The sequence below is a fragment of the Nicotiana sylvestris genome, chromosome 4 (genome assembly GCF_000393655.2).
Source record: "Nicotiana sylvestris chromosome 4, ASM39365v2, whole genome shotgun sequence".
NCBI classification, from domain to species: Eukaryota; Viridiplantae; Streptophyta; class Magnoliopsida; order Solanales; family Solanaceae; genus Nicotiana; species Nicotiana sylvestris.
This window is the reverse complement of record NC_091060.1, coordinates 40,850,684-40,922,772: the sequence shown is the minus strand read 5'-3', so window position 1 is coordinate 40,922,772 and position 72,089 is coordinate 40,850,684. Positions and strand designations below refer to the sequence as shown.

Below are 72,089 nucleotides of genomic sequence, written 5' to 3'. Positions count from 1 at the left end.
TCAAATAGGATATGTCGGGTTCATCCGCCCTCAAATAGGATATGTCGGGTTCATCCGCCCTCAAATAGGATATGTCGGGTTCATCCGCCCTCAAATAGGATATGTCGGATTCATCCGCCCTCAAACAGGATATGTTGGGATCATCCGCCCTCAAACAGGATATGTTGGGATCATCCGCCCTTAAATAGGATATGTTGGGTTCATCCGCCCTCAAATAGGATATGTTGGGTTCATCCGCCCTCAAATAGGATATTTTGGGTTCATCCGCCCTCAAATAGGATATGTCGGGTTCATCCGCCCTCAAATAGGATATTTCGGGTTCATCCGCCCTCAAATAGGATATTTTGGGTTCATCCGCCCTCAAATAGGATATTTCGGGTTCATCCGCCCTCAAATAGGATATTTTGGGTTCATCCGCCCTCAAACAGGATATGTTGGGTTCATCCGCCCTCAAATAGGATATGTTGGGTTCATCCGCCCTCAAATAGGATATGTCAGGTTCATCCGCCCTCAAATAGGATATGTCGGGTTCATCCGCCCTCAAACAGGATATGTCGGGTTCATCCGCCCTCAAACAGGATATGTCGGGTTCATCCGCCCTCAAATAGGATATGTTGGGTTCATCCGCCCTCAAATAGGATATGTCGGGTTCATCCGCCCTCAAATAGGATATGTTGGGTTCATCCGCCCTCAAATAGGATATGTCGGGTTCATCCGCCCTCAAATAGGATATGTCGGGTTCATCCGCCCTCAAATAGGATATGTTGGGTTCATCCGCCCTCAAATAGGATATTTTGGGTTCATCCGCCCTCAAATAGGATATTTCGGGTTCATCCGCCCTCAAATAGGATATGTTGGGTTCATCCGCCCTCAAATAGGATATGTTGGGTTCATCCGCCCTCAAATAGGATATGTCGGGTTCATCCGCCCTCAAATAGGATATGTTGGGTTCATCCGCCCTCAAATAGGATATGTCGGGTTCATCCGCCCTCAAATAGGATATGTTGGGTTCATCCGCCCTCAAATAGGATATGTCGGGTTCATCCGCCCTCAAATAGGATATGTTGGGTTCATCCGCCCTCAAATAGGATATGTTGGGTTCATCCGCCCTCAAATAGGATATGTTGGGTTCAGTCTTTATATTTCCAGAGTTGAAGTTGGGAGCCCGCCCAGATAACAGAGGCATACATTTAGTCCTTTTATTTTAAGTGTTGAAATTGGTAGCCCGCCCATAATAACAGAGGAATACATTCAGTCTTTACTTCTAAGTGTTGAAGTTGGGAGCCCGCCCATAATAACAGAGGAATACATTCAGTCTTTACTTTCAAGTGTTGAAATTGGGAGCCCGCCCAGATAACCGAGGCATACATTAAGTCTTTACGTTTCAATTATTGAAGTTGGGAGCCGCCCAGATAACAGAGGCATACATTCTACGTCTTTACCCATAGGAGATGTATTTCCTCCTAAAGTTTATTTTTACCCATAGGAGATGCATTTCCTCCTAAGTTCAGTTTTACCATAGGAGACGCACTTCCTAAATTAAGTTTCACCAGTAGGAGACGCACTTTCTAAGTTAATTTCACCAATAGGAGACGCACTTCCTAAGATTATTGTACCAATAGGAGACGCACTTCCTAAGTGAAGTTTCACCAATAGGAGACGCACTTCCTAAGAATAGTTGTACCAATAGGAGACGCACTTCCTAAATTCAGTTTTACCATAGGAGACGCACTTCCTAAGTTCAGTTTATCATAGGAGACGCACTTCCTAAGTTCAGTTTTACAATAGGAGACGCACTTCCTAAGAAGTTTCACCAATAGGAGACGCACTTCCTAAGAATAGTTGTACCAATAGGAGACGCACTTCCTAAATTCAGTTTTACCATAGGAGACGCACTTCCTAAGTTCAGTTTATCATAGGAGACGCACTTCCTAAGTTCAGTTTTACAATAGGAGACGCACTTCCTAAGAAGTTTCACCAATAGGAGACGCACTTCCTAAGAATAGTTGTACCAATAGGAGACGCACTTCCTAAATTCAGTTTTACCATAGGAGACGCACTTCCTAAGTTCAGTTTATCATAGGAGACGCACTTCCTAAGTTCAGTTTTACCATAGGAGACGCACTTCCTAAGTTCAGTTCTACCAATAGGAGACGCACTTCCTAAGTTTATTGTACCCAATAGGAGACGCACTTCCTTAAAGTTTAGTTTTACCCCATAGGAGACGCACTTCCTAATTCTACTTTTACCCCATAGGAGACGCACTTCCTAAATTAAGATTTCACCCATAGGAGACGCACTTCCTAAATTATTTTCATTCATAGGAGACACACTTCCTAGTTCAAAATCGTTAAGGTTTCACCCATAGGAGACGCACTTCCTAAGACTGTTTTACCCCTAGGAGACGCACTTCCTAAGTTTAATTTCATGCACAGGAAACACACCTCCTGAATTAAGTTTTCATCATTAGGAGACACACTTCCTAGTCTGGTTCGCTCAGGCTATAATTTTGCTTTAGGAGACGCACTTCCTAGTTTGGCTTTTTCAGGTTATACTTTATTTTAGGAGACGCACTTCCGGAATTGAGATTTCACCCTTAGGAGATGCACTTCCTAGTTTGATTCATTTTAAGTTCGACCATAGGAGACACAATTCCTAGTCCAGTTTTGAAGTTTACTCGTTAGGAGACGCACTTCCTAATCAAGGTCTTTCAAGTTCATAGGAGACGCACTTCCTAGTTCTAGTCACTGAAGTTTTCACCCTTAGGAGATGCACTTCCTAGTTTAGGTCATTCCGATTCGACCGTAGGAGACACACTTCCTAGTTTGAGTCATTCAGGTTTTATTTTAGCAGACGCATTTGCTAACAAGAGTTTTTGATTTTACTCGTAGGAGATGCACATCCTGAGCCTAGTCTTTAGTTTACTCATCATTGCATCAGTAGTATAAATGAGTTATAATTTTGCCAACGACTCACAAATCTTCCCAGTACAAACTGGGTTAGGAAATTTTGTTTGTTTGTTTGTTTGTTTTGGTTGTCAGGAACCCGCCTGTAGAACGGAGGTGGTTGCATGTCGAAGATCGAAGAAATCAGGCGTCCACCTGGAAAACAAGGATAAAGAAAGGAAGAAATCAGGCGTCCACCTGGAGAACAAGGACAGAGAAAGAAAGAAATCAGGCGTCCACCTGGAGAATAAGGACAAAGAAGAAAAAATCAGGCGTCCACCTGGAGAACAAGGATAAAGAAAAGAAATAGAAATCAGGCACCCACCTGGAGAATAAGGGAATACAATTGAAGTATTGAAGTCAAAAACCCGCTCACATGAGAAAGGAGCACACTTAGAACCAATAAAGTAGAAGGCTACAACAGAAGTCCCCAGCATTCAACCAAGTTAGAAATAGTAGAAGCTCGCCTCAAGAATGCGAGTCAACAGTCTGGGATGATCAACAAAAGCTTGCACAGAAACAAAAAAACAAGAGGGGAAAAGAGGGGAAAAGAACCCAAGGTACGGAAGTGGAGAACAGATGCGGTCTGCTCAAGAACTAGCACCTACAACTAGCAGTATCAAGGTTCAAATCTGAAGTCTGTATGAAGCACCATTCAAGACTCAAGACCAAGTTTCAGAAGACTTACAGATAGGAATCCCTGTAACTAGTAGCTGATAGGCTTAATTAGTCTTTTTCGGTCTTCATTTTTGTTGTAACGACAGGACCGCGGACCGGAACCTCAACGGAACGACACCTCGATCGGCTCCTCACCTCGGTACACTCTACCATCTCTCTCATTTTCGAACTACACGTGGCCTGATTCCTGTATAACCGAGGATATGTAGGCAGCTCAGATACCAGGGCTCGGTCACATCCCCTTCTTTTTTTTTTCCCTAGTGTGGTCCCTCCAAATAATGATCGGGTCAAAAACACGTCTAGTCGTTCTTTGTCGGAAAACTCTTCGTGTTTCCAGTCAAAGAGGGGCAGCTGTAAGCACGTGATTTTTGACCCTCCCCGAGGATTTTCACATTTTTTTAGCATAAATATGTAATTGGGTCTAATATAGCCATTTTAACTATTTTTACTTTATTTCGTTGCAAAAAGAAAAATCACAAAAATACATATATAAATTTTAGTTTATGTAAACTTGAAAAAAATACAAAAATTGTACTTTATTTTGGTACTTTATATAAATTCGAAAATCACAAAAATATAGTTCTATTAATGTTTGCAGTCATTATAATTTTGAAAAAATACAAAAAATATTACTTCATATTTTATCTTTACATATAAAAACGAAAATTACAAAAATAGTTTTAGTAATATTTTGTAGCTATTTTAAATCTTGAAAAAATATTTAAAAAAAAGATATAGTGTTGTTTAAATATTAGTCTTATTTTTGGTAGTTGTTTTGCTTACATAGGGCTAGTTAAGCAACGTTTCCTATTTCTCGGGTCCGGGCAAAAGAATAATATTCGGGTTCAAACTACCCGGTTTTAGGCCTAATTTCGGACCTAGCCCATAATAAACCGAGTCCAGGACACATGGGGAACCCCACCACGCGTGGGGGACACAAACCTTGAACCCCACCACGCGTGGGGCTCATTTTTCTGGGCATTGTGTATCAAATACACGGACAAGGCCAAAGCATGGGGGGACTTTTGAATTTTTTGAAGGGGGGAAGTACTGTTCACGCTTCTTCTTCTTAAAGGAGAAGAAGCAAAAACCCTAGCGACGGGGAAAAACCAGCAAAACCACCCAAACACCCACCTCCTTTCACCGTCATCACCATCACCACCCGTAACCTTCCCCGGCACCCCTACGGTCGCAAACCCTCCCCGACGCCGGAACATCAGCCTCCCTCCCGTCACAGCCTCACCAGTCGACAAACCAATCCCAAAACCATCGTCAAACTCACCCAAAACCCCAGCTCCCTCCCGTTCGTCACTGCCCCTTGACACCGTCCAAACACCAGCTCACGACCATTCCTCCTCCTCCTAGTTTCATCGTCGACCCCATTGCTGCGTCGGTCGATCAGCAGCCATTGTTGCTGCTGTTCGTTTTCAGCACGTCCGTCAAACAGCAGCCCACGACCACCTGCTACCCAGCATTGTCCAAAACCACCGGCGACACCAACTCCCTCACCTTCCCCATCGCCCTCGACACTACCCGCTGCCAGCAAAACCACCAGTTCCATCGCCCACCTCCATCCAGCTGACCCCTCGTCGACCACCGGCGTACACCACCAAAGCTCCGCCAAACAGTCCGTCAACAACCACCACCACTGCTTCAGCTGTTCTAACACAACAACCAATCAGCCCATGTTATCGATGTTCTTTCACTGTCGTCGTGCAGTCCGTCGAGCTCGTCTTTGTTCGTCGAGGTCCGGTGCGTCGAGGTTGTTCGTTGAAGTCGACGTTGAGGTTTGGCCCCTGGCTCTATCCGTTTCTGTTTATTCAGGTTAGTAAACCTCAAGCATTAGATAAGGAAACGTTACGTTAAATGTCCGAAGATGCAATATAAAAGTTGGTATGATAATTTTCTGGTTATGTTTCACCGTATGCATTTTGGTTCATCTTTGTGTGATGTTATTCTTGTTTACTTGATGTCATTTGATTTAGTTGTATTAGGAGGTCTAGGACACAGTTTGACGTTGATTCGTTTTTCCCTTCGTTTTCTTAGTTTATTTGGACAAAATTAGTATTAGTACCTGTTGTTACTACGCCCGAAACACTCATGCGCTTAACTTCTTTTATTAAACTTTTAACAAGTTATGAGATTTTAGTTGTAAAGAAGCGGTAAGGTTTAGTATGGTTAAAGGCGTAAAAATGACATCCTTTTAAAATAAAAATAATAATAATAAAAAAAAACGAGGCAAGCTTCGCAAAAAATAAAAATGTACATATTGCGGAGCCTTCACAAAAAATGTATATATTAAAATACTTAGATTCCGGGACGGGCCATTTAGCAAATTTCACGGCCCTACCAAAAAAAATAATGCGCTAGTTGCTTTAGGCGCGCCTTTAATAATGTTATCTCCCTAAACTCGGGTGCACATTTATGTGACCCAAATCCAAATCTCAACGAAATCGAAATGTGTCTCTAATCACGGGTACATTGACTGTGACGTGGTCTGAGATGCATTTCCAGGATGTTGCAAATTCTTTTTTTTTTTATTTTAAAAAAAAATAATAAATGAGATGAGCCTCGCCGAATAAAAAACACAAATTGCGGGGCCCTCAGTAAATACTTGTTTAAAATTACTTAGAATTCAGGAGGGTCGTTTAGCGAATTTCACGGCTTCCGCAAAATAATAACGCGATAGACTTTTTAGGCGCGTGTTTAATAATTTACTTTCTTAAGCTCGGGTGTGCATTTCATGCGACCCAAATCCAAATCTCAAAACATCAAATAAAATGCGTTCCGGATTGTGGGCGCATTTCATGTGACGCAGTCCAAAGACGTGTTTTAAGCGATGTTCACATTCTTGTAAAAACAATAATAATAAAGCGGTTAAAAGTTAAAATTTGCACATAAGTTCATATTCATATAAAATCAGATAATCAAGCCAAATATAACAGTTGAGCGACCGTGCTAGAACCACGGAACTCGGGAATGCCTAACACCTTCTCCCGGGTTAACAGAATTCCTTATCCAGATTTCTGGTACGCAGACTGTAATATGGAGTCATTATTTTCCTCGATTCGGGATTAAAATTGGTGACTTGGGACACCCTAAATCTCCCAAGTGGCGACTCTGAAATAAATAAACCAATCCCGTTCCGATTGTCCTTTAAATGAAAAAACTCCCCTGCGCCCCCGCAGGTGCGGAAAAAGGAGGTGTGACACCTAACACCTTCTTCCGAGTTAACAGAATTCCTTACCCGGTCTTCTGTATTCGCGGACCATAAAGAAGAGTCAATTTCCTCGATTTGGGATTTAAAATAAACCGGTGACTCTGAAATAAATAAATAATCTCATTTCGAACTATGTCACTTTAATTGGAAAAACGTCTTATCCCCTCGGAAAAAGGAGGTGTGACAATTTATATTCAGTAGCCAAAAAAGTATATAAATTTTTTATAATTTTTGTATATAACATACAGAATGTGTGTGTGTGTGTATATATATACAATATATATATATATATATATATATATATATATATATATATATATAGCCTAAAAAAAGAATATTATCATCCAGAAGTGAAAGGATACAAATCATGAGGACTCTCAGAGATTCTTCCCCTAGCTAGCTACTTCCTCCAATGTTTCATATAGCTTCTAAGTAATTTCTAAGGAATTTCCACTACACTTTAGCCTATGATACCCATTAGAAACTTCTATTACGGATACATTTATGTTATATGTTCCTTCAGAAAGTATTATTCTATTACGGATAAATCTTGAAGAAGCAAACTTTTTCGATTTGTTAGCCTTTTGAATCTTTAACGTTAAAAATTGATATTGAATATGGTGGAGATAAGCAGGTTGCATAATTTAAAACAAAGATACCACTAAAGGTCGTGATATAATAGTTAGTACTCCTCTCTGCCTAATCAGAAATTTCGAATTCAAAGTTTGGGTATAAAATCCTTTTGGTAGGAAGCGTTTTTACGATTTCGAATGACATAAATCCTGAACTAATGAGGCCCAAAATGAATACCAAACACGGGAAGAGATTAATAAATAGTTAAAAACAAAGGTACGGGTTGAGAGAAACATCATTGTCTCGAAACACAAAGCAAATGTCAAGAAATTCCACACATTCTCTTTAGCCCTATTATGATTGCCGACCTATTGACATTGATCAAATCTAATAGTACCACGTTTAGTTCCCTAGGACTTTAATAGTAAATTAATAGTATTATATAGTCTATAATATAGTCAAGCACGATTCTTAAAAAGAGAATTCATGAAAATGAAGAGAGCAAGAGGAAGAATCAATTTCCTAGAAGGCATCAAAGCAAAGTTCTCAATCTATCCAATTCTATACATCGTATGAAGCCCCCTTTCCATATATTAGTGCATTATCTAGTGTCACCACCGTCTACCTCTTTTTTCCTTTCCACTTCCCTTCCTTTCCTCAATCAAGAATCTCTGTACTATCTTCTATCTATAATGTTTATTTCAAAAAGGAAAATTTCCCACATTTGTTTTTCTTTCTTTCGTTTCAAATATGGCCTTCCCATTTAAAGTTTCCTCCGTTAAAAACCCATATAGTGAAAACAATGATAGAGTATATATAGAGTCAGAGGCAGATCCAAGATTTAAACTCTATGTGTTCATTTTTAAGGTTTTTAGCATTGAACGCATTATATTTTTAAAGTTATGGGTTCACATCTACTATTTTAATAATTTTTACACATAAATTTTTACTCTGCGTTGAATGTTATGGGTTCAATTGAACCCGTAGCATATGCACTACATTCGCCCCTGTATAGACTATATTTGGATCTTTTCAATTGTTCGGGCGTATATTGATATATTTTCAATTATTCAGAGGCAAGCTTCAAATCTGTTTACCTTGAAATGGTATTAACAATTATATTGATTTGTGATTCTAAAAATACATGATTTATCTTAATACTAGTTGTTAGGTGAATAATGCTAAGTGTAAATGAATAAGAAATGATAAGCAAATCCATATGGTCACAAGGTTGAGGACCTCGAGCTCAGCGGTAAAGGACCTCGAGGGCAGCCCTTAACGTTGATAATGAACAATAAATGAAGAAATGAAAAACAGTGAATAAACAAGATGAATGAGGAACAATAAAGCTATAGAGTAATCGTTGAGCACTTTAGGCAAGAAAAGCATAGAATGTTCTATTGTATTCAATATCCGTTTATGTTGTCGAGTAAAAAAAAGTCCCCTTACAAGAATGTTTGAGTCTCCTTTATATAGGAGGGGTGAATCCCAACACAAGTCTAATCAGGACAGAGAAATATTGTTGGTATAGCTGTGTAATGGCCTAGTACGAGTTGGTACTATTTTTCGCAGACTTTGTCAACTTTAATCACATGCTCTCCAGAGTCTCCCGCCTTTTTATGGCGGTTGTCAATTTTCAAGTTGCCTCAAGGTGCATTGTGGTGAGTCTTCGATATACCCCCTCGAGTCGAGTGCTTCGGGGACGAGCCTTAGACTGTGCTCCGAGCCCCTCGAGGTCGGGCCCGAAATACCACAGAAGCCTTAAAATCGGCCTTCCCTGATTTTGACCGTATACAGATAGTCCCTGCATTCCTTGGAATAAAATAACGAGGAATGATTTGAATTCTTCAACTCTTCAATGCCTCAATCATTACGTCAGTTATGTCATGTGAGCCGTTGATGTGACAAAAAGGGATGTTCAAAAGCCACTTTCGCATGGCTCTTGAAAAGCCTCGTATTGATTAAGACAGTTGGCCGTCGTTTGGCTTTCCCTAACGTGCACTGCTGGCCCCTATAAATTCTCCAATCCTTCACTCCTTACTCTTCATCATATCTCCAAACTTTCAACAGATCTTTTTACTTCTTTCTTGTGTTCGTCTCTCATCCAGTTTTCTCTTTTCCTTTAAATTCTTTCACTAAAAATGGTGAAGACCTCTAGAATCATTCTCCAAGATGATAAAGTTGTTTCATCTTCACGCTCGTCTAAGGGCAAGGCCATAGTACCTCCTCGTCTTGATGAGTGCATCTCCGGACCCTGTGAAACATCCTCCGATTTCACGGTTGACAAGCCCTCTGCGAAATCGAGGCAGTGTGAACCCTTGTCCCGATACAATAGCCTGATAACTGACATTGAGAAGGTGAAAGCTGATTGCCACTAGGGAGAGGCAGTGCAAGTGGAGATTCCTTCTTTGGAGGAAGATGTAACGACACACAAACCTGGTTTCCTTAGTGTATACACATATAATTTTACCCTAGGTCCGGTAGAACCATCCTTGATATCGATAGACCCCGTAATCCTCGATTTCCGCAGACAATATCGGGTGACACTCGGCCAAATCCATCCATCATTTTGGCGTGTTGTTTACATGATTAGGCACTTTGCAAACATGGCCGAGGGGATGGCTGTTACCCTAGACCATGTGATTAGGATGTACAGGCCCCGACTTTATCGAGGCGGTCTGATTAAGCTTCAATGTCGGGCCCCGAAGGTTCTCTTTGCTTGTACCGATGAAGGCAAGGACAGAGGGTGGATGAGCTGATTTGTCCGAGTTAGGACCTTGGATCTAATTCCTGTTGAAAGGATGCCATTCCCCGAGGAATGGAATATGAATCGTAAGCGAGTTTTCTAATTAAATATTTTTTCTTTCCTTTGGACCATCTTCCCCTTGAACTGACTCACTTTGATGATGCATTTGTTGTGTGGTACCCCAACGTGGTTAAAGATCTCTCGGGTTGGGTTCTCCAGCTCGATTTGACTTTCCCGTATGCTAAGCGCGTATGGCGCGATCTGGCCAAGACCCGATGGGAAGCTAAAAATCATGGTGAGGTTTTTCTTTTACCGTACTTGAGCTCTCTACAGGAGATATCCCTTGACTGTATTCTCATATTTTGTACCTTCCTTTTGTGTTTGTGCAGGCCTAGGAGAGGCCTCTTTGATGAGGGAGTCCCTCTTCGGGGAGGCAAGCACCCCAAAACTCACCAAGGAGAAGAAGAGAAAGAGAAAATCACCGACTAAGTCCTCGAAACCGAAGAAGGTTAAAATCCAAAAGCACAGGGCAGATTCAGCGGCCCTAACTTCGGAAGTAGAAGAGAGCCCTCGGCTGGGGGTCAAGAGAAAGATGACTCCCTGCTAGCGCCAGGGGAAAGAGGAAGCCTCACTGCTTCGGACCTTGCTGAGCCGATGGCTGTTGAGCTGACGGCAAATAAACCAGAAGTTGTTGATGGTGTCCCACCTCGGGCCGAGGAGGCTCTCGAGGGTGGGTCACATAATGTCCTTGAGTCGGTCAACGGCAAAAAAATTTCCCGAGCCGAGGGGCATTTGGTTGATGAGTCAGGGGAGCCTGGTTCTGAGGCTCCTCGGAGGAAAGAGAAGGCCCCGATCGATCCGGCCGGAGTTATTGATGTAGGTGATTCTCCGCTTGGCCCGGCATTCATTCCGAGAGAGACACGGGATGCCCGTAATAGAGAGATTTCTGATGCGGGGGTGTCCCTTGGGAGAATGGTGTGTTTGGCGGACTAGGTTCGAAGAAAACCCTAAGCTTAATGCCTCGCTCATTTTCGATGAAGCCGAGATACTTTGTAAATAGGTAATCTTCCATCGACTATGCTCCGAGCTTCGATCTTCATCTTCCTGATTTTGTTCTTTCATGCTTATAGGCTATATTGCTTTACAATCAGGCCTTTGTTAAGTGTCAGGCTGAGTTGACCCACTGTGAGGGAGAGTGTAGGAGGCTCTCATCAGAGGCTGACGAGCTTAGAGCTCTTTTTACCAAAAAGGAGGAACTTCATGGCCTTCGGGCTCGTTTGGAGACGGTGTCTCGAGAGCGGACCGATCTTGCTGAGCAGGCAATACAGTCTTTGTATGTTTTTATTTTCATGCCTCTCCGACTTTAGCATTTATCACCTTTGGGTTGATGCAGCTTAAGAAGAAAGATGTCCAGATGAGAGAGGGGCTCAAAGCCAGGGATATTGAGATTCTCAGGCTCAAGTAGCGTGTGGACGAGATAATCTCCAAGAGAGATACCCTCCAGGGGAAGTTGACCTTGATTGAGCATCATCTTCAGGATGCAAGGGCGAATAGTAACAAGTATAAGGGTCTCCATGCTGAATCGGTCATCGCGCTATCTGCAGCCAAGTTCGAAGCCGATGCGCTTATATCCTCGTACCGAGATGCTGCTGCTGCTGCAAATACTCGAGCCAAGAAGGTATCTGAAGAGGCCAAGCTTGAACTGACTCAAGCCCTGAAGCATGCCGGATTAAGATCTCAGAGATAGGCTCTCGAGGATATGCATGCAGAGGGCATCGATTTGTCTGCTGAAATCGAAAGGGTGAGGGCCCTAAAGGAAGAATAGGCGGCTATGCTTTCTTCTGATGATGGTTCAGCCAGTGGTTCGGCCAGCACCTCGGAGGATGATGAATATGAAGGTGAAGTCCTCGATGGGGAGGAGGTCGTTGATGTTCCGGGGGTCGAGTGTCAAGCCGTTGAAGGCACAACTCCTGAGGGAGCTCCGTCCGGTCAAGTGACCCCAGTGGTAGATTAGGTTTTTCTTTAATTCCGTGTAATGGGTCCCTCATGGACTTTGTAAATATCTTTTATTAATTCAAGAATTTCTTCATTTCAGCTTTGATTTGCGTTGAACTCCAAGTGTACAACTCCAACGATTAGTCCGAATACTGGACCCGGAATGTAATAAACCCTTAGGTTTTTAATTGATTGATATGATGCTTCTTAAAGTCCTTTGTTATCCCTCATACTTAAGCTTGGATTGATTTGATGTGAACCTAGGTCACTGGGACTTCTGAGTCCGAGTTGAGTGAGAGCTGGGTCTCGATGTTTTGAAATAAAGCTAGCCTTTTTTAAGCCTCGTTGATAGTTCTCGAGTGAGAATTTTCTCAAACTCAGGTAGCCTTTGGACCTAGCGACCGAGAGTGTTTGCTCGATCATCTAAAAATAAAGATAGCCCTTAGGCTTTTACAAATAGTCCCCGAGTGAGAGTTTTCTCAAACTCGGATAGCCCTTAGTTGAGTTAAAATTTGTTTGAACTTGAAATAAAGATAGCTCTAAGGCTTTATATATAGTCCTCGAGTGAGAATTTTCTCGAACTCAGGTAGCCTTTGGGCTTAATAGTCAAGTAAGCATTTGCTCGAACTCGAAATAAAGATAGCCCTGAGGTTTTATTAATAGTCCCCGAGTGAGAACTTTCTCGAACTCGGGTAGCCCTGGGCTTAATAGTAGAGTGAGCGTTCGCTCAAACTCAAAATGAAGATAGCCCTGAGGCTTTTTTAGGCTGGCCCTCAGGCTCTTATGCCTTGGCCCTTAGGCTATTTAGACTGGGTCGATGCGACCTCTTATATGGCTATAGTTTTCCCTCATTTTGGCTAAAGACTTTTGAAGTTTTGATTATGACTTGGCATGTTCTATGTTCGCCCGACTCTTCGACGACTCAAACGAGAATCTCGATTATGAGTCGATATGTGACGATAGCTGAGTACCTCGGGAGGTTTGCTCGAAGGCTAAGTTTTCGAAACCTTTTCACCGAAGGCTGATTGTTTTTGAAGCATTTTTATTGTTCGGAGCTGATATTATCGAAGCTCCTTTGCTTATGCCGAGGTAGCCTGATTAACCCGTTCTTTTCGAAGTATTTTCGAAGAATTTGAAGGCCTTTAGTTTTATGGCGGCAGTCGAACATCTCTGAGCCACGTTAATTCAGCCGTAGCCTTTTAGTTCGACCATAGTCTTTATGTTTGGTTGTAGCCTTTAGTCCCCGGTTATGGTGACCCTGGTGTCTATATCAAGGGTATGCCTTTTTAGGGGTCTTACAAGTTCGAATATATAGCCTTGGCCTTAATCTCGGGGTTATTCCTTTTTAAGGTCTTACAATTTTGAGTACGTCTCGTTGAGGTCCTATAAGCTTAGTTTTGCCTCATTGAGGTCATATAAGTTTGGGCATGCCTCGTTGAGGTCTTATAGATTTGATGTTGCCTCACTGAGGGCTTACGAGATCGAAGTTTCCTGATCGAGGTCTTATGTATTAGAGCGTTAGATGGCTTCGATGTTCTGACTGTCAGCGAGTCCCCGAATGTTCGAGGATTTTTGGACCTTGAGCCATTTTTCGTGAAAGTAGTAAACTTCTTTGATGCATACAACATTTTGACAAGCGGAGAGGCTTCTTTGATTACTTGATATATATATACATGTTCTTGCATTCAGAGACTTGATTGTTCTACATGGACACGTTTCATTCGACCGTTTGGACTAATACAATATTTTCCTGTCAAGGTCCCCTTAGGCGTAACTCGATTTTTTCGAAAAGGTAACCTCCGATGGGGATGCCCCCAGTATTCGAGGTTGTTTGAGAAGAAGCCTTGAATACTTGTTGAGTTCTCCTTGGGTATCATATAGATGTTTCCTCGTTAAAAACCTCGCCAGTAAAACCCATTTGGGATAAAACTCGATCGAAGGGAAAAAGAGTGCAACGCATGCTTTAAAACCCAAGGTCTTCGAGTCGAAGGGTGCTTCGGCGTCTCCCATCGAACACCTGTAAGAAATTAGTATGAGACATAAAGTGAAAAGGGAGAAGGTTATACCTTAGTAATAATAGCGTTTGAGAATCGATATGTTCCAATTGCTTGGAAGTTGCTCGCCTTCCATGGTGCCAAGTTTGTAGGACCCTTTGCCTACTACTCCGAAGACGCGGTACGGTCCTTCCCAGGTTGGGCCTAGCTTCCCTTCATTTTAGTTTCGAGTGTTGAGGGTGACTTTCCTTAGGACTAAGTCTCCGACACCGAAGTACCGGAGGTTTGTTCTCCTATTATAATATCTCTTGGTCCTCTGTTTTTGGGCGGCTATTCGGACTAGTAATGCCCCTTGCTTTTCATCTAGTAGCTCGAGGGTTATGGTCATGGCCTCACTGTTCGAGTCCTCTGTGACATGTCAAAAGTTGCCGCTTGGATCTCCGACCTCGACCGGTATCAAAGCCTCAAACCCGTATATACCAAAGAGAACGGTGTATCTCCTATGCTTGATTTCAAAGTTGTTCGGTATGCCCATAGTACTTCGCGCAATACCTATCTCCATTTTCCCTTTGCATTTTCTAACCTCTTTTTCAAGTTTTGGATGATAGTCTTATTCGTGGAATCATCTTGTCCATTTGCACATAGGTGATTGGCGTTGATAGGATTCTCTTGATCTTATGAACTTCGAGGAATTTCATCACCTTGCTGCCTATGAACTGCTTCCCATTATCATATGTAATCTCGGAGAGGATCCCGAATTGGCATATGATGTGGTCCCAGATGAAGTCAATGACTTCTTTTTCTCTTATCTTCTCGAAGGCCTATACTTCCACCTATTTCGAGAAATAGTCAGTCATAAACAGAATAAATCTAGCTTTACCCGACATCATTGGTAGGGGGCCAATAATGTCCATCCCCCATTTCATGAACGACCATAATGATAAGACTGAATGTAGTTGTTCACCGGGTTGGTGAATCATTGGCACAAACCTTTGGCATTTGTCATACCTTCGAACGAATTCCTTGGTGTCCTTTTCCATGTTGTCCCAATAACAGCCTACTCTGATCACCTTTCGAACCAAAGAATCGGCACCGGAATGATTTCCACAAGTTCCCTCGTGGGTTTCCCGAAGTACATAATCGGTGTCCCTTGGTCCCAAGCATACTTCTAGAGGTCCGTCGAAGGTCCTTCTATATAGTGTTCCATTCTCGTCGAGTGAAAATCGAGCTGCTTTGGCTCGAAGGGCCCTTGATTCTTTTGGTTCTGTGGGTAGCTTCCCGTTTCTCAAATAGTCGATGTAGTTATTCCTCCAATCCCATGTTAGACTTGTTGAGTTTACCTCGGCGTGGCCTTCTTTAATTACCGACTTAGATAACTATACAACAGCCCTGGGAGTATGTCATCTTCTTCGACGGACGAACCCAGGTTCGCGAGTGCATCGGCTTCGCTATTCTGATCTCGAGGAATGTGGACCATAGTCCATTCTTTGAAGCGATGCAATATGACCTAATGTTTGTCTAAGTACCTTTGCATCCTGTCTTCTCGAACCTCGAAGCTCCCATTTACTTGGTTGACTACCAGAAGGGAGTCGTATTTTGCTTCAACAACTTCTGCTCCTAGGCTTTTGGCTAGCTCGAGACCTGTAATCATAGCCTCATACTCGGCCTCGTTGTTAGTAAACTTCAGAGTTTTTATAGATTTCCTAATCATGCCACCCGTAGGCGGTTTCAGAATGATGCTGAGCCCTGAGCCTTTCACATTCGAGGCACCGTCGGTGAATAGGATCCATACCCCCAATGATGTGCTCGTTTTTAACAAGAGTTCTTTCTCTACCTCGGGCACGAGGGCAGGCGCAAAGTCGGCCACGAAATCTACCAAAATTTGGGACATGATAGTCGTCCGGGGTTGGTACTCGATATCATACCCTCCGAGCTCGATGGCTCATTTGGCCAATCTGCCCGATAATTCGGGTTTGTGCAAGATGTTTCGAAGAGGGTATGTTGTTAAAACACATATATGATGGCATTGAAAATAAGGTTTTAATTTCCGAGATGCACTTATTAATGCAAGGGCTAATTTTTCTAAATGTGGATACCTAGTTTCAGCATCTCCCAGAGTCCGACTTATGTAATAAATAGGGAATTGCGTAGCTTGTTCTTCCCGAACCAACACAACACTTACCGCTACTTCGGATACGGCCAAATACAAGTACAACATTTCATCTTCCTTCAGGTGTGGAGCAAAGGTGGGCTCGAGAGATACCGCTTTAATTCTTCTGAAGCATGTTGGCATTCCGGACTCCACTCAACGCTGTTTTTCTTCTTGAGCAAAGAGAAGAAATGATGACTCTGATATGATGATCTCGAGATGAACCGGCCTAAGGCCGCTATCCGCTCGGTCAACCGTTGTACGACTTTCACATTGTTCACCACTGTGATTTCTTCAATCGCCTTGATTTTGTCGGGGTTGATCTCGATCCCCCTATTCGACATCATGAAGCCTAAAAATTTTCACGATCCTACTCCGAAGTCACATTTATCGGGATTGAGTTTCATGTTGTTACTTCTAAGGATATCGAATGTTTTCTGCAAATGAGCCAAGTGGTCCTCTGCGCGCAGGGACTTAACTAGCATGTCATCAATGTAAACGTCCACAGATTGGCCTATTTGATGTTCAAATACCTTATTAACTAGGCGTTGGTATGTAGCTCCTGCGTTTTTTAGCCCGAAGGCATCATATTATAATAGTATGTACCATACTTCATGATGAACGAAGTCTTTTCCCTGTCCTCTGGGTTCATTTTAATTTGGTTATACCCGGAGTAGGCATTGAGAAAAGTGAGGATCTCGTGGCCGGCCATGACATTGATCAAGCGATCGATGTTGGGCAATGGGAATGAGTCTTTGGGGCATGCTTTATTTAAGTCTTTATAATCTACGCACAATCTTAATTTATTTCCTTTTTTGGGAACCACTACCACATTAGCCAACCATTCGGGGTATTTTACGTCCCTAGTTGATCCTATTTTGAGGGGTTTTGTTACCTCGTCTTTGATGAACGCTTGTAATACCTCGGACTAAGGCCTCCTTTTTTGCTTCACTAGCTTGAACCTAGGATCGACACTTAGTCGATGGGTGGTTATTTCTGGGGGGATCCCTGTCATGTCTAAATGGGACCAAGCAAAGCAATTAATGTTGCTAATAAGAAATTGGATGAGTTTTTTCCTGAGTTCGGGGGTTAATCCCGTTCCTAGGTATACCTTTCGATCTATAAGTTGCTCGATCAAACAGCCTGTTCGAGTTGTTCAACCATTGATTTTGTTGCATCCGATTCATCTGGGGCAACGAAGGTCCGAGGAGCGAGGAAGTCTTCTTCATCATCTTCGTTCAAATGCTCACAAACCACCTGTTCCTCGGGGGTCAGCCCGTTCCTTGACTAATTCTAGATGGGGAGAGTCGATGTTAGTGCAATGTCGTTTACCGCGAACATCTATTTGGTTGCATATTGTTCTCCGTACACCGTTTTTATACCATCTTTTGTTGGGAACTTCATCATTTGATGAAGAGTTGATGGTACCGATCTCATGTTGTGTATCCATGGCCTTCCAAGTAGGGCATTGTACCTCATGTCACCTGCGATGACCTGAAACTCGGTGTCTTGAACTGTACCGGACATGTTGACTGGGAGGATAATTTCTCCTTTTGTTGTCTCGCTTTCCATGTTGAATCCGTTGAGGACTCGAGTGGTGGGTATGATCTGTCGAGCAGTCCGAGTTGCTCCACCACCTTCAACCTGATTATGTTGGTCGAGCTACCTAGATCCACAAGCACATGGTTAATTTGAACGTTATTCAGAAGAAAATAAATTACCAGTGCATCATTATGTGGTTGGGACAAGGCCTCGATGTCTTCTTCTCAAAATGTAAGGGCGTCCTCGGGTATATAGCTCCGAGCTTGCCTTTCCGTTGCGATGGACACTTTGGCCCATTTGAACATGGGTCCATATGGGACGTTGGTTCCTCCAACGATCATGTGAATGATATGCTGAGGTTTTTCTGGTCCATTCTTTCCGTTTGCCTCTCTTTCTTGAAAGTGGTTCTTAGCTCGATTGCTGAGGAATTCTTGAAGATGCCCTTCATTGATCAGTTGGCCACCTCCTCTCGGAGCTACCTACAATCCTTGGTCCTATGGTCGTGAATGCCATGGTATTCACACATCAAGTTGGGGTTCCTTCGGGAAGGATCTGACTGTGCGGGATTTGGCCATATGGTATCCCTAATTCTACCCATGGTTGATACGATGTTTGAGACATCGACGTCAAAGTTGTACTCTAACAATCGGGGTGCCTCCACTGGCCTCGAATGCCTATCAAACCCGGTCTTGCTTATAAGTCCCTAGGAATTTTGGCCTCAATCTACTCCTCAATCATTTCGAGGTATATTCTGCCTTGACGTGTCTCTTCGATCTTTGAAGTATGGCTGACATCTTTCTTTGCCTGATCTCGACTCCTTTTCTGCAGACCTTGGTTTCTTTGCTAGGAGCCTGCTTGGATATATTGAGCCAGAGGGGGCTCCCAATTGGTCGTCTTCAACCGTGATCTTTGATTGATACCTATTGTGCATATCCACCCATGTCACGGCATGATATTCGATCAAATTTTGCTTTAGCTGCTTCGAAGCTATTGAGCTTCATTCATTCAAGCCCTAAATGAAGGCCTATACTGCCCAGTCATCGGAGACCGATGGTAATTCCATTTTCCATCTGGAAACAAGATACGAATTCCCTTAGCATCTTGTTCTCCCTTTGTTTGATCTTGAAGACGTCGGACTTCCTTGTAGCAACCTTGATGGCACCAGCATGTGCCTTTACAAATAAATCTGCCAACATTGCAAACGAATCCATCGAGTTTGGGGGTAGGTTGTGATACCACATCATGGCTCCCTTCGACAGTGTTTTTCCAAATTTCTTCAGCAAGACAGATTCAACCTCGTCATCCTTTAAGTCATTCTCTTTTACAGCACAAGTATAAGTGCTAATGTGCTTATTGGGGTCCGTGGTCCTGTTATACTTCAGGACATCGGGCATTCTGAATTTCTTCGGGATTGTCTTCGAAGCTTCACTTGATAGGAATAGTCTCTGCACGAACTTCTCTGAATCTATACCCTTCAGGATTCGGGGTGTGCCCGGCATCTGATTGACCCTCGAGTTATAAGTCTCCATTTTTTTATCGTTAGCTTGTATCTTCTTTTCTCTTGACTCAATTCTTTTAGTCAATTCCTCGTGCATTTTCATGATTGAGGGGTCAGTCCCCCGAGCCGCTTTCATTGGGTCTTTCTAGCGCTGGCTCGTGCTGCATGTTTACCAGTTCGGCGGTGTTAGGGGTTCTATTCTAACTTTGAAGTTGAGCGATGACGACTTGTTGAGCTTGTAGCATCTCGAATATTACTTGGAGGCTGACTCGTCCTTCTTCCATTCCTCGTGCTTCTTGGCCTCCAGTCTGGGCTTCCCTGCGTCCATTCCTTACGGGGTCTGTGCCTGCTTCCGTGTTTAGAGCGTTGTAGGAGCTGATATCAACTGGCTCCACATTTGGCACTCCCTCAGGGATTACAGGTGTTACATTGAGCCCTATGCCGCTGTTTTCTCCAAGTCCCTCACTATCATGAAGAGGTGCATTTTGTGTGCTAGACATATTTTGGCCTGAAATCAAAAAATATTTGACAAGAATAAGTGTGAAGAATAACGTGTGTTATCAGAAAACTAGCACCAAAACAATCACTATTATTTTTAGCCTCACAGTGGGCGCCAAACTGTTTACTTTGAAAATGGTATTAACAATTATATTTGATTTGTGGTTCTAAAAATACGTGATTTATCTTAATACTAGTTGTTAGGTAAATAATGCTAAGTGTAAATGAGCAATAAATGATAAGCAAACCCGTATGGTCACAAGGTTGAGGACCTCGAGCTTAGCGGTAAAGGGCCTCGAGGGAACGGTTGATAATGAACAATAAATGAACAAATGAAGAACAATGAATGAACAAGATGAATGAGGAACAATAAAGCTGTAGAGTAATCGTTGAGCACGTTTAGGCAAGAAAAGCAGAGAATGTTCTATTGTATTCAATATTCGCCTGTGTTGTCAAGTAAAAAAAAGTCCCCTTACAAGAATGTTTGGGTCCCCTTTATATAGGAGGGGTGAATCCCAACATAGTACAAGTCTAATCATGACAGAGAAATACTGTTGGTACAGTTGTGTAGTGGCCTAGTACGGGTTGTTACTATTTCTCGCAGACTTTGTCAGCTTTAATCACGTACCATCGGGAGTCTCCAGCCTTTTTATGGTGGTCGTTGATTTTCATGATGCCTCAAGGTGAGCTGTGGTGACTTGAATCGAGTGCTTCGGGGACGAGCCTTAGACTGTGCTCCGAGCCCCTCGAGGTCGGGCCCGAAACACCACAGAAGCCTTAAGATCGGTCTTCTCTGATTTTGACCGTATACAAAATCATTGCAAACGATATAAACCAATTTGATAATTTAGGAATAAATTTGAATCTTTTATTTGTTTATGTGGCTTCACCATCGCAAATATTAGAGCGAAGCACGACAATAGGTAGAGGGAAAAGCAAATGTGGGATAAAATGAACACTTTCATGGATCGAAAGGTAAATATAAGGCAAATACAAGACAAATCAAATATTTTAAGCTAAGGTTTCACTTGAGCATATTTTAGGCTAAAGTTTAAGTATGCATTTTGATCAAGTTGAAGTGGTTAGCTGGAAATTTTTTAAGCAAAGAGGCCGACTTTACAAAACCATGTAAATTGAAGTGGCCATTTTGTGTATTTAGAATTAGGGAAAGGGTTGGGTGGGGCAGGGGTGTACAAAGGAAACCGACAACCGTACCAACCCAAAAATCCGAGTCAAACCGAGAAAAAAACCCGACTATGGTTAGGTTTGATTTGGTTTGGTGTTTGGAAAAACAAAATCCGACCATAATTGGTTTGGTTCGGTTTAAACTAAAGAAAGTCAAACCGAAACCAAACCAACCCGACATTACATATATAGAACTTTTAGATATATTTAATGTATAAATATACTTATTGTGATGCAATTTTGTCACGAACCCAGTTCGCCCTCCGCGAACTATCATGACGGCACGTAGTCTCTACGACTAGGTAAGCCTAACAAATTGCGGAAACAGTAATAATAGAATAAAACTAACCATAAACTACAGAAATAACATAACGAAGCATTTAAGATGCCGCTCGGCATATACAATACAAACTCTAAAAACTGAAACAACATTTCCCAAAACCCAGAATCTCATGAAATCACAAGCTTTTGAATGTCTACAAGTATCTGACTCTAGAGTGTCTAAACAAAAGAAAGTACAGAAGGGCTAATACTCTAAGAGAGAATAGAAAGGGAATCCTCGGTCTGCGGATGCGGCAAATATACCTCGAAATCTCTAGAAAATCGCATCGCCTCAAGGGTGGTAGGGCTGAGTCAAAGTACCTGGATCTACACATGAAAAACATGCGCAGAAAGGGCATGAGTACACCACAGCGGTACTCAGTAAGTGCCAAGCCTAACCTCGGTCGAGTAGTGACAAGGAAGGTCAGGGCCCTACTGAGGTTAAATGAAATACAAAGTATAACAGTGTAGAATAAGACAGTATAATTAAGTGCAACAATAAGAAGTAACATAGGATGGAAAGAACAACAATAACTACAACAGAGACAAAATAATCACAGAAAGGAATATAGCTCAACACAGAGATAACAATCGGGGATCTCCCAGGATACCGTCATGTAGTCCCAAATATAAATATTATTACACCCCAAGTTTTCATACGTGAGAGTACGTCGTAAGTTATTGATGTAAGCTCGGAAATGAGATTATATTTGGAAGAAAAATAAAGTAAGTTAATCATGTTACCTTGGAGGTTACAAATATTTAAGATCATGAAAAACGAGTACCAAGAGGGTTGGAAATCTTAGAAGCTAAACCAATTGAAGAAAATAAGTTTCGTCAAAAGTCGAAAAGTTTGGAATGTTATAACATGTACTTTGGGGTGAGACTAGGGTTTTTAACATGATAAGGAGGTTATTTTATGAGTTATTTTAGTCCTATGATAATCATTTTTTACATTTTGAAGGCAAGCAAGTTGTGGAACAAGAGTTGGCAAAGGTCATCACAAGTTACATTCATAAATTTGCTGAAATTTAGGTCAAATGTATCTGAGAATTTCTCCAAATATACTTGGAATCATGGGGTGTTCTACCTACAAAATTGAAGATCTACGAGTCTAGTTTCTAACGCATTAAACTGTTCGTCAATATGATATCAGAGTAGAGAGATATTTGTATTTTCGTGAGACCGCGCAAGCAGCTCCCAATGGGACCCACTTAGGCAGTGGTTGACCTACTTCAATTTATAAACGATTTGAACGCTTATTTTTGCTCATTTTTCAACTAAAATTCGTCTCCAAACTTCTCCTAACCCTCCTAAACATATACCACAAGGGTTTGAAGTGATTCCAAAGTGATTACACCCTATTTCAACATCAAAACTTAGTTCTAGTGAAGAACAACACCTCTTTGAAGTTGTGTTGTCATTGAGGATTGTTGTGGGCTGTATTTGGATGAAATTCCAAGTTGTTGCTACTGTCTAAGTTGAGTATAACAGCCTACTAATTGTGCTTAATCTTGCTTGTATGTTGGTTAAGTTGTTAGGATGATAAACTACAAGATAATACTTGGGTTAGCTTAAGTCACTTCTATGGTGTTGTATTGCTATTGAGGGTTGTTGTAAACTGAATATAACTTGGATTTTGACTTGAAGTTACTGTAGGAGGTATTTATATTGTGTTCTTTCTTGTTCCTAAGGTTATCTTGATGTTGATTAAGTTAAATGGATGGGCTAGACATGAACTAGTGAATAAAGTTGCTAATTGAGGATAGTTGAAGTTGTGGATTATTTTCGTTGTTATAAATATATGGTTTAAGGCTGGAATCATTGATTAATGACTTCATTATCATGTTAATGATACTTTTATGTTGAAGTAAGAAGTCTATAAGGATTGATAAGGGGTATACGGATTCCAATCGGAGCTTGCCGCTCGTCGTAATGTAGTTGTGACTTGTTGTTGTTATATGGTGTCTTGATATTGATAATTATGTATTGATGGATTGCTCTGGTCATTGTTGTTTGTATATGGTATTGGAGGAGGCTCTTGTTACAAGGTAGATGGTTCCAAAATTTACGTAAATGAGCTACTAGCTTAAGTTATAGACTTAGCCTTTGCTCAGCACTGATTTTGAATCTCCTTATACTATGATAGATTGAGTTGACTTGTTTGAAGAGTTGCTTGGAAGTGATTAAGGACTCAATGGGTTTAAGGTATGTTAAGGCACTTTCTTCTTTCTTTTGGCATGATCTAAAGTGAAATGAATACGCTACTTCATAACGGATCTACTCCTAGCAACTAAGGTTGTCCATGTTGTTCTTTCCTTATAAAATTATTCTAAGCAAGTGTGTATGATCCTTGAATCCTACTAAGGTTCATATTGAGGGTATGGATGTCCATAGTGCTCTTAAGTCACTCCAAAAGGTTTAGAAGGTGATTCCATGAGTCTAGCATGCATTATATATAGTATTTATTTTACTCTACCGAGTCGCTCTATAGTCGGCCGGGTACGGCACCTATTGTGCAACCACTGATCAGTTGGGTTTACCGAGCTCCACGTGGCCGTGTACGATTCTACCGAACCTTATGATGGTCGGATACGCTTTTACCGAGTCCTCTTTGAGGCCGGGTACGATATGATGATGATGATGCCCACAGAGGCGAATGTTTTAAAAAGTTTATGTATATATATGTATTATGCATTTCATATCATATCCCCTAGAGGCACTCAGATGTTACAGGTTGTATCTCCTCTATCTCTCTCTTTACATTACTGTTCTTGTTTATGCTTTCCTGCCTAACATACTCGATACTTTATTCGTACTGACGTCCATTTTGCCTGGGGACGCTGCGTTTCATTCTCGCAGGTCGCGATTGATAGGTTGACAGTCCTCCTAGTAGGCTATCAGCTCAGCGAAGGTGTTGGTGCACTCCACTTGCTCCGGAGTTGCCTATTTGGTCAGTATGCTTTGGATATGTATTGATTAGTATGGCGGGGCCCTGTCCCGACCTTTATGATTTTATGTACTCTTAGAGGCTTGTAGATAGATGTCAGGTGTATGGATAATTGTATGGCCTTGTCGGCCTATGTTTCGAGTTTACTAATGGTCATGTCGGCCTTATAGGCCCGTATGTCACATATATTAGTTTGTATATCATGTTGGGTCTTCATATGTTGAGTATTCCCTTATGTTTTATTCTTGTTATCTCATGATGGGTTTTCTGGCTCATTTACTCATGATAACATGATAAGAAAGATATGTTACGTTGGTACTCGATTGAGTAAGGCACCGGGTGCCCGTTGCGGCCCTTCGGTTTGAGTCGTGACAGAGGTGGTACCAGAGCAGTTCTGTCCGAGGGAGTCTACAAGCCATGTCTAGTAGAGTCTTGTTTATGGGTGTATAGTTTACCACACTTATAAGCAAGAGGCTACAGGGCATTTAGGTATATCACTCTTTCTTCTTACTCTAGATCGTGCAGTAGAGCTCTGTTGTAAGAATTCAAACTCCTAAATTCGACTTTAGTCATAATACAACGATACCTACATCCACAAAGACAGTTGGTAAGAGATTGCATGTGGATGTGGAAGAGTTGAGTCAGAGGAACTCAATTTCACATCATGCTTATGATGAGTAAATATGAGGTCTTCAACAGATCATGTGTGTACTAAGATGTGTATGCTTCTTAATAAGGAGCCTTAAGGCACGGATATCTATTCACGAATATGGTGAAAATCTATGAGGAATTCAGAAGCTAGATACAAGTTTTAACAAGTAAAAGAAGTAAGGTGAAGAGGGGTACGAGGCACCCAGATAATGAAGATTATCAATATTTTCAAATCAGGCAGAGAAATATAAGCATTTTGGTACCTTCATCAATGACAGAGGTAAGTACAATTGGCCACACCCATCTCAGTTATGTTCTATGGGAGCTAACAGATATTATTTAAGAGAAAGATGGGATATCAGGATCCAGTTGGAGTTAGAGTAACCCAAAAATTGTGGATAGGTTGTTATCATTAACTAACGTTTCCGAAAGATGGTGCAAATGTGGTAATAGATCTCCTTCTAAGACACCCAGATGGTGAACTCTAGAGTAGTACAATCAGATACGAATACTGGAATATTTAGAAATTTCAGAAGATAGGCAGTGGGATCCTAGAAGGGACAAATATTTACCTTAGTATGACTCTAGCTCCGAATAAAAAAAAAGAATGTTAGGCATTCCCAAAAGCCAGTGAGATGAAGCTAAGGGAGCTTATAGGGAAAGAACTTTTTGTTAAAGTTTTCAGAATAAAGTGATAGACAAAAAAAATATTATCCGGAGAATAAGAAGAAAATAAATGAAGCATCATGAGTAAGATGTGATATATGGGTGATAACAGTAAATCAAAATATGACACGATGACAGAGTCTATAGTCAAGTGAAGGAAAATACAAGAGGTGACAAGCCTTAAGGCAATAAAAGAGTATAAGCCATAAAGTCATATTCTTATTTCGAGAAATGAGATGGTGACTTAAACGTGATTACCAGGAGGAGAGGTTAGACCCCAGAGTAATAAAAATCACTATGGGCTGGTGAACAAGATAAAACCGAACATGAATTAGGGACCAAAGGATTTGATAATGGTCGACATTGTGAGAATTTCAAAGATCGTGCTCCAACAATAATAGATTAGACAACAGACGAATAACCTTTAAAGGTTATTTAGGAAGTCGCTTACCTAAAGCAAGCACTCTGAGCAGAGTTAATCTTAAGGGACTAAGTGTGCCAGTTACCGTAGGTGTCACCTTCGTGCGTAAGAAATTTAGTTATCCCTGGTACAGAAGGTTACCATAAGGTGATTAAGGTTCATTGATAATGTGAAAAGACGCCGAATATGAAAAGGTAAAACAAGTATAGGTAGATCGTCGTAGTACTAAATCTTAGTACTCCCCTGAAGGGGGGAATATGGTGTGATATGGTATTAAGTCGGAGTTAAGCGGTTCAGTTAACTATGGAATGGTAAAGGAAGAATGTGGTAAAAAGGAGAAAGGGATGATGTTGCATTTATTCAGTTCCTGCAGATATGTTGCGACTCCAGAACATTATACAAGCACGACACTGGAGAGAGGCAGTAAAAGTTTCCGGCCAGGATGTTATTGATAAATAAGTATGAATGGACACTTGATACATCAGGAGCTAGTGGCGAGAGATAAGTTAAGACAAAGGATATATCCCAAGAGGGATTATGCAGAATATATATATATATATATATATGAGAATGGACCAACGAGTAATTAGTAGTTGATTCAAGAAGAGCCCAGTTATGGCTAGACAAGAGGTCACAGATAAATCAATAGATCATGCAAGATAAATGTAGTGAATCGCAGCATAGTGAATTCAGTCTCGCAGATACGAGATCACAATCATTTGAAAAAAATTTCAGAATAGGAGTTGAGGCAGTTAAAGGTACCATTTTTAAGGTTTATGAAAATAAGAGAGAGTGCCACTAAGGAGACAATAAAAATTTGAACTTAGAAATAACCCTACGAGCACAAAGGCACAAATTTATGTAACTAAGGATTATTATAGGCGAGTAAGAATAACGAAAATTACCTTCGGGTGTACGATATATCAAGCTCGCAACTTTACAAGAGCCAGAAGGTCTCCCTAAGTACTACAATGAAAGACTAGCTGAGGAAATAAGGAAGAAGGTTTCCACCTAAGCATAGTGAGCTAAAGAGTAAATTATCCTGTAACAACAGTCTCACTACAATATTGTATACACTCCATAAGAAAGTGGCACCTATCATGGCTAATGAATGGTAAAAAAAAGCCATCAAAGGTGATGTTTGAGATCATATGAGGTACAGGAAATTATAGTATTCGTGGGCAAAAAGACAAGCCAAGTATTCATGCAACAAGTGATAGAACGACCAGCAAAAGTAATTGCTTACATTTAAGGACAACTGAGAAGGCACGAAAGGAAATTTATGGTGCTAGCAAGTTAAAGGAAGGTTGCGAGTAGTATAAATAGATCGGTGTAGGTCCTAAGGTAAAGTATTGTAGAGCAACAAGGTTTTAGGTAGATAGGAGTAAGGATATGAAAAGGTGAGTTAGAAGGTGACGAGAATATGTATGTCCTCGGGATTAAACCCATCAAAACAAGGGAGCTGATGATTTCCATATGTAATAAAAAGCTCGGTACAGCCTAAATGAACCCAGAGGAGTCTAAGACTAGGTGCATTTAGAAGAGATGGAATGTTGCCCTGGCGGTAGAATAAGGGTGTAATTGTGATAGATAAGAGGATGATTCTTAGGCCTTTGATTGAGTAATGATTTAACGAGAAAGGGATTTCATTAATTGCACGGGATTAGAATACCCCCATAAGATGAATCGCGTTGGGATGCAATGAAATACGGTTATTGAAGTATAGTATTATCCCTAGGTGGATCAGGAAAATCACTTCATATGTTCCCCGATAAGATGTGAGCCCTAGTGACAGTGTATTATGTAAGAGGTTGCAAGTTATCAGTGATAGATTATAGATCAACATTAAGGTGAATAAACAATAGATGGGTACAAGTTCCAAAGTTCGAGATGAGATTTGTTTGTTATTCTTAGATGAATAATAATGAGGAAGCACTAAAGGACTTAGATTTATACATATAGGATAAGCAGCGAGAGAGTAACCTGGAGTTGGGTAGCAAACCTCGGTAATAATAAACCGAAGTAAGTTTTATGGTATAGTATAACCTACCTAGATATAGTAAATCCAAAACAAGGCTATGAAACAAGAGATATAAATAGTCTTAAGTTCGATAAAGTACCAAGCGAAAGACATCAGTACACCTATAGATGCCTAGAGGGACAGCTTGTCATAATTCTGTATATGTTCATAAAGTGAGGCTTAGAAATTGGCTAAAAGATGGAGGAAAAAGAGAATACGAGTTACTAGGCGCTCATACAAGGACACAATCGTACATACTGCATGACATAAGGTAGCAAATGTTACGATGTTGGAAGAATTCCGACCACATGTCATGGCGTGACAAAGAGGCCTAAAAGGGGGAATGCCCAAGCGTTTGGATTTATTCACAAAACAGTGGCTTAGATGGAAAGATGAGCATTAAAGTACTCGTAAGAGCTATAGTTTATGAAACTGATAAGCGCATCAATCAACATTCGAGGACGAATGTTCCAAAGGGGGAAAGATGTTACACCCCAAGTTTTCATACGTGAGAGTACGTCGTAAGTCATTGATGTAAGCTCGGAAATGAGATTATATTTGGAAGCAAATAAAGTAAGTTAATCATGTTACCTTGGAGGTTACAAATATTTAAGATCATGAATAACGAGTACCAAGAGGGTTGGAAATCTTAGAAGCTAAACCAATTGAAGAAAATAAGTTTCGTCAAAAGTCGACAAGTTTGGAATGTTATAACATGTACTTTGGGGTGAGACTAGGGTTCTTAACATGATAAGGAGGTTATTCTATGAGTTATTTTAGTTGTATGATAATCATTTTCTACATTTTGAAGGCAAGCAAGTTGTGGAACAAGAGTTGGCAAAGGTCATCACAAGTTACATTCATAAATTTGCTGAAATTTAAGTCAAATGTATCCGAGCATTTCTCCAAATATACTTGGAATCATGGGTTGTTCTACCTTCAAATTGAAGATCTACGAGTCTAGTTTCTAACTCATTAAACCGTTCATTAATACGACATCGGAGTAGAGAGATATTAGTGTTTTCGCGAGACCGCGCAAGCAGCTCCCAATGGGACCCACTTAGGCGGTGGTTGACCTACTTCAATTTATAAACGATTTGAACGCCTATTTTTGCTCATTTTTTAACTACAATTCGTCTCCAAACTTCTCCTAACCCTCCTAAACATATACCACAAGGGTTTGAAGTGATTCCAAAGTGATTACACCATATTTCAACATCAAAACTTAGTTCTAGTGAAGAACAACACCTCTTTGAGGTTGTGTTGTCATTGAGGATTGTTGTGGGCTGTATTTGGATGAAATTCCAAGTTTTTGTTGCTGTCTAAGGTGAGTATAACATCCTACTAATTTTTCTTAATCTTTCTTGTATGTTGGTTAAGTTGTTAGGATGATAAACTACAAGATAATACTTGGATTAGCTTAAGTCACTTCTATGGTGTTGTATTGCTATTAAGGGTTGTTGTAAAATGAATATAACTTGGATTTTGACTTGAAGTTACTGTAGGAGGTATGTATATTGTGTTCTTGCTTGTGCCTAAGGTTATCTTGATATTGATTAAGTTAAATGGATGGGCTAGACATGAACTAGTGAATAAAGTTGCTAGTTGGGGATAGTTGAAGTTGTGGATTATTTTCGTTGTTATAAATATATGGTATAAGGCTGGAATCATTGATTAATGACTTCATTATCAAGTTAATGATACTTTTATGTTGAAGTAAGAAGTCTATAAGGATTGATAAGGGGTATACGGATTCCAATCGGAGCTTGCCGCTCGTCGTAATGTAGTTGTGACTTGTTGTTGTTATATGGTGTCTTGATATTGATAATTATGTATTGATGGATTGCTCTGGTCATTGTTGTTTGTATATGGTATTGGAGGAGGCCCTTGTTACAAGGGAGATGCTGCCAAAATTTACGTAAACGAGCTACTAGCTTAAGTTATAGACTTAGCCTTTGCTCAGCACTGATTTTGAATCTCCTTATACTATGATAGATTGAGTTGACTTGTTTGAAGAGTTGCTTGGAAGTGATTAAGGACTCAACGGGTTTAAGGTATGTTAAGGCACTTTCTTCTTTCTTTTGGCATGATCTAAAGTGAAATGAATACGCTACTTCATAACGGATCTACTCCTAGCAACTAAGGTTGTCCATGTTGTTCTTTCCTTATAAAATTATTCTAAGCAAGTGTGTATGATCCTTGAATCCTACTAAGGTTCATATTGAGGGTATGGATGTCCATAGTGTTCTTAAGTCACTCCAAAAGGTTTAGAAGATGATTCCATGAGTCTAGCATGCATTATATATAGTATCTATTTTACTCTACCGAGCCGCGCTATAGTCGGCCGGGTACGGCACCTATTGTGCAACCACTGATCAGTTGGGTTTACCGAGCTCCACGTGGCCGGGTACGATTCTACCGAACCTTATGATGGTCGGGTACGCTTTTACCGAGTCCTCTTTGAGGCCGGGTACGATATGATGATGATGATGCCCACAGAGGCGAATGTTTTAAAAAGTTTATGTATATATATGTATTATGCATTTCATATCAGTAACCCCCAGAGGCACTCAGATGTTACAGGTTGTATCTCCTCTATCTCTCTCTTTACATTACTGTTCTTGTTTATGCTTTCCTGCCTAACATACTCGGTACTTTATTCGTACTGACGTCCCTTTTGCCTGGGGACGCTGCATTTCATGCCCGCAGGTCCCGATTGATAGGTTGACAGTCCTCCTAGTAGGCTATCAGCTTAGCGAAGGTGTTGGTGCACTCCACTTGCTCCAGAGTTGCCTATTTGGTCAGTATGCTTTGGATATGTATTGATTGGTATGGCGGGGCCCTGTCCCGACCTTTATGATTTTATGTACTCTTAGAGGCTTGTAGACAGATGTCAGGTGTATGGATACTTGTATGGCCTTGTCGGCCTATGTTTCGAGTTTACTAATGATCATGTCGGCCTTATAGGCCCGTATGTCACATATATTAGTTTGTATATCATTTTAGGTCTTCATATGTTGAGTATTCCCTTATGTTTTATTCTTGTTATATCATGACGGGTTTTCTGGCTCATTTACTCATGATAACATGATAAGAAAGATATGTTACATTGGTACTCGGTTGAGTAAGGCACCGAGTGCCCGTCGCGGCCCTTCGGTTTGGGTCGTGACAAATATCCAGGGGATCTCCCGGGATACCATCCCGTAGTCCAACTCATAATGTGCGGGGATCTCCCGGAATACCAATCTGTAGTCCCAAATGTAAATACTCAATACTGGGGGAATCTACCGGGTGCAGTCCCGTAGTTCCAATATAAATGTGCATGGGGGATCTCCCGGAATACCAATCCATAGTCCCAAAGTAAACATGCAGCGGATCTCCCGGGATACCGTCCCGTAGTCCCAAAGTAAACACACAGCAGCAACACGAAGAACACTCAATTCAATTCAAATTCCATACCAAGGTAAAATAGGTATTTCTAACCTAGCATGCTGCACGGAATCCAAATAAGGCAGTTTGAGCAAAATAAAGCAATTAAGTCAATTAGGCATGCTTCCCTAAGCTAATAATAAGCTTAAATTGCAAGTAGTATAGGCAGGAAAAGAAGCACAATTATAGTTAATTAATGAAAATAGGATTTTCAACAATTAGCAAAAGTACCACTCGTCACCTCAAGTACAAGGCATCTCAAATATCAACAATACCAAATCCTAAAGGGGATTCCCCACACAAGGTTAGGCAAGTCACTTACCTCGAACCGGCTAAAAAATCAACCCAAAACCACGCTCTTGCCACGAGTACTCGACTCCAAATGGCCCAAATCTATTCAATTTAATTGCATAATGTAAATATAACTTCAAGTAACTTATTCCACTAATTAATTCTAAGCTAATACGCAAAATTAAGAAAAATGACCAAAATGCCCCTCGGGCCCACGTCTCGGAATCGGGTAAAATTTACAAATTCAGAATCCTCATACTCTCACGAGTTCATTTATACTAAAATTATTCTAATATGACATCAAAATCTAGATCAAAATCCCAAAAATAGGCCTAAGAACTTTCCTCCACTTTTCCTCAATTTTCATCCCAAATCCGAAATTAAATGACAAAACTAAGATTAGATTATAGGAATACAACTAGAAAGGGATTAGGAATCGTTACCCACTGATTTTCTCTTCAAAATCCTCCCAAAATCGCCCTCTCCCGAGCTACAAATCGATTTTCTAACTTTTGATATCAAACCTTCGAAATGTCTTATTTTCTGCCCAGCAAATCCGCTTTTGCGGCCAAGGGACCGCACCTACGGTCCCGCTTCTGCAGAAACTCAACCGCACCTGCGATAATTCATTAATTTCCCATCTTTGCACATGCGACCACTTTACCGCATTTGTCGTCACGCAGGTGCGTGGACACTTCCGCACCTGCGACTTCTAGCCTTTCCTCATCTGGCCGCATCTGCGGTCTCCTAGCCGCTTCTGCAGCTCCACACCTACGGTCCCCAATCCGCAGGTGCGGTTATGACAGCAATCCAGCAGTTTCAGCTGTACACTTTAACTCTCAACTTCCCGTCAACCATCCGGAATCGTCCTGAGGCCCCCGGGACCTCAACCAAAAGCACGAACAAGTCATATACCAATATTCAAACTTATACAAATCTTCAAAACACCATAAACAACATCGAATCAGCCAATTAACATCGGATTCAAGCCTAAGAACTCCAAAAACTCTCAAATTACGCTTTCGATTAAAAAGTCTATCAACCCTCGTCCGAATGACCCGAAATTTTGCACACACGTCACATTCAACACTATGGAGCTACTCCAACTTCCAGAATCCCATTCCGACCCTTAGATCAAAAAACTCACTATCGATCCGGAAACTTCTAAAAATTCAACTTTCGGCATTTCAAGTCTAAATAAGCTGCAAACCTCCAAAACATAATCCGAACACGCCCCTAAGCCCAAAATCACTCAACTGAGCTAACGGAACCAACGGAATTCCATTCCGAGACCGTCTTCACACTACTCCGACTACGGTCCAAATTCTAAAAATTAAACTCTCATTTAGGGACTAAGTGTCCCAAAACTCTCCGAAACTCCAAATAAATCCTCTCGTCAACTCACAATAGCAGAACAGACACGGGGAATGCAGTTAACAGGGGATCGGGGCGTAAATTCTTAAAACGACCAGCCAGGTCGTTACAAATTTATAAATATTTCTTAAACTTTTTCATAATTTTATCTTTTAAGGTATTATTTCACTGTTGGACTTAGAACTTTTGAATGTTCCAATAAGTTTTATAACCATTAATATTAGTAATTCAAATAATGTTAACAAAAGTCCAAACCAAAATCAAATCAATATTAACGCTAATAAAAGACATTCAATTCAATACTCAGCATGACAATGTATTGAATATCTATTTTTTGTTTTGCAATGATTTAGATAAAAATGCATAACCTATTTTTATTTTTTATTTAGTCATGCAACTAATACTCCCTTATTAATCTACTTATTTTAGCATGACTTAGTACTTTAGATTATGTTTATTTTTATTATGGCTTTTTAATTAGCAATATTTATATTACGTGATTTTATTGTCTTTATTGTTGAATATTTTAGGATAATGTCATAGCACATCTCATATTTTATATTATTTTCTTGGAAAATACCTTATATAGTTGTATCTTACTAGGATTAAAGAAATATTTTAAGCACAAGTTACATGTTTTGTGATGCGAAGATTTTACCGGAAAAAAAACCCCGAAAAAACCAGAATAACCCAAAACCCGAGAAAAACCGAGATTGAAAAACCTCAGTTTTATTGGTTTGGCTTGATCTTTAAATTTAATAACCCGATACAATTAGTTTAGTTTGATAATTACAAAACCCGAACCAACCCGGCCTATATACCTAGGTGGGGATGCCAAAAGAATGTGAAAGTGGTTAAGAACTCAAGATTCATCCCCAAATGGAACGAAGGGTCCATCCACATGCAGTCTTCGCAGACTTAGAAGGTCATACAAAGAGCATTAGTCTGCAGGCCATACAAAGAGCATTAGTCTGCTTACTACTTTGCACATTTACGTGAATCTCAATTATGTCAATGAATATGTGTTACCTCCCATCAATATAAATATTGAATAACTCTGTTCACTAATTTAAGTTTTTTTTTTGTTTATGCTGAAAGTTAAACCCTGAACTACAAGAATTTTGACTCAATTTATTACTGTAAGAGCGAAAAGGGATTACTATCACGTGGAAAGAACTTCTTACTGAGGTCCACCCCTTTTAATATTCTCCTTTTAACACTTACACCTAAATCCTTGTTGTCATCTATAAATTCCTCTGTCACTCTTCAACTTAAGCACCAAAAAAGCTCACTCCCTCAAGTTTCTTCTCTGCTCTCTTATAGTCCTATTTTTCATTTGATAATGAGAAAAGGCAGATTAGCAAAGAGCACAAGTACTAATTCATCAAGTGAAGATGCATTTGAGTTAAGAAAAGGACCATGGACTATTGAGGAAGACAATCTTCTTATTCATCATGTAACTAGCCATGGCGAAGGTCGTTGGAATGCCTTAGCCAAATCTTCTGGTAAGAAATTTTCTTAACACCAATTCTTGACTCCAAGTAAGAATAAGTCCTTTAGAAAGTCTCGTGATATTCAACTTTTGCAGGATTGAAGAGAACAGGGAAAAGTTGTAGGTTGAGATGGTTGAATTACTTGAAACCTGATGTTAAACGAGGAAACCTTAGCCCACAAGAACAACTCTTAATCCTTGAACTCCACTCTAGATGGGGAAACAGGTAAATATTTCCAAGACTTTTGCAAATTTAACTCTATCATGGATACAACTCTTCTTTCAAAATGCCAACAGGCGAATCTAGAGCGGATTTTGTGCGTTCAACTGAACCTAGTGCTAAGCTCGAACTATGAAAGCATATAGGACAAAAAATTTATCATGTATACATATACTTAGATCGTATTCATTTTGAACGTACTAACTCCAAACCATGAATTCGTCTCTAAATACGAGCACATATATATTTAATAGTACTGTTTGTGGATATAGGTGGTCGAAAATAGCAGAGCATTTACCTGGAAGAACAGATAATGAGATCAAGAATTATTGGAGAACAAGGGTGCAAAAACAAGCACGACAACTTAAGGTTGATTCTAACAGTACAAAGTTTCTTGAAGCAATTAGGGGTTTTTGGATACCTAGGTTGCTTGAGAAAATGGAGCAATATTGTCCCTCTTCATCATCCCCTACTTCTTCATCTTCCACCATAACCATTGAAAAGCAGAATTCTGCTCTTCATTCTTCCTTAATCAACGAGCAAGAATCTTTGCAATCGCTAAATCCAAAACCAAATACATGCGAGGAAATTAGTCCAAGATTTTACTCACCAGAATCCAATAGTATGGCAGAAAATGCCACTGGCTTTAATGGTAACTCTGTTTATAGCAATTCAACTCAAGAAGATTGTTATCATTTGGAGACTAGCAGCTATTTTGAGGAGCAACCATATTTTTCAGCACTAGAATCCCAAGATATTCTCATCTGAGAATAATGAGATGACAGAAGCCAATTGGTTTGCTGATGAAGTGGCAGGTTCATTGTGGAACATTGATGAGTTCTGGCAATTCAGAAAAATAGGAGATGTAGGCATCTAGACTTCAACATTTTCAAAGTCAGAAGTTGTGTCACTAATATTTTGTTAATATTGATTGAGGAGTTTGTCGAAGTTTAACTTATTGAATCTATGAACGCGGCACGTCGTCCATGCTCTTAAAGTTTTACTGTATATGTAGGTGTTTCGCGGAGCTTGTGTAATGTAGTCAGAAAGTCACATGGTCACAAGGGTGGTCGTCGAAAAATTGCATTGTATATATATAGGCAAAATATTACATTTTAGAGGTATACAACACATATTGAATACCTTTTATTGGGAATTTTTTTTCACTTCTTTCAAATTTGAATACCCTTAAAAAAATTCATAGATTTACCCACTGAATGTAGTTGTAGTTAGTGTTGGAGTAGAACTCCTTAAGAGCAGCCTTCTTGTGGTATATAGAGGAGGTCCAAATTGTTAAATTTTAATAGAGTAAATATCACTTGGTAAAGCATATGTGAAGGGAAATATTTTATGATAAATTTATGAATAGGGGCGGAGCTAGAACACAATATATGGGTTCGGCCGAACATAGTAATTTTTGTCCCAACTATGTATTTATCTTAAGAATTCATCGAATATGTATAATTTATTAATTTAGAACCCAGTAACTTAAACAAATTAGATTTCCGAACTCATAAACTTCAAATCCTGACTCCGCCTCTGTTTATGAATACTCTACATTTTTCCTCAAGTCTCCACTTTTCTTCACACATAAAATAAGCTAGTAATATCCTTATTTATAATAGCGCGAAACCTATGTTAACTAGAAACATGAAATCATATTCCTATATTAATTCTGACTACAAATCTTATTTAGACATGAATTAAATAAACCAAATCCTAAATAACTAAAGTTTTCTACTACAACTTTAAATTAGTTTTCCAACATTCTCCCGTAATTCAAAGTTGTAAACGTCTGACTTGTTTGTATTGTTGTCTTGGAACACTTTTCTCCAAATTCTACTTTTGTTGAATCACATGTGTCCAGCCCTCGTTGATGCATTTTGTCACCAACACTCAATTTTGTTGAAGCACTTGTATTCAGCTCCCGTTGATGCACTTTGTCACGAACAACCAAATTTGTTGAAGCACATGTCTCCAACTCTCGTTGATGTACTTTGTCACCAATACCCAATTTTATTGAAATACCTGTCTCCAACTCCCGTTGATGCACTTTGTCACCAACACCCAATTTCGTTGAAATGTCTGCCTCCAACTCCCGTTGATGCACTTTGTCACCAACAACCAATTTTTGTTAAAGCACCTGTCTTCAACTCCTGTTGATACATTTTGTCACCAACAACCAATTTTGTTGAATCACATGTCTTCAACTCCCGTTGATACACTTTGTAACCAATATACAATTTTGTTGAAGCCCTTGTCTCCAACTCCCATTGATGCACTTTGTCATCAATTTTCAATCGCTAATGCACCTGTCACCAACTCATTTTCTTTGTTTTTTTTCTTGGTCGCTTCTCTAATTTTTAGAGAAGAGCTTATTCCTCTTGTCAGTATGATTATTTTTTCATGCATATATCATTGGCCTAGCTTTTTCCAATATAATCATTGATCAGGCGTTTGCCAACATTATTTTTGGCCAGACAGTTGCCCGCATAATCATTGGCCAGAAGGGCGGTACATATTGGCTAGCACTTCCCGCCAGCAGCGGAAGCTACTTAATTATCTCCTAAAATTGTAGAAGCTCTGATACCAATATGAAGGAAAAATATTTTATTATAAATTTCCAAAAGCTCTACAGTTCTCCTCAAGTCTTTATTTTTCTTCACACATAAAATAAGCTAGTAATATCCCTATTTATAATAGTGTGAAACCTATGTCAGCTAGAAACATGAAAGCATATTCCTATATTAGTTCTGATTACAAATCTTATTTAGACATGAATTAAATAAATCAAATCCTAAATAACTAAGGTTTCCTACTACAATTTTGAATTAGTTTTCCAACAATATGGTATAGTTAGCTTCTAATGTTTTTATTATGATCTTGATCTCGTAGTTTTAGCTCTAAGGAAAGATGGATGGCCAGCTCTCTAGTCTCTAGAAAAATTTGTTACTCTATAACTCATTGTTATTTGATTTCTTGCTCAATTTTTTTTTTTTGGGGGGGGGGGGGGGGTTGTTTTCTTTTTCAAGGAGGTAGTGGATGGAAGGCAGTATTTCTATGGAAGTGACTTGCTGAAAGAATCAATATGCTGAGGAAAATGACTTGAGTAGGGGTGTGCATTCGATTTATCGATTCGATTTTGACCCTTATCAATAATTACTTATCGATTATCGATTTGTACATATGCTTATCATTATCATTTCAATAAGGTTTCGATTTTTTCGATTTCGATTTCGATTTTTTCGATTTCGATTTCGATTTATCGATTTTTGGGGCTTATCGATTCGGTTATCGATTACACCAATAAGAAAATTTGCGGGATTCCACGGAAAGTATATTGCTATAAACACGCCTAACTAATATTTACAAAAGGAAGCTAAAATAAGACGAACACCGTTTATAACATAAAAATTGTGTCAACAAGCACATGCAACGAAACTAAAGTAAGGGATTAAATGTATGCCACCAACACTCCAACGGTATAAAAAAAATAAAAATACATCATTACGGCTAATTCTATTTTCCATTAATTTGAACTTCATTTCCTTGGTTTTAAATATGATCATTCCTTAAATGTGGTAGATGAAATAATAGGGTTAGGGACTTAGGGTAAAGGAAAGGGAATTATAGAATAAGGGTAAAAAAAAAATTAGTATATCTTATCGGTTTATCGATAAACCGATAACCGAAGAGGACAAAATTGATAACTCGATAAGGAAAATTTCGAAATGGAAATCGATTAACCGATAACAAATAATCAATTCGATTTATCGATAAACCGATTCGAATGCACACCCCTAGACCTGAGCATTGTCTTTTCATATAAAGGGGACTGATATTTCATAGATAACTAAGGATGCCCCCCCCCCCCCGGCGATAGGCCCAAGTTGGTCTATCTTCGTTAACATAACATAATTGAAACCATTTTACCTCAAAGTACGCTCTATAGTTGACCTGATATTCGTAATTGAATCCATATTTCTAACTGAACAATGCTTAACTAGGTCACCATTCGGAAAACTGAAGGCTAGTCATAACCAAAAATCTGGTCTTGCAGTTGCAGCCTAATAGTTAGTACAACTTTACCTTACATAGGTGTAGAGTTCCAACCCCACTGAAGGTATTTTCCTCTTATGTCGTAACTATTTGAGCGGAAAAGAGTAAATAAAGAATTAGAAATCACAGTTCAAAGGATGCATTAAACTTTTTAAGTTGGTTAATAAGTTGCAGCATCAATCACTGACCTAAATGCAAGCGCCCCCCCGCCCAAGTAATCCAGCACTATTTTTCCCTTTTAATTCGGAAAGAAGGAAGAATAGGATGAGAACAAGGGTTGTGCATTTTAGTTGAATGTCATTCTCTCTAGTTAGCTACTTTTCACGGCACAATGGTTTATCTCTTATGCTCTTCTCGTCATCATCTTCAATATATCTACTCAATTCATCACTTATTTATAATAAATCTGAACATACTATCATTCTCTCTTTCTTAGCTCCACCTAATAGAGAGTTGACTTACGTCAATGGGACAAAGACTACTTTGCAACCAATCCTGCCATCAATAAAAGAAATTTGCCCGATATTAATATGAAAATTATCGTCAAAATCACGACTCTCAGTGGAATAATGCTTTGATGACAATGATTAAGTGAAAGATAAAACATTTGTCGTAAAACTTTGGTCTAGTGATAAGAGAGCGTAACTTATAATGTGTGAGTTAAATGCACGTTACAAGTTTAAATCTTACAATATATAAAAGTTTAATATTTCAGTAGAGATCAATTGAGGGGGGACGCGTTGTTCGCGTACTTTCGTACCGTGTGCTAGCTCTCGGAGGTTTCTTGGTTTTAGAGGTAGGGGACACATTTAAGGAAGCTAATCGTATCTTTCAGCAATGAAAACTCCCATAAAGGTGCTCCTTTTTCTTGCTAACCCTTGTTAGGAACGTAATACTATATTTTCTTCCAATCTAATAGCTTTAATCTAGCGAAAAACCACTATAAAAGACATCAATTAACTCAAAGGTGAGGTCTAATATTCAAGCTATTTGTTGTATGTAAAATGCTCTCGTGGAATCTTTTATCATAGTCACATCAGCTAAATTATCCTAAAAGTCTTTTTGTTGTCACATCAGCTCATTTATACTGTACCCTTTTCCGATTTCAATCTGGCTAACTTTTCCACGTAAGATGGAAATTTTAGAGAACCTTATCGTACCCTTTTCGAACTTAAATCCATCTTGAGAGTTGAAGCTAACGGCTTTTGATGTCTTTCACTGTCAAAATATGATTTTCTTTTTTATTATCAAAGCCGTAGAAGCAACCAATAATGTTTGCAGTAAGGTAGGCTGTCAACATCACACCCCTTGGGTGTGGCCTTTCCCTGAACCCTGCGTAAACTACTACTTTTGTACATAAAATAAGAGCAATTACCTTGCTTAAATAAGAGTTTGTGGTGAGTTACAAGAACATTTTGGAAAGTTTGGATGTTCGTTAAACTGCACTTTTGTTCGATGATGGTCGATCCCTTGAAATGAAAGCGGCCTTATCACCACAATGACTGAATGAAGGACCAAAGATGACTCTTCTTGTCAAAAGGTCCCTTTCTTGCAAATTGATGGGAGCTTTTACCTTTTAGTGTTCAACTTTGACTATCATACTTCAAACTATGTCCAACAACCAATCAAGATATTCAACACATTAACAGCTGACTTCTCAGAACTTGATGGATGTCGCAACACTTTCCAAGCAACAGTAAGATTATATTCTGGGCATATGCATGTACATAGAGAAACAAATAGTCCCTTCGGGTACATCAGATAAAATTAGCACGATAAGGAGAAGACATACATGAAACGAATATCACACTTACAGCAAACGACCAACTTGGTGTGTTCTAGAAGCAAGACGGAGACAATGTACTTCAGCAACATGTTCCTGAGTAAGCGGAATAGCGCATTTGCAGGTAATTCTGTTGCAACCTACCATCCAGAAGGTTAAACTTAAACATGGTCACAGCTTTTACTGTCCTCCTAGCGCTTGTTTTTCAAAACAGGGAAAAAATAAAGAAATGTTTGAAGTTTGAGGACTCTTTGCTCTATCCGTCGATGCTACAGCTGTTCGAAAGCCAGGAGCAGCTACTGGCCTGGTTTGATTGTAAAGAATGAAGCCAAGAGGCTGCTAGGGAAAGGGTGACTCAAGAAAGAAATGCTTCTTAAAGAAGCAGCAAGTTGCTAAGCTAGGCCATAAGCCAATGATGCATAAACAGAGAATGAAACACTAACCATCTCCTGTTGATATATTCTTCGATAAGCAGAAGCCAAGGGGTACAGATTTTATCTCCAAACACCTTTTCATCAACTTTGCGTACATGGTTAACAGATCAGACCCAATCCTTCAAATCACTTAGATGTCGGTGGCATGAAAACCAGAACAAAGTACATCCCCCCCACCCCCTTTCCTCCACATCTTTAACTGAGCCCTGACATGGATTGAAGCGCATGAATTCAAGTTTTAGAATGGCTCTAGTGAATTTTGAAAGTGTCCACATAGCAAAATGAAGAGTTCAAGCCACCAAATTAACTTGCATTGTTATAATCACATATTCTTGCCTATTTCTAAACTTAATAGTTTGCCCTGATTTAGGTAACCAACAACAATCATAACAGAAATTATCACCCTTCATTACTCTATTTCCAGCACCAATAACACAAATCTACTTCCAACGTTTTAACACTATCTTCTGTATAAATATCAAATAATATGCTCAAAGGACTCATTCACCCGATTTAACAAAGAACTTGACATTAAGCTGACACAAATTGCACATTAAAAAATCATCTCAATAAATATTCACAATTTACTATGAAACATAAAAATTCACAACACTTCAATCAATATTGTTAAAACAAGAAGCTTTTAACAATTTACATAAACAAAGAGGGACAATGAAAAAAGAAAGAAAGAAACATATCTCAGATTGAAGGTTCCACAAAACCTTAACAAATTGGGGAATTGGAGTAAAGAATTTGAACCACTTCTCGGCTTGTGCATGTCAACCCTCGTGACAGGGCCGTGCTAATCTTCTCTGTATCGTTCCAATTTTATAGGCTCCAATAGTTTGGGGGGCTCATTGGGATAAAACCGGAAAAAGCATCTTCCTTCCTTTTCTTGTTTAGTTGAGCTTTTCTGAAAGGCCTTTTACCAAATGGGCTGCTTGTGGACTATATTAGGATGAAAACATGAAATACTGCACTTGTTCCTTTATAAACTACTTCATCTACTTCCAATTTTGCGTTCATTTTCAAGCACTATATTACTTTTTCCTTTTTTAATTGTATAAACATACTCCTCCCTAATACCTCAGAAGTGTAGTTTACTAATTAGCTATTCACAGTTGGAAAGTGACAAAACATTTGGAAAAGATTAGAAGATTAGGCCTTTATATAAAAAATAATAAAAGAATTAAAAGATTTAAGCTAAACAGAAGATGATCTTTCTTTTCTTATCAAAATCTAGACACTTTCTCCTACAATGAATTTTAAGAATAACTGAGTTCCTAGGGAATTGGTTACCAGATTTGTACAACCTTGATAAGAATCTAAAAAACAGAAAAAGTGGAGCTGAACTGGAAGAGTTATGAATTCAGATTATTTGTAGATTTGAAATAATATTATTCAGGGAACTTTCCATATCACTTAACGTGACTATTTTGGTGTTTAGAGCACAACAGAGAGTGTCCTCATTTTTCCTAAATTGTTTCAGTTGGTAAGTTTTGTGGTTATAGAAATAAGTAAAGTAATATCTCTTGTGATTAAAAGCGGTAAAACTAATTTCTCGAAATAAACTCATGAGAAAGCTATATCACTACAGCAACATGTAATAAACTTGAGCAGAATCAGCCAAATTATATGAAAATAAATTCCAGCAAACGAAATGGTGCATCATAAGTAGTTCAGATGGGACTAGCATCTGCAACTAAGACTTCATTTCAATTTTGAGAAAGATGTTCAAATTAAAAGGAAGGTTTATAAAGATGATCTTTGATCAACTAAACAGTGCTCAGTTCAGTCAGATTATTGACATGGTATACGTAAATATCCCTACTCTCGTCACTATTCCGATTCTTGAGAGTAACTAGACCAACAATCTGCAGTAAAGTTCTCAATATATTCAACTAGCTCAATTGTAAATGCTTGGGTGACGCATTGGTAAATTAAGGGCTTGTTTGGCAGTATTATAAAATAGAAGAAATGAACTTCTCATCCTATTGAATAAATATAACCAGTAATCCAAGAACAAACAAATCGGGAGTTGGATGTGGGGCCAAAAACTGCATTGGCTTAACTACCTCATGGGATAAACTATGTGGCAAAATGAGACAGCTTATGCTAATGATTGAGAAGATGAAAAGGCCAACACACAGATAACAAAGACCGACGTGCGAGCAAATAAATAGTTCCGTGTGCTGAATGTCTCCCAAGATCCAAGCTAGTACTGTCATTGTTGACTAGACAGCATCTGCTTCATGTCCACATAGTTTACAGAACACAAACGCAAGCGTTTACGCTTGCTTGGACAAGTAAAACTAGGTTTACTGGCGACTGGTGTAACAATACATAGTGCCCTTGTAAGGTCATAGAAGGATCGAAAGAAGAGTGAGGCTTAAAGGTCCAAGCTAGTAAAATCAACCCCTCATGCCCCGCTCAAACGGAAGTTTACAGGGTTCTTATAAATTGTGGCTGTTCTTGTATGGTTGTGCTACATACATAAATGTTGTCCTCGACTCCTTGGGCATAAGTCATACCAAAAAAATTATGAAATTAGTGCATAACGGCTACTAGTATTGTTGCTTTGACAGAGGAGCTTACGTATTTTCCGAGCATTGTCTGGTAGAGCTATTGCCAGGTAGCCCATGAGCTGAGTGATCCTTTTTCCTTCCACATCTGTAACTGAGCCTTAAATTTCACTAAACCAGGTACAAATATCTGATACCGAGTATGGGATTGGAAGGGGCATGTTGCAGCAGACTTAGGATCCACATCACATACTCATAACGCGTCCTACCTAGTGGCGTAGCCAGGAACTTTATACAAGTGGATTAAAAAAAATACTAGAATGGCATAGTTGGGATAAGAACTTGTGACCTGAAACAATTTTTGAACCCCCTTGTGACTACTTCAGTCTGAATTTTTCTTGTGCCAAAGGGATTCAACAGTTTATGTATAACTAAAATATTCTATCTTTACCCTATTTGCAGGAGTATAATTTTTCGACGAAGGAAAATCAATTGAACCCCTTTCTTCTTACTAGCTCCGCCTCTGGTCGTACCCATTTGACATGAGCAGATACTAAATTGCACGTTATATTCCACTTCCTCTTGCCATTTCTACGCAGATAGCCTAAATTTATGTAATTTTACACAGAAGTTATCCTTGTTTACTTAAATTTCACCAACACCATATAAAAATTTGTTCTGTTTAAATAGCGAGTAAATAATATGCTCATAACAGTTCCACACCCACCAAATTCTTTTGACATCTAACTTGACAAATAATCTTAAAAAATGAAGGATAAAACCGTTGTCATTTTACCTAATCATCTAAGTCCAGAATTGCACACTGAAGCTTAATCGATTCTTATCTGATAAAGCAAGACACTTTCAAGAATTTACATAAACAAAGAGGGGCAATTAAAAAAAAGGAAGAAAAAACTTACCTCAGATTGAAGGTTCCAAGGAAACCTCATGTTGCAGAAAGATGATCATAACTTGTTTAAAGCCAGATCAAAAAATGTCAAAACAATTTGGTCCATATCTCGATTTATGGGTTTCATCCTTGCGCAGCAGGGGCCATGTTAATCTTTTCTGAAGGTTCCAACTTTGCATTCAAGCATTATATTTCCCTTTTTTTCTCTCCTTTTTTCAATTATACAGCATACTCCTCCGTAGTCCCTTCCAGATATAGATAGTTACTTCACCTTAAAGGTGTAACTTAATGTTAACTTTGCTTTTGATAAGATTTTGTTCCTCATCTGTATTTTATACAATTGCCCTTAATGTAATGTAGGTGTCAAGAACAATCATCACTAAACGAAGAATAATATAAAGAGCATGATTACAAGTTTTTTTGACTACTACCAAAAGAAACGATATTTTCTCTTTGCTTTTCTTAGATCTCTGTAAATTTTTTAACCTATGATTTCCTTTACTAGTTTTATTTGCTCGAAATGCCTTGAAGTTGATGTCAAGATTCTAAATTCGGAGGGATTAAAACGAGCTTGAGCTAAGAACAGAAGGAAGGTGGAATGTAGTTGAGTTAGAGAACAAAAGAGTAATAATTGATGCACAATAACTAATTATTGTATTCATCCAACAGATGTACAAGATAATGTCTTCTCATATCTCCACAGACAAAACTATTTTGTATACACACAAACAGCCATCCACTATTTCTCACCCAACAAAGGGGGAGAACAAAAAATAAAAATAGAAAAGACGGCGAAAGAAAGAAACAGACCTGAGATTGAATGTTCGAACAAAACCCTAACAAATTGAGGAGAGGAAAAGGAAAAAAAATTTGGACCATTTCTCGATTTGTGCGTGTCATCCTTGCGCAGGGGCCATGCTAATCTTCTCTGTATCGTTCCAATTTTATCGGATGTCCACGAAGGGACGAACTCCGTTATTGAGCTTTCGCTATATAAACGGAAGAGAGTTTTATTTTTGGTCGGTATGGGACTAGCTGGTTGGGGGCTTTTCCTTGCAATGGAATCAGAAAGCCTATTCCTTTGCTCGTTTAGTTGAGTGTTTTTTCCAAAGCCCATTACAAGATGCGCTGAAAAACATTAAGCCCGTCAGGAAACCAAACCAATTCAAATAAGTCCAATTGGGAAAATTTTAAAATTTTGATCGAAATTAATTATATTTAGTAGCTCAAAAATGTATAAAATATGCATATTTAGTATATTTTTATATATAACAATAATAACACTATGTCCAGTATTATATATATATATAAAATACTGGACAGGGTATTATTATTGTTATATATTGTCGCGGCTAAGAATATATGTTTCTCATTCCAATTTGCATCCATTTTCATGCACCATCGTTCCTTTTTATTCCCTTTTATTTTCTATTTTTAGATTTTGTAACATACTTCTCCCTTCCAAAAACGTACTTTAATAATGCAAAACCTTTGTCAAACTCTCAAGCCTTAATAAAGCAAAGTTATTATACTAGCTTTCAGTAACTTTCTTATTTCATGGACGTTATTTGTTTTTTTTGTTTTTTGGGTCATCTTTTTTTTTTTTCAAATGCCTCAAGTGCGTAGATACAAAATTTTATTCGATAATAGACTTAGCGATACATTTTATTTACTTAGAACAAAGCAGAAGCAATTGTTTCGATTTACATAGAAAATAACTTTATTTGATAAGGTTATTATTATCATATCATTTACGAAGAATATAATCTTAGACTCTTAAGACTCTTAGTATAATTTTTGGACCTTTATCCTCAGACCTTTATTTTATTCAGCTTTTATCTCTCTCTCTCTCTGTATATATAGGAGAACTGTCACGATCCGGGATTCCCACCATAGGGATCGTAATGGCGCCTAATATCACATTTGCTAGGCAAGCCAACATTAGAGTTTTATTAACCAATTTCCTTTACGTTTCAGTGATTAAAAGTAAACAAGCTAAAACAAGTAGAAATAAATGCGAAAATAAGTAAATAGCCTCTTTGTTTATATATTATTACAAATACTATTGCTATAACTACCCAGAATATGGTGTCACAATCCACGAACGCACTATGATTTTCTACAAACATCAGTCTGAAAGAAATTAAAATTGTTTTGGAAATAAAGAAAATTGTAATATAGAGATGTAGAAGGGGATGTCAGGGCCTGCGGACGCCAGCAAGACTACCTTGGGTCTCCTAGTTGAAAATATCTGCAACCGACCTCTCGATCAGCCACTACCTGCTCAAAAATCTGCACAGAAAGTGCAGAGTGCAGTATCAGTACTACCGACCCCATGTACTGGTAAGTGCCGAGCCTAACCTCGACGAGGTAGTGACGAGGCTACGGCGGGGCAATTATAATATAACCTGCATATAGAGTGTAACAAAAGCAGGAAGAAGGACAAAAACAGTAACTTGTAAGAAATGAATACAAAACTCAAGTGATTTGACAGTATCCCGCTATAACCAATCCTTAATGATATGCAAAGCTACTGAATAACTTACACAGTAGAAGAAAGATACATAGACACATAAAATAATGTGGCGTGCATCCCGATCCTGCCATATATCAATATCAATATGAATATTCACCCTTATTACTCCATATCAATCCACCCTTATTCCTTCTATTGCGGCGTACAACCGATCCTACCGTATAATAGCAATTCACCCTTATTCCTCCTCAATATATCACCCTTATTCCTCCTGTTGCGGCGCGCAATCTAATCCCACCATATAATAACAATTCACCCTTATTCCTCCTCAATATATCACCCTTATTTCTCATGTTGCGGCCGCAACCAGATCCCACCATATCAGCATAAATTACTCAATAAGTACAGAAATTTCACAAATTAACTCTAAACTCTTCGAAATATTTAAACCTCAAATCAAAGCAAACGGAAAGCTTGTACATTATGAAACTTCACAAAAATAATGCTACTCAGCGAAACCAATCCAAAATATACCAAAAAATACCGATAAACCAGCTTAAGCCAATAATATGAGACAATGAAACTACGGGGTAGCTAATACCTTCAACAATAAAAAACAATGTCTGACAAATAGCAATTAAACATGAAAATACCAGTAGAACATGTAGTAGTTAAGGCAGGAAAATAATATAATAAGAACGGGAAGAAAATAGACAAAATAGGTAAATTGGCGGCGCATAGGTACTCGTCACCTCACCTATACGCCACTCACATGGATTTTTCACATAGCAATGAAGTGAAGGATTCCTAATCCCTCGAGTCAAAGTTAGACGTAACACTTACCTCGGTCCACATGCCACTCACAGCTCAATTGCCATTTTTCCTCTAGATCTCACCTCCAAACCACTCGTATCTAGCCATAATTAACTTAACAACATCAAATATTGCTAAAGAAATCAATTTCAATACATATATTTAGGTTTCCCAACATTTCCCTCAAAATGTTCAAAATCGACCCCGGGTCCGCTTGGTCAAAACTCGAGGTTTGAACCAAAATACATTCACCCATTTACTCCTGAGCCCGAATATATAATTAGTTCTAGAATCTGACCTCAAATCTGACCTCCTGAGCCCCCAACGCTCCGCGTTCGCGATCAGTCCTTCGCGTTCGCGTAGGAGAAAGTCTCATTCAGGCCAATTTACTCTTCGTGCTCGTGGGAGTCCCTTCGCGAACCCGAAGAAGAAGACACCAGATGACAGCTGAAGCCAAAAACACCAGATTTTCCAAGTCTAAAACATCTCGTAGTGTATCTGAAACTCACCCGAGCCCTCGGGGCTCCAATCCCTACATACACACAAGTTTTAAAACATCATATGAACTTGCTCGTGCGATCAAATCACCAAAATAACACCTACAACTACGAATTTAGCACCAATCACATGAAATTCTTAATAACGCTTTGAAATTCCTATTTTCACAACCGGACGTCCGAATCGCGTCAAAACAGTTCCGTTTCTCACCAAATTTCACAGATAAAGTATAAATATTATTTTGGACCTTTACCGGGCTCCAGAACCAAAATACGCGTTTGATACCAACAAGATCAAACATTAACCAAATTCTTAAAACCATTTAATTTTCAGTCTTTCAATTTTCATCAAAAATTCATATCTTGAGTTAGGAACCTTAGAATTCGATTCGGGCATACGCCCAAATCCCATATTTTGATACGGACCAACCGGGACTGTCAAAATACGAGTCCGGGTCCGTTTACTCAAAACATTGACCGAAGTCAACTAAATCAACTTTTAAAGGCAAAGAATTATTTATTTTTTTCAACTTTCAACATGAAAGTTTTTCAGAAACATGCCCGGACTATGCACGCAAATCGAGATGCAATAAAATGAGGTTTTGAAGATCTCGAAATACGGAAATGAGTTCTAAAAAAAGATGACCTTTTGAATCATCACAAGAGCACTCATCTTTGGATAGACATATTAACTTCTTTTTAGTCCACAGAAATCAATTTTCTGTTTTGATTATTTCAAATCTTATAAAAACTTACCCATTTCGGGTTTTACGAGTTATCTTTCACATATGTTCGTTAGCACTTCATGTCAACAAAAAAATGGTATTTATATCAAGCTAATAATCACATGACATGTATAAATATTAATATTAACTTTATACTTGATTATAATTAATTATTATCTAGTCTCACTTCAATGTATCACTTGACTTTATAGTAAATGCAATACATTCATAGTATGATTTAGTATAAGGGTGGCAAGTGGGCCGGTTAGGCCCAGGCACGCGAGCCCATATAGATAGTGGGCCTAAACGGGTCTACCCATTTAAGCTCGGGACCAGGGGGTTTGAGGTCCATGTGAGCTGGTTCACACGCAAAGCCCGTTAGGACCAGGACCGTTTGGGCCCGGTACCGGCTCCTAAGTGGGTCGATTCAACCGGTCCCAAACGGGCCCAACGGCTATAATTTAAAAAAAAATCTCTTTTAAAAATCTGACCGTTGGCTATTGAAAAAATAGTTGTTATGGCTGCCAAAAAGGCCGTTGGCTATTTATAAAATAGCCATTTAACCCCGCCCAACTTTGTTTTAACCCCAAACTTTTTATAATTACATTTTTCCCTATTTTCAACTATAAATACCCCCTCATTCTTTTATTTTTCTTCACCAAATCATCAATCTCTCTCTAATTTTTTTCTAAAATTGGTTACTTTGTTGTTGCAACTTGTGTGAAAAATTATGAAGTTGGGGAATTGAAGTATTCAAGTCTTCAAGTCTTCAACGATAATTAATTTCAACAAGTTGTTCGTCAATTCGGTAAACTCATTCCAACTCTTTAATTTTAATATTATATTTTTGTTTGTTTTATTTAATTACTTTGTATAATTATAATTAAGATGACATATTCCTTAAAAAAATGTTTAGTAAAAATAAAGGAAAATCCAAGAGTGGTGAATCTAGTGGCCAATTTACTCCTCCTTTAATTTCCCGACCTCCCCTACCCAAACCCTATACCTGCCCTCCACCTACTCCTATTCTTGATAGTGATAATACTTTATTACAATTTATGGATAGTCAATATGTGCATAATATTGGTGGTGTTGAACGCTTAGATGATGAATATATGAACAACTTTTATAGTAATCCAACTATAGATGAAGAAGATGAGCAAGAAATAGATTTAGATGAAACACAACCGGATGATGATACATCCACTAGTTCTGTTGCTCGAGTTAACCCAACTAATCCAAATAATGCCCTGGATGACCCCCCCTGTTACTGCCCCTATTTTTTCTAGACAACCTTCTAAACGAGCCAAAACATTTCTTGTTTGGCCATTTTTATTCAAATAAGAGAAAAAAAATAAAGCTAAGTGTTAAACTTGTGGCAAAGATAGCCTTTAACTATGTTGATCTGGGGGGTGGGGTAGGGGGAAGGGAAGGGGAAGTTGGAGGAGACACATAATGATACACCCTCAAGATAAAGTTAAATATAATCAAATGAAAGCTGCGGCCGGGGGGGAGGGGGGAGGAGGGGGGACAAGTCTACCTAGTCAGCCTGACCCAAGTACCAGGTCAAATCAATTTCAATCGGGAATTAACACTGTTACCGGTGGTATTTTATATTATGACCCAAGAAAAGATAGGGAAGAATTAGCAAAAATGGTTATAGTTATGTGCTTACCCTATAGTTTTCCTTCTAACCCTCACTTTGTGCATTATATTAGAAGAATTTTTAATCCTACTTATAAAGGATGGCCTCGCACAACCATAAAGAGCGATATTTATAAATATAAACATGAATATGAATAATATTTACGCTATTTATTTACTCATATTAATTTTCGTGTTGCTATTACTACTGATATTGGTAGAAGTGGTAATGACTGTGATTATCTTACTATTACAAGTCATTGGATTGATGAGGAGTGGATAATACAAAAGTGCATTATTTCTTATAGAATAATTAATTCAGGTCACACAGGGCAGTTTTATTCTAGCACGGTTACGGATATTTGTAGATATTTTTGCCTTAGTGATAAAATAATGTCAATTTCAATGGATAATCCTACTAGTAACACTAATGTTGTAGCCTTTCTTACCACTACACTAAATCCTGCATTTAGTAATATTTTTCATGTTAGATGTATTTGTCATATTTACCATTTAGATGTAACTTGTATTTTGGCACATCTTAATTAGTTTCTTTTTCTTCTCAATGGTGGTATTAGCTCCTTGGTTGTGCTCACTCCATTGGGGGAGGGGAGTGGAAGCTAAGAAAGATTGGGTCATGTTTTCTTAATGTTATAATAATAAAAATTATAACACATTCCTTTGAATATCTTTTTACAATATTTTGTGTTTTAAATTTGAATTAAAAAATTTTAAGTCATAATTATATAGTATAATTTACAAGAAAATGCCTTAGACAAAAAATTTAAACAAATAAATTAAATAGCCCTATATATATACACACATGCATACATTCATACATTTAAGCAATTTATAAAGTGTATATATATAGATATTTATAGATATAGATATAGATATAGTATATATAATATATATATATAAGCTATATAATTTACAAGAAATTGTCTTAGATAAAAAAAAATAAAAAAAAATAGTCAAGGCCCATTTCTTCTTTATTTAAACAGTACACCATAAACACAAATATAGAAACTTAACATAACTTAAATGTCACGACCCTAACCCCGAACCCGGTCGTGATGGCGCCTCTCGTGAAGACAAGGCTAGCCAATTAAACCCAATTCACTTTTTAAACAGTTAAACAATATAAAAACAGTCTAAAACATGATTTAAAGGTACTAAGTAGCGAATAATAGCAAGTAAGTGCGGAAGTACAACCCGACACAGCCCTAACCGGGGTGTCACAAGTTACGAGCATCTAACAACACTAAGTCCTCAAATGTAACTATAGAGTTTAAATACTGAACTAAGGGCATAAAGGAAAGAGATAGGGAGGAGCTCCGGGCTGCGAATGCCAACAGCTACCTAAAGACTCCTCGAGATCCGCCTGAAGCTAGAATGAATCAGCACTCGGGGGTGGGACTAGCTACGCTTGAATCTGCACAGAGGGTGCAGGGAGTAAAGTGAGTATTCCAAACCAGTGAGTAACAAACGTAAATAACGACTGAAAGTAAGAAAACACATAAAGCACAAGGCATTCTATAATGAAGCAGTAAAATCATTTAAAAGCAATAAACCAATGAAAGTTAAGTAAAATCATTTTTTAACAAGTAAACGGGTAATTGATGAGCAGTTAAGGTAAAGTAAACATATAGAAGTTCGCCCCTCGGGCACAGTATTAATAATCCGCCCCTCGGGCAACATCTCAGAACAGTACTAGCCCCTCGGGCTGTATCTCACATCACAATGGGTACCCGCGCTCACTGGGGGTGTGCAGACTCCTGGAGGGGCCCCTTACGGCCCAAGCGCAATATCAAGCCACCTTGTGGCATCATCACTAGGCCCTCGGTCTCATATAAATCAGTCCACCTTGTGGCGTACATTGATGGATATAAATTATTCTTATATTTTAATAAAAAAATATAATATTTTAGATATACAACATGACCAATTTATATCCTATTCTCGCACTTTTCTAACAATTCTTGCAGGAAAAAGAATACATAGAAAAAGAGAAAAAGAAAGAACCTATAGTTCAAGGAAGAAGGATACATCCGCGACAACTTCATCTAAGACTACACAAAGTCAAGAGATATAAAAGTTATGGCAAATTCTCAACAAAATTTCATGACAAATTGTCATGTCAATTTCTCATCAAGGCCATATGATATATTGATATTATCTTGCAAATTCTCACCAAGGTCTTGTAGAAATTTTCCTATAAATAGGCATATGTTTGTAGAAGAAAGAACATCCCTCTTTGTATACAATTTCCTATCTAGTTTTTTCTAAGTTTCTAAAGAGAAAGAGAAGAGTAATCTTGGTCTCTTTCTCTAGTCTCTCTTTGTAGTAAAAATATTCTTAGTCTTTTGAAAGTATTTTTTTAGTTTTTGTTACTTCATAATGGAGTAATTTCTTTTTGTTGGGATAGTTGATGAAGCTTGATATAATTATAATACTATCTCAGTTTCAATACATTCTTGGCCTGAAACTCTATTTACATTTCATGTTGTGATGGAATGATGGTTTTTTAATCATTATTATCACATCTACATATTTTATATCTAAGTTATTCTTATATTAATTTTGTAATTCTCACGGAGCAAGATTAATATATAATAACTGATGAATAGAATATTAGAGTGAAAGTAATTTTTAGTAAGATTATTATTTCAAGTCTGTAATCTTGCTTTCCTCAGTTTTAATTCTCACGGAGGAATTGTTGAAGGCAAGATTATTGATTTTCTAGTAAAAATATTCTCACGAAGTTTTTACTACACTTGAGCACATAATATTAGAGTCAAAGTAATTTTTAGTAAGATTATTGTTTCAAGTCTGTAATCTTACTTTCCTCAGTTTTAATTCTCACGGAGAAATTGTTGAAGGCAAGATTATTAATTTTCTAGTAAAAATATTCTCACGAAGTTTTTACTACGCTTGAGCACAATTCAGGCAAGATATATCAGTTTAATCGTCACTAGTTTTAAATCAATTAATTGACATAACCTCACGGAGTGTTAATTATTTATTTATTTCTTAGTGTAAAAATAAAATTGTATTAGCAATAAGCAATTATTCTTTAGAAAAATACATATGAAACTGAGATTTTATTGTAATGATATATCAAGTGAATTCAACGATTCCCAACTCTTTTTAAATATAAACTTTTCGGAAGAAATTTATCTTAATTTATAATTTTAAACACACCTTTCATCAATTTGGTTCTCTCAAATAGTAGTCAAAATATTATAAGTTTGTAGCTTAGATTGTCCAATCTCTGTGGGACGATATCATAAACTATACTAGAATTTGACAGAGTACGAGCAGAAAATCTTATACACACAAGCTTCGTCAAATTTTTGGCGCCGTTGCCGTGGATTGACACACATCTACTTCAGATTAAATATTTTATTACTAATTTGAGAATTTATTATTATTGTTAATTTTCCCTTCAAAATGTTATCTCCTACATACTACTATCATAATTGTACTATTATTAGGAGCAATTCTATATAATATTGTAAAAAAGCATCTAAAAAAAAAGAAAAAAGAAATCCCTCATAGTTAGTACTTCAACCTATTCTATTTTATATTTTATTATTATATTATTATTGTTAGTACTAACATCTATATAATAGTATACTATATTAGTTTTGTGATTCACAACCTTATTTTTTTTATTTGTCATTTTTTTAAGTATATTTCATTATTTTTATTCTTATTATAATTGTAAGTACTTGTTTTTACTATTCTAGTTCTAAAAGTGTCCTTTGTACTATTCTATATTACTATTATAACTATTACTTTTACTATATTTTTATAAAATAATATTTTATTCAATATTTTTAATTGATAGTACCTTAATCCTTCAACATACTTGATTTATTATTGATTTTTTTTCATATAATATAATTAGTATTATATTATTTTTTTGATGGTTAGTTACAATTTACTGTTTTAGTTAACTAAAATATTACCGTACTATTTTTTTAATTCATTTTTAAAACTATTTATTACTATTATAGGAATTGTCTTTATTTTACTTTAATTTCAGATAGTTTATGACCCGCTCTTCTGCAAAAGAGTTGGCCAATTACGATCCTGAAATTGAAAAAACTTTGCGATTGTGCAGGAAAGGACAAATATCGTCTCAAAACATAACTTGTAACAGAATGGAGCACCAATTAGAAAATGATAACAACCCACTACAAATTCCACTACCAGCTTATGTAGAGGAGCAATTTGATGAAGTGGCGCCAAGACCAGCAAATAGAATCCTAAGGGATTATGCTAGACCTGATCGCTTTAACTGTGAATCTAGTGTCAGGAAACCTTCAGTAGCAGCCAATAACTTTGAAATCATGACAGGCCTGATTCAAACAATTCAACAATCTTGCATTTTCACTGGTGATCTAAGTGAAGATCCACATAGTCATTTAATTGATATTTTAGAATTGGTTGAACTGCAAAGTATAATGGAGTACCTCCTGAAGCAATTAAGTTAAGGCTATTTCCTTTTTTTTCAAAGGAGAGGCCAAAACTTGGTTACGAAGTTTGCCGCAAGGATCTATTACCACATGGGACCAAATGACTCAGAAATTTGTAAATAAATATTTTTCCCCTGCTAAAACAACAAAGTTAAGACATAATATATCTAACTTCTTGTAGACTGACATTGAGTCAGTTTATCAAGCTTGGGAAAGATTGAAAACATTGTTAAGGAAATGTCCACATCATGACATTCCTGAACATATGCAGTTGTACATTTTTTATCATGGTTTGAAACCATCTTCTAGAAATGTAATAGATGCAGCTGCAGGAGGTTCCATAATGGGAAAAACCACAAAAGAAGCATTGCAATTGCTTAATGAAATTTCTGAAAATGCCATATGTGAGCACGTGATTTTTGCCTCACATGAATTACTCCCACAAAATCAAAACAAAAATTGTTTGTCTTATTGTTTGCACTTTTGTGAATTTTCGTGGTATTTTCTGTCATTACTTGCATGGGTTCGTGCATGTCTATATATTTAAATAAATGAAAAAATAGATCGCATTCGCATTTAGGATTTAATTTTATAATTTTTGAGTTGAGTAGTAAATTAATTATTTTTACAAAAATAAAAAATTCACAAAACATAACGTACTTTACATTTTTAAAGTGTTTAATGTCAAATTGTGTGATTGTTTTATTTTTAGTATTTAATTACTTGTGATAAATATTATTTGAAGTGGATTAGTATTTTAAGTCAATTTTGGTTTTATAATTTGAGTTAGGATTTTTGGTTTTAATTTTGAAGACAATTTAGGAAGAAAATAATTAATAAAAGAAAAGGAAATCGGAATTGGGCCAAAGTTAATTTAAATCCCCAAAGCCCAAATAAAATGCACCGGAAACCCACCCCAGTCCAGCCCAAAACCAGCCCCAACCCGGTCCGTCTCCAGCCTCAACCAAACGACGTCGTTTCGGGCGTTTCAATCTGGACCATTGAATTAACTTAATCGAACGGTCCCAAAGCTTTAACCTAACCCGACCCGTCTCCTTTGCTCGACCCAGTCCCACCCCAACCGACCAAAACGACCCCGTTCTCATTAAAGGATCCATCATAGCCGTTGGATTCTCATCATCTAACGACCCTAATCTAATCACCATTTTAATATACCAAAACATCCCCCCCCACTCGTCTCTTCAGAGACACCCCTGTCTCACCACTTAGCCCCGCCGCCTTCCGCCATCGGAAATCGCCTCACGGCGGTTCCGGTGGTCCAATCCCTTCCAAAATTACACCGTAGAACCCCGTCACTCCCTTCATGCCAAATCCCCACTCCTTTTTCCTCGAATCACCCCGTGATTCTTCGAATCTTGGATCGAAGATCAGACCCCAAACCCTAGCCTACCCAATCAACCCCAAATTCACATTGTAGAACCCCCTCACTCCCCTCTTCCCTAATCCATGACCAGTTTTCTTCGAACGGAACTCAATCTGCTCAAATCTTAAACCCAAGGGCCAAACCTGAACTCAAGACTGTTGATAATTTTAGAGCCAAGTTTGTCACAAAATAGTATTACTCACTTGTTTTGACAAAGAACAATTGACTAACATTATTTGGCGATGGAATCGGAAAGTCAAGATACCAGTTTTTTTTTCCAGTTCAATCAGTGGGTTCTTCCGTGTTTTTTGTGTTTATTTGATTAAATGGTCATGTCCCTCTTCTCTTTTTCTTTTTCTGATCAATTTCAATTGAAATTCGATCAGTCCTCTGGTATAAATTATTTCTGTTCATTGTTTATTTCTTTAGATTGGTTTTGTGGATTTATTTTGTACAAATTGGGATATCAGTTTGTTTAAGACTCTGAAATTATATCTCGTTTTTCACTTAGTCAGAATAATTAGGATTAGTTCAATAGTTTGGTATAAATTCTTGTTTTAATGTGTATAATAATCAACCGACTAGTATAAGTTTAGTGCGAGTGGTTACTAATTAAGTCTGATAACAAATGGTAGTGGCGCACTGCTAAATTAATAAAAAGCACTAGGCTAGTTGAGTGAATTAAAAATAAAAAGGAAACTGACAGTGGTCAGCTTGATACCCTTTTAGAGCTGGAAAGTAAGAGAACATGGGAGACATTTTTCAGAAGCTGAAAGAATACATTTTTAAAGAAAAGAGAATCTGGAAAGGGCTGGTTGATGAGGTATATAATGGGGGACAGACCTCAGAGAAAAGGGACTAAAAAAAATTCATATACACAGAGAGGCAGCTGGGATCTGTGGTTCCATTGATTCCGATTTTTAAATTTCAACTTGTTAAGGCATCTGTGGTTCATCAAGTGTGATAAAGGGCCTGAATCTGTTTCTCGTTGAAAAAGTCTGGGCAGATTCTGCATTTTATTCACTGTCTCCTTGATTTTGAGTCAATTTCATCGAAAGATTATTGAATTTGGTTTGTTGTTCGATCAAAACTGATTTCTGGGCTGCTGTATATCATTTTTGAGTTTGAAATTGGGTCACCTGTTGCTGCTGAATTCTACTTTACTGCTGTTACTGCTGAAATCCTCACCAATCTGTTTCATCTTTACTTCCAGGTACATGTTTTTAGACTATCTCACACAAGGTTTTGGTATTGAAATGAAATGAAAGCTGGAGTTCCAAATGAGTCTTCTGCACATTCAAATCTATTAGTTTAGTTTCAGTTTTGTTTTTTTTATTTAATTGACATGTCGTATGCTTAATATGGGAGATAGTAGTCAGCTTGCCTCTTTGAAGTCAGTATAGCCCTATAGTAATTTTACTTGCCTCTGAAACTCTTGTGGTTATAGCTGGTTTTGAACTGCTGAGAAAGGAAACTTGATAGAATGTTGACCATTAACTAAGTTTTTTTTGTGTTTAAGCCATGTTAGCTAAGTGTATGGTAGTATGGGACTATCAAGGAACTACAGTAGGATACTTCGTCAAGCATCTTTAATTCCAGCTGAGATAAGTTTTTTTGTTTGTATGTAATCTTGTATGAGAACAGCTATTGTGATAACCATAAGTTAGAGGTAAATTGATAAGGTCCATTATGTTTAAAGTATTGGGATATTCGGAGAGGTTCAATTGTGTATTCCCGGTAAATGTAGTGTGAATTTGCCTATCAAATCAATTTGTAGACTATTTCTCCTTCTTGATAATAAATTGCCTATTTTAGTTTAGGAGTGCAATTAGCCTGTTTCTTATAACAAAGTGATGTCAACATTATTACAAGGTATAGATTTGGTAGTTGTAAATAGTTTTCACAAGTTTGGACAACAATTGGCTTGATTTTATTCGTCTAAAACCAAATCGTCATAAGCAAATTAACAGAATGGTTAGGACTTGGACTAGAAATGAATGTGTAGAAGTTATGTGGAAGGCGGTTTTGGTTCATGTGATGAGCTTGTCTGGATTGAAGTAATGATTGCTTAATTGTGTAAAAATTTCGGTCCATTGTATATGATTAAAATTTTGATGTTGATAAATAGGCAAATGCCAAACGTGTACATAGTACGAACAGATTTTATGAGTACTGATTTCGGCATTTTAAGAGAGGATATACAAAGTTGAGTTTGCACTAGGTGGAGTGATGGTTATTTCATAAAACAAATGGTATTCATATTAACTGTTTTGCAAGTTTTTAAACACATACAATTGGTATCAAACACAGGAAGAGAACAAATAATTTATGAATATGGTGATCAAGCTTTAGGCACATAATTAAATCAAGGGTACTGTTTTCGAGGTGTGGTTAGGATATTTAATTTCAAATTAGTTTTCATTACGCATCTCCCTAATTATTTTAGTTGAATAATTTTGAGGCGTGCCATTCACACATTTGAATCATACAACCTATGACCATCACTTGATGAATCTTAATTCTTTGGAAATTGAGGTGCGCCGTTTAGCGAATTTCCATGGCCCTCGTAAAGTTAAAAACATGTAGTTGCTTTAGGCGCGTTATTTCAACAATCTACCTTCCTAAATTCGGGTGCGCATTTATGTGACCTAAATCCAAATCCTAACAACGTTATATAAAATGTGTTGCGGACTGCGGGTGCGCATTTATGTGACGCGGTTCAAAATGCTTTTTTATGTGACGTTGATTTTTTTTAAATTAAATAAAAGCGGTTAAAAAGTTAAAATTGAACCATAGGTTAAAACATGTATAAAAATCAGATAATAGGCAAATTACAACAGTTGAGCGACTGTGCTAGAACCACGGAACTCGGGAATGCCTAACACCTTCTCCCGGGTTAACAGAATTCCTTACCCAGATTTCTGGTTCGCGGACTGTAATACAGAGTCTAGCTTTTCCTCGATTCGGGATTCAACCGGTGACTTGTGACACCATAAAATTCTCCCAAGTGGCGACTCTGAATCTTTTAATAATATGATCCCTTTTCGATTGTCCTTTAATTGGAAAAACTCCTTATACCCTTACGGGGTGTAGGAAAAAAGGAGGTGTGACACCATACAGTGGCCATCTGAGCGTGTAATAATTAAGAAAGCTGCTACAGTAAATCAGATAGATGCTTTAAATATACTAACACAACAGATTGTTTCTTTGGCATAAATTTGAATCTTTTCAGGTAAATACACAACAACCAAGCCAGTCTGAGGCTTGTGACTTGTGTGGAGGAAGCCATCTAAACCACGAATGTCAAGCAACCAATCAAAATGATGAATAGATCAATGTCATCGGATACAAGCCATGTCCTTTTGGAAGTCCATTAGGACAAAAACATCCAGGATTTCAATGGAGCAATGCAAATGTGCTGAAAACTCTCAAAACTACCAAAAGCAACAGGTACAAAGTCCACCCGGATATCAAAATCAAAATCGTGGACAACAAAATTTCAGGCCTTATCAGCAAGCAACTCCATATCAGCAAAGGCCTCAACAAGGCCATCCAAGTCTTGATGACCTTTTGTACAAGTACATTAAGGTTACTGATGAAAAAAATGGAAAGCCAAAATTCAGCTCTAAAAAATCTTGAAATTCAGTTAAGCCAATTGGCAACTCTTGTGTCTGAAATGATTCAAGGTCCTTTACCAAGCAATACAGAGAAAAATCCAAAAGAACAGAATTTTTTAAAAATAGAAAATGACATCAAATTTATTAAAGCTCTAGAATCACAAAGTGCTTTTTCAATGTATACTCCTCCCAGAGTACATGAAATGGTAAAACTACCTGGGTCACCGAGTTTTTGGGGTAGCTTATTTTGAAGTATAGCACTGCATTTTTCAGTAAGCATTATCAAAGAAGCTTCTTCCAATTTCCTTTTGCTTGATAAAATTTCTTTCAAAAATTTGGCGTATGAAGGCATTTGCAATAAAGCATCAGTAAAAGGAATGTTAATGTGAATTTGTTTTAAAATCTCCAAAAACTTTGCAAATTGATTATCCAGCTTTTCTCTTTTCATCTTTTGTGGGAAGGGAATTGTAACATGGAAAGAAGTCAAATTTTAGTATTTTTTTCTTCTTTTTTCTTGTCTTCTTTCTCTTCTTATGGTTGAGAGGGTGTCTCAACATTCTCACCCTTGCCTACTTGTTGTTATGATTGATTCTTTTCTTGTTTGTTTGCATAGGGTTCATCAAGAGTCATACCTGACTGTAAGGCAATGGCCTTTGGTGAAATGAAAGACATAGGTGTTTCACTTCAATTTGCTGATCAGAGTACTAAGAGACCAAAGGGAGTAATTAAAAATGTGCTTGTAAGAGTAGATGAATTTGTTTTTCTTGTAGATTTCATAGTACTTGAAATGAAGGAGTGTCCTGATGAACCAATTATTTTGGGTAGACCATTTCTTGCAACAGCCAAGCCAATCATAGATGTCCATCAAGGACAACTAATTTTAAGAATTGATGAAGACAGAGTTATTTTTGATATGCAAAAGATACTAAGATTCTCAGAAGATGATACATCATCTTCATGCTTTTCAATTGACATGATTAATAATCTTATAAATGAATTCAAAGATGATCAATTAATTTCTGACTCAATGGAAAGATGTTTGGCAAAATCTGGCACCACACAGGATGAAGATCCGACTATCAGAAGTGATGCAAAATTATTGGAAAAAGATTATGAGGAAGGGGACATGCAACTAGAAGAAGTTCAACCAAAAATTGAACTCAAAACTCTCCCTTCTCATTTGAAATATGTCTATCTTGAGCGTGAGTTATTTCCAGTAATTAGTTCATCTTCTCTAACTACAGAACAAGAAGAAAGATTGATTGAAGTATTAAAAGCACACAAAGGAGCCTTGGGATGGACTGTAGAAGACATCACGAGGATTAATCCAGCAATTTGTACGCACAGAATCCTCATGGAGGATAGCTACAAACCGATAGTCCAACCCCAAAGGAGATTAAACCCAGCAATGCAGGAAGTGGTAAAAAGGAGATTGTAAAGCTTTTGGCGGCAGGTATTATTTACCCTATTTCAGACAGCCCTTGGGTAAGTCCTGTTCAGGTAGTACCAAAAAAAGGAGGTATGACAGTGATAAAAAATAAAAATAATGAATTAATACCTACCAGGACCGTCACAGGATGGAGAGTCTATATAGATTATAGACGTCTTAATAATGCCACTAGAAAAGATCACCTTCCTTTGCCATTTACTGATCAAATGTTAGAAAGAATTGCAGGATATGGGTTTTATTGTTTTCTTGATGACTATTCAGGGTATAACCAAATACCAATCGCACCAGAAGATCAAGATAAGACAACTTTCACATGTCCTCATGGAACATATGCATATAGGAGAATGCCCTTTGGTTTGTGCAACGCTCCTGCCACATTTCAGCGTTGCATGTCAGCAATTTTTTCTGACATGACTGAAAAATTTCTTGAAATTTTCATGGATGATTTTACACTCTTCGGCAAGGGTTTTGAGGATTCTCTTCACCATTTAACCTTAGTTCTTAAGAGATGTGAAGAGACAAACTTAATTCTTAATTGGGAAAAATGTCATTTTATGGTTATTGAGGGAATTGTTTTAGGACATAAAATCACTGCTAAAGGGATAGAACTTGATAAGGCTAAAATTAATCTTATAGCAGGATTACCCCCTCCCACAACTGTTAGAGGCATTAGAAGCTTTCTAGGTCATGCAGGTTTTTACAGACGGTTCATAAAAGAGTTTTCAAAGATTCCAAAACAGCTGACTAACCTTTTAATGAAAGATGTTAAGTTTGAATTTCAGGTGATTGTATGAAAGCCTTTGACACCTTTAAAGAAAAATTATCAACTGCCCCTATAGTTGTGTCTCCTGATTGGAACCAACCTTTTGAGGTCATGTGTGATGCTAGTGATACAGCAGTTGGAGCTGTTTTAGGCCAGAGAAAAGATAAGATTTTTCGTCCAATTTACTATGCCAACATGACAATGAATGAGGCTCAACTAAATTATGCCACGACTGAAAAAGAACTACTAGCAGTGGTATTTGCATTTGATAAGTTTCGTTCCTATCTGATAGGAACCAAGGTCACCGTTTTTACTGATCATGCGGATCTAAAATACCTCTTAGCAAAAAAATATGCGAGACCTAGATTGTTAATATGGATTTTACTTCTCCAAGAATTTGAGCTCGAAATAAAAGATAAAAAGGGAACAGAGAATCAAGTAGCTGACCATTTGCCTAGATTAGAGAACCCCCCACTTGAGTTATGTGATATAAAAGAGGAGTTTCCTGATGACAATATTTTTTCTATCAACTCAGTTGTGACTCAACCACCCTGGTTTGCAGATATTGCAAATTACTTGGTTGGAAAATGGACACCCCAAAATCTTACTTACGAATAGAGGAAAAAGTTGATATCTGATGCTAAATATTATTTGTGAAATGACGCTTACTTGTTTAAAATTTGTGCAGATAATATTATCAGAAGGGGTGTACCAGAAGAAGAAATGATCAAAATTTTGTATCATTGCCACGATGGAGCAGTTGGAGAACATTATGCAGCAAATCGAACTGCCTTTAAAGTTCTAGAAGTTGGATTTTTCTGGCCAACACTTTTTAAGGACGCCCGTGCCTATGTTGTACAGTGTGACAGGTGGCAAAGAACAGGTAATATCACTAAGAGAGATGAAATATCATTGCAATCAATACAGGTATGTGAAATATTTGATGTTTGGGGAATAGATTTCATGGGTCCTTTTCCTTCATCTCATTCTTTTGAATATATCCTTGTGGTTGTGGATTATGTTTCAAGATGGGTTGAAGCCATCCCAACAAGGAAAAATGATGCTCAAACTGTGTGCAATTTTCTCAAGAAAAATATTTTTACCAGGTTTGGTACACCACGAGTCATCACTAGTAACCAAAGGTCTCATTTTATGAATAGACAATTTTCAGCATTATTGTCAAAATACGGTGTGACTCACAAAACAGGAATACCATACCATGCTCAAACACAAGGGCAAGTTGAGGTTTCTAACCGTGAATTAAAAAGAATGCTTGAAAAAACGGTTGGAATCTCCAGAAAAGAATGGGCTTCAAAATTAGATGACACACTGTGGGCATATCGAACGGTATTTAAAACGCCAATTGGTACGTCTCCATATCGATTAGTCTTTGGAAAAGCTTGTCATCTTCCAGTTGAATTAGAACACAAAGCTTTTTGGGCGTTGAAAGTATTGAACTTTGAATTAACCTCTGCTGGTAAAAATAGATTTTCTCAGGTGAATGAATTGGAAGAACTCAGATTAGAAGCCTATGAAAATGCCAACATTTTTAAAGAAAAAACAAAAAAAAATGGCACGACAATTTAATCCGACAGAAAACTTTTAAAATTGGAGATCATGTACTTCTATACAATAGTAAACTCAGGCTATTCCTAGGAAAATTAAAATCCAGGTGGACGGTCCTTACAATGTTACAAATGTTACTTCATACGGAGCAATTGAAATTCAACAAACCAATGGAGGAGACAAATTTAAGGTGAATGGTCACAGGTTAAAATTATATTTTGGAGGGCATTTTGAGCAACAACCATCTGTCACTTTGATAGATTGATGAAGTCTACAATTAATAAGTTAAGTTGGCAACGTTAAACTCAGAACTATGGTTCCTTACCCGTAGCCATTGAGGGTGAAGCAATGGAGCCTCATAAGTCCAACATAGATTTAAATAGTTAAATGCTTAATCAATTGATCTGGTTAATATCCAGGTTATTGTACAACCAGGACATCTCATGAAGGCCTCTACAAAAACAGAGTCACCTATACATGAGTAACTCCATGGTGATCGGTATACCTAAGTAACTGGTTGGTTAACCATTTAATAATGTAATTCATATATTGGCATAGGTAATTTTCTAGTTTATATACAAACTAGACTTGTTATTTATACGCAAAAGGTGTGTGGCTGCAGTTTCTTTCAAGCTTGCTTCTGCAGTTGTATATTTGAAAGCCAAAAAGATTTTTACCTATCTATTTATCTATCTATCTTTTATCAATCTCTCTCTCTCTTTCTCTCTCTCTCTCTCTCTCTCTCTCTCTCTCTCTCTCTCTCTCTCTCTCTCTCTCTCTCTCTATATATATATATATATTAGATTTTTTCTTATAATTATGCCTCTTGTAAAGTGTTAATTTATCAAAATAAAACTCTTATCATTCTATATCAAATATATATTTTTTATATTTACCACATAACTTCCTTGTTTTTAAGTTTATTTTCATGAAGGCAAGAATAAATATCTTCAATACTTGGCAAAACATTCTGAGATTGAGAAGCATTATGATCAAAAAGTAAGTAAAACTTATAATCTATATGCTAGAACTTGCCCCAAATGTCTTTCGAGGCGAAATCCTAGACAACACTGATTTTTGAAATATGAATTTAGGCTTTCTTAGTTTACCTCAGTCTTTTCTAGATATTGCACAAAAATTTACTACAAAAAAAATAAATCCCTAGTACCTATTTTGAAGCTTGAAGACCTATCTTTTCTTTTAATACCTAAATATGCCCAAATTTAAATATCACATTCATGCTTATGATTTGAAAAGTCCTTTTTCAAAAAATAAGTTTGGAGCTCATTTTGAAAAAGAATCAAGATTAAAGAAAAAAAAGGAGAGATTGATCTTATGTTCAAGCATTATAAGTAAAAAAAAAATCAATAGCAAATATTTGGAAAGTCTGATCTTAGAAATATTCTACTCCAAAACTGAAAAAGGCAAGTCATTACAAATATAACCTTTAACCTACCAGCCTGAAGCCAACATTACAAGCCAGAAAAAGTCCTAAAATATTTTAGAAATCAGTGTTTAGTCTATATTAGTGGAGATAGACATAAAGGGCAAGCGTATGAACAAAAGATGAAGAATACTAAATGCAAATAATCATAAAGTTATCAATTTCAGAGAAGTCTCAAAGAGAAAGAAGGTACAATTTTTGTTGAATAAAAATAAAAGTAAAAACAAGGTAAAGATTTGATGAATATAGAAAATTTATAAAGTTTCAAAGCATGATAGATTTTATTTGATTAAATTTTCATTTTACAAGAGTAGCCATAATTTTAAACAAAAAATTAGTAATATATATATATATATTCCTCAAAATTCTTTTCCTCAAGGACGAGCAAAAATTCAAGTGTGGGGTATTTGATGGATATAAATTATTCTTATATTTTAATAAAAAAAATAATATTTTAGATATGCAACATGACCAATTTATATCCTATTCTCGCGCTTTTCTAACAATTCTTGTAGGAAAAAGAATACATAGAAAAAGAGAAAAGGAAAGAACCTACAGTTCAAGGAAGAAGGATACATCCGTGACAACTTCATCTAAGACTACACAAAGTCAAGAGATATAAAAGTTATGGCAAATTCTCACCAAAATTTCATGACAAATTGCCTTGTCAATTTCTCATCAAGGCCATATGATATATTGATATTATCTTGCAAATTCTCACCAAGGTCTTGTAGAAATTTTCCTATAAATAGGCATATATTTGTAGAAGAAAGAACATCCCTCTTTGTATACAATTTCCTATCTAGTTTTTTCTAAGTTTCTAAAGAGAAAGATAAGAGTAATCTTGGTCTCTTTCTCTAATCTCTCTTTGTAGTAAAAATATTCTTAGTCTTTTGAAAGTATTTTTTTAGCTTTTCTTACTTCATAATGGAGTAATTTCTTTTTGTTGGGATAGTTGATGAAGCTTGATATAATTATAATACTATCGCAGTTTCAATACATTCTTGACCTGAAATTATATTTACATTTCATGTTGTGATGGAATGATGATTTTTTAATTATTATTATCACATCTACATATTTTATATCTAAGTTATTCTTATATTAATTTTGTAATTCTCACGGAGCAAAATTAATATATAATAACTGATGAATAGAATATTAGTGTGAAAGTAATTTTTAGTAAGATTATTATTTCAAGTCTGTAATCTTGCTTTCCTCAGTTTTAATTCTCACGGAGGAATTGTTGAAGGCAAGATTATTAATTTTCTAGTAAAAATATTCTCACAAAGTTTTTACTACACTTGAGCACATAATATTAGAGTCAAAGTAATTTTTAGTAAGATTATTGTTTCAAGTCTGTAATCTTGCTTTCCTCAGTTTTAATTCTCACGGAGAAATTGTTGAAGGCAAGATTATTGATTTTCTAGTAAAAATATTCTCACGAAGTTTTTACTGCGCTTGAGCACAATTCAGGCAAGATATATCAGTTTAATCGTCATTAGTTTTAAATCAATTAATTGACATAACCTCACGGAGTGTTAATTATTTATTTATTTCTTAGTGTAAAAATATAATTGTATTAGCAATAAGCAATTATTCTTTAGAAAAATACGTATGAAACTGAGATTTTATTGTAATGATATATCAAGTGAATTCAACGATTCCCAACTCTTTTTAAATATAAACTTTTCGGAAGAAATTTGTCTTAATTTATAATTTTAAACACACCTTTCATCAATTTGGTTCTCTCAAATGGTAGTCAAAATATTACAAGTTTGTAGCTTAGATTGTCCAATCTCTGTGGGACGATATCATAAACTATACTAGAATTTGACAGAGTACGAGCAGAAAATCTTATACACACAAGCTTCCTCATACATATCTCAGGCCCTCTACCTCATAATCAGTATCAAATGTTTCCTCACAAAATAGGCTCTCGGCCTTACTCAGTCAAAATCCTCACAAGCCACTCGGGCAACAGTAAAAATAGTGTTTCTCATCCTAAACATCATTTAAAATATCATTTAAGTAATAAAACTGAGTAAACATGGCTGAGTATGAAAACAGTGGGAAAATAGAATGACTGAGTTCAAACATAAAGTCAAACAATGAGAAAATATCAGTAAAAAGCCCCGAAGGGTTCAAACAGTTGGCACGAAGCCCAAATATGGCATTCAACCCAAATAATGATGATAGCAAATAGTTTTCAATCAAATACGCGGTAAAATCATCAATCGGGACGGACCAAGTCACAATCCCCAATAGTGCACGACCCCACGCTCGTCATCGAGCGTGTGCCTCACCTCAATATAGCACTACGATGTGCAATCCGGGGTTTCAAACCCTCAGAGCATCATTTACAAACATTACTCACCTCGAACCAGCTAAATCTCTAGCTCGCGACGTCTTTGCCCCTCGAATCGTCCTCCACTCGCGTCTAATCTATCCAAAAATCAGAACGAGGACGTCAAAATATGCTAAGGGAACGAAGCCCAAGCGAAAACAATCAATAAAAGGGCACAAATCCCGAAAGTTACCAACACCCAACCCCCGGGACCACGTCTCGAAATTCAAAAAAATTTACACCAATAAATTTCTTATCTTTCCATGAGTTCATACATATCAAAATTTCTCAAATCCGCCCCCAAATAGTCCTCCAAATCCCCCAATCAAAAGTCCAAATTTCCAAGACCTAGTTCGTCAATTTTTAGCTTAATCTCCATGATTTTCTAGGTGGAATTCACATAATAATCTAGTTTTAAGTCCGATAATCTTACCTCCTAACGATTCCCCTTGAATACCTCTTCAATATCCTTCAAAAATCTCCCAAAATGACCAACTATGGAGGAAATAAGCCCCAAAATCGCAGACAAGACGAGTTTAAAAACCTTCTGCCCAGGCCCAATTTCCTTCTTCGCGAACGCGGTCAAAGCCTCGCGTTCGCGAAACACAAAAATTCCGCTAACCAAAACTCTCCTAAGCGAACGTGACCCTACCATCGCGAATGCGATTCTTCAGCCTCTCAAACCTACGCGAACGCGACAATGCCTCTCGCGAACGCGATGCATACTAACCCGGCTGACCCAATTCTTCTATGCGAACGCGAAGCCCTTCTCGCGAACGCAATGCTTTACTTCCTAGCCCTCTGCGAATGCGAAGCCCTTCTCACGAATGCGAAGGCCAACATTCCACTGACTCTTCGCGAACGCGAGGGTCCACTCGCGAACGCAAAGAGTAAAAACCAACAATAGCTGAACCTGCAACTTCTGCAATTTTCTTAACTCCAAAATGATTCGTTCAACTCCTCGAAACTCACCCTAGGCCCCCGAGACCTCAACCAAAGACACAAACATATCCTAAAACCTTATTCAAACTTGTTCCAATCATCAAAACACCTCAAACAACATCAAATCACCCAAAACACATCGGATTCAAGCCAAATTTTCTAAAATCTTCCGAATTTCGCTTTTGATCAAAAACTCAACCAAACCACGTCCGAATGACCTGAAAATTTGCACACACATCCCAAATGACCCAAAGAAGCTACTACAACTCTCGGAATTCCATTCCGACCCCTATATCAAAATCTCGCCAACCAACCGAAAATCGCCAAAATATCAACTTCGCCAATTCAAGCCTAAATCTACTCCGAACCTCCAAAACTCATTTCGATCATGCTCCTAAGTCATAAATCACCTCCCGAAACTGACCAAACCCTCGAAACTCACATTCGAGCCCTCTAATACATAAGTCAACACCCGGTTGACTTTTCCAACTTAAGCTTCCTCAAAAGAGACTAAGTGTTTCAATCCTTACCAAATTCATTCCAGATTCGATCCGACCAACCTGAGACCACATAAGACGGATAAACAAAGCATAAAGAAGTAGAAATGTGAAAACCAGAGTGGTAACTCATGAGACGACTAGCCAGGTCGTCACATCCTCCCCAACTTAAACAAACGTTCGTCCGCAAACGAATCAAGAAACATACCCGAAGCCTCAAACAGGTGAGGATATCTGCTCCACATCTCCCGCTCGGTCTCCCAAGTAGCCTCCTCCACGGGCCGACCTCTCCACTGCACTTTCACTGAAGCTATATCCTTTGACCTCAACTTCCGAACCTGATGACTCAAAATAGCTACTGGCTCCACATCATAAGTCAAATCATCATTCAACTAAACCGTGCTAAAATCCAAAATATGAGACGGATCGCCAATGTACTTCTAGAGCATAAAAACATGAAATATCGGATGCACACTTGACAAGATGGGTGGCAAAGCAAGCTCATAAGCCACCTCCCCAATCCTCCGAAGCACCTCAAAAGGCCCAATGAACCGAGGACTCAATTTCCCTTTCTTCCCAAATCTCATAACACCCTTCATGGGTGAAACCTTCAACAGAACCTTCTCACCAACCATGTAGGACACCTACCGAACCTTCCTGTCAGCATAACTCTTTTGCCTCGACTGCATTGTACGAAGCCTCTCCTGAATTACCTTCACTTTCTCCAAAGCATCCTGCACCAAATCAGTCCCCAATAGCCTAGCCTCACCGGGCTTGAACCAACCAACTGGAGATCTACACCACCTTCCATACAAAGCCTCATATGGAGCCATCTAAATACTCGACTTGCAACTGTTGTTATAAGCAAACTCTGCGAGCGGTAGAAACTGATCCCATGACCCTCCAAAATCAATAATACAAGCAGGCAACATGTCCTCCAATATCTGAATAGTGCGATCGGACTGCCCGTCCGTCTGAGGGTGAAAAGTTGTGCTCAACTCAAACTGAGTACCCAACTCTCGCTGTACAGACCTCCAAAACTGCGATGTAAACTGAGTGCCCCTATCTGAGATGATGGAAAATAGGATACCATGCAACCCAACAATCTCCCGAATATAGATCTCTGCCAACCGCTCTAAAGAATAGGTAGTACACACAGGAATGAAGTGCGCGAACTTGGTCAGCCGATCCACAATCACCCAAATAGCATCGAACTTCCTCAAAGTCCGTGTAAGTCCAACAACAAATTCCATAGTGATCCTCTCCCACTTCCACTCGGGAATATCCATCTACTGACAATTGAGACATCGAGTTACAAATCCCACAATATCTTTCTTCATTCTTCTCCACTAGTAGTGCTGCCTCAAATCCTGATACATCTTCGTGACACCCGGATGAATGGAATACTGCGAGCTATGGGCCTCCTCCAAAATCAACTCCCGAAGCCCATCCACATTGGGCACACAAATCCGGCCCTGCATCCTCAATACCCCATCATCTCCAATGGTCATATCTCTAGCATCATCATGCTGAACTCTATTCTTAAGGACAAGCAAGTGCAGATCATCATACTGGTGCTCTCTAATGCAATCATATAAGAAAGACCGAGAAACCACACAAGCCAATACCCGACTGAGATCCGAAATATCTAACCTCACGAACCGATTGGCCAAGGCCTGAACATCAACTGCAAGAGGTCTCTCCCCAACTAGAACTTATGCCAAACTCCCCATACTCACTGCCTTTCGTCTCAAGGCATCGGCCACCATATTGGCCTTTCCTGGATGGTACAAAATAGTGATATCATAATCCTTAAGAAACTCCAACCATCTCCGCTGCCTCAAATTAAGATCCTTTTGCTTGAACAAATGCTGAAGACTGCGATGATCAGTGAACACCTCACAAGATACGCCATACAAGTAAAGCCTCCAAATCTTAAATGTGTGAACTATGGCAGCCAACTCCAAATCCTGAATGCGGTAGTCCTTCTCATGGGGCTTCAACTGACGAGAAGCATAAGCAATAACTCTACCCTACTGCATCAACACACAACCAATCCCAACTCTCGAAGCATCATAATACACGGTATATGAACCTAAAGCTGATGGCAAGACCAACACTGGAGCTGTGGTCAAAGCTGTCTTGAGCTTCTGAAAGCTCTCCTCACACTCGTCCGACCATACAAATGGAGCACCCTTCTAAGTCAACTTGGTCAAGGGCGATGTGATAGATGAGAATCCCTGAACAAACCAGCGATAATAGCCTGCCAAACCAAGAAAGTTGAGAATCTCTATAGCTGAGGATGGTCTGAGCCAACTCTGAACTTCCTCTATCTTCTTCGGATCAACCTGAATACCCTCGCTGGACACCACGTGCCCCAAGAAAGCCACTGAACTAAGTCAAAACTCACACTTGGAGAATTTTGCATAAAGCTTCTCCTCTCTCAATCTTTGCAACACAACTCTTAAATGCTCCACGTGCTCCTCCTGATGATGCGAATATACCAGAATATCATCAATGAAGACTATGACAAACGAGTCAAGATAAAGCCGGAATACACTGTTCATCAAATGCATGAACGTTGTTGGGGCATTGGTCAGCCCAAAAGACATCGCCAAGAACTCATAATGACCGTATCGGGTCCTGAAAGCTGTCTTAAGAATATCCGAGTCCCTGATCTTCAACTGGTGATAACCTGAACAGAGAACAATCTTGGAGAACATTCTCACTCCCTGAAGCTGGTTGAATAAATCATCAATGCGAGGCAAAGGATACTTGTTCTTAATTGTTACTTTGTTCAATTGCCTATAATCAATGCACATTCTCATAGTGCCATCCATCTTCTTCACAAATAGAACCGGCGCACACCAAGGT

At 38.1% G+C, this 72,089-nt stretch overlaps 1 protein-coding gene, 3 non-coding genes and 1 pseudogene across 5 annotated transcripts; 1 reads left to right on the top strand and 4 right to left on the bottom strand.

The window, feature by feature from the left end:
• Window positions 1–34,298: 34,298 nt before the first annotated feature.
• LOC104228068 (MYB-like transcription factor EOBI) lies at window positions 34,299–35,876 on the top strand. Of its 2 annotated transcripts, none has more exons than XM_070171576.1 (3): window positions 34,299–34,651; window positions 34,750–34,864; window positions 35,131–35,876. In XM_070171576.1, the coding sequence occupies exons 1-3, from the start codon at window positions 34,489–34,491 to the stop codon at window positions 35,624–35,626; spliced, it is 774 nt and encodes a 257-aa protein (XP_070027677.1). In that variant the 5' UTR covers window positions 34,299–34,488; the 3' UTR covers window positions 35,627–35,876. The 2 variants fall into 2 exon arrangements, with proteins under 2 accessions (XP_070027677.1, XP_009778774.1); XM_009780472.2 differs by having other exon boundaries at window positions 34,735–34,864.
• A 6,005-nt stretch (window positions 35,877–41,881) lies between these two features.
• On the bottom strand, window positions 41,882–41,995 carry LOC138890901 (U6 spliceosomal RNA; annotated as a pseudogene).
• A 2,662-nt stretch (window positions 41,996–44,657) lies between these two features.
• LOC138890906 (U6 spliceosomal RNA) lies at window positions 44,658–44,763 on the bottom strand. The gene has a single exon (XR_011407268.1). It is a non-coding gene; the product is annotated as a U6 spliceosomal RNA (small nuclear RNA).
• Window positions 44,764–45,430: 667 nt separating this feature from the next.
• LOC138890894 (U6 spliceosomal RNA) lies at window positions 45,431–45,533 on the bottom strand. The gene has a single exon (XR_011407258.1). It is a non-coding gene; the product is annotated as a U6 spliceosomal RNA (small nuclear RNA).
• Window positions 45,534–55,353: 9,820 nt separating this feature from the next.
• On the bottom strand, window positions 55,354–55,460 carry LOC138890920 (small nucleolar RNA R71). The gene has a single exon (XR_011407283.1). It is a non-coding gene; the product is annotated as a small nucleolar RNA R71 (small nucleolar RNA).
• Window positions 55,461–72,089: the final 16,629 nt, after the last annotated feature.

Bases quoted from the DNA above. Each gene is read 5' to 3' on its own strand.
- LOC104228068 (XM_009780472.2), top strand. From the start codon at position 34,489: ATGAGAAAAGGCAGATTAGCAAAGAGCACAAGTACTAATTCATCAAGT. The intron at 34,652-34,734 runs GTAAGAAATTTT...CAACTTTTGCAG, and splicing joins TGCCTTAGCCAAATCTTCTG to GATTGAAGAGAACAGGGAAA. The intron at 34,865-35,130 runs GTAAATATTTCC...TTGTGGATATAG, and splicing joins CACTCTAGATGGGGAAACAG to GTGGTCGAAAATAGCAGAGC.